Source organism: Quercus lobata, chromosome 11, assembly GCF_001633185.2.
Source record: "Quercus lobata isolate SW786 chromosome 11, ValleyOak3.0 Primary Assembly, whole genome shotgun sequence".
Classification (NCBI taxonomy): Eukaryota; Viridiplantae; Streptophyta; class Magnoliopsida; order Fagales; family Fagaceae; genus Quercus; species Quercus lobata.
Window position 1 is genome coordinate 55,807,410 of NC_044914.1, and position 60,948 is coordinate 55,868,357.

A 60,948-nucleotide genomic window follows, 5' to 3' on the forward strand; every position below is an offset into this window, starting at 1 on the left:
TACCAGCGGCTTCAGGGGAGGCGTTTTTCTAGGCAATATTTTGATGGAGTTGCTGTGTGCTGTGCTGATTTCCCTAAGGAATTCCTCTGTAGATTCCTTGTCTGAAGAAAAGCTTCTGGAGTGGAGAGGGGTGGTGCAAGACCTTCTAGAGGCCAAGTTTAATTTGTCTTTTCTGCTGGATCACTTGCGTCTGCTGGCTCATATGCTGTTTCAGAGGCAATCATTCAAGAGTATAGACACTGAGATAGCTGCTGCTGAGGAAGCTTTGGCTCGTGCTCACAAGGTTTTACAAGACTTGAAGGTCAAGCGGCAGAGGATCCTTTCTACTTTGGCTGTGCCTGTTATTTCTCCGGGTGCCTCCCTGTTGGCCGGCCTCATTCCTTAGCTTTTTTTTTTCTTCAGATTTACATAAACAATTTGGGATTGTATAAGTTTTTCTTTTTGAACATTGTTCTCCTCTTTGCTTTCTCTTTTGTGTTTCAAAACTGCTTCTTTTTTTCTTAGTATGTGAATCTGCCCTTTTCTTTGGTATATTGCCTTTTCTTTCCTATGGCTTTTTTCTTTCCTGAGTCCTGGACCATGGTCTTCACAGGCTTCACTGTAAATTCTGGTCCAGGTACCCGGTAATCTATTGTGCAAGTACTGAACTGGGTAAACTGGTATCCTTCCCTATGTACATATTTTTCTTTTTGAGATACGGTCCCAGTTCATGAACTTTGACAGGTTTTTCCCTTTCCCAAGTCCTAGGCCATGCCACTTGGAAATTTTTTTTTTCTTTTTTTTTTTGATCAAGTCCTGGGATAGGTACATGGAAAATTTGCCCTTTCCCAAGTCCTAGGCCATGCCACTTGGAAAAATCTGTTTTGGTCAAGTCCTGGGCTAGGTACATGGAAAATTTTTCCTTTCCCAAGTCCTAGGCCATGTCACTTGGACAATTTCTTTTTTTTTTTGATCAAGTCCTGAGCTAGGTACATGGAAAATTTGCCCTTTCCCAAGTCCTAGGCCATGTTATTTGGAAAATTTCTGTTTTGATCAAGTTCTGGGCTAGGTACATGGAAAATTTTTTCTTTTCCCAAGTCCTAGGCCATGCCACTTGGAAAATTTGTTCATGACCATTGAATTTTTCAATCTTCAGAAAAAGTTCCTTCGTAGCCCCTCATTTTCAAGTGGGCTTACTGAATTGATTTCTTTTCTTTTCTTTAAAGGGATGAGGATTTGTTTTCTTCTCCGAGGATCTTCTAAAATATCCTTTCTTGGTTGTGAACAAATTCTTTATGGACAGAATCTTCTTTTATGAGTCATATAAGGTTGCTCTCAATGGTAGACTGATGGCTTGGAGCTCCACCAAGATGATTCTGTCATGGTGTTTTCTTCAAGTGGGGGATCTTCGTACGGGGATCCTGGAAGAGGATGACTTCCTCTAGGCATGCTCGTTGAAGGCTGTCTTCACAAACCTCATAGTCTGTTTCTTTACAAGGATCTCTCCCGCTACTACTTTTTTAGAGATCTTCTCACTTAATAGGTATTTCTCTTCTTCGGGGAACTGGGTCATTGAGTTTGTTACAGCTTGGCTCTTGATAGCTCTGGGGATCCTTCAGACCTATGTTGTATTGAGAAATTAATATTAACCACCGGGCTACTCTTCAAGATTGCAGGAGTTGATTGAGGAGGGTTTCTATTGGATGAGAGCTTGTCACCAACAGGATTTGGTGGGATGAAAAGTAATGATTCAGTTGTTGAGATGCATAACTGCCATACACGCCATTTCTATGTTGGGATACCTCATTTCAGTGTTCTTCAATGCTTTGTATGCTTGGGATCAAGATCCCAGGTACAACAATAGTGATTTTGCCATGGATAGTACCCATATGGTAGGCAAATGACTCATGATTTGTTGAAGTTTTATGAAAGACATTTGGTTGCTCAACTCCCCATATGAAAATATTCCCCTTTTTCAACAGTTTGGATAGTCCACTACTGACCAAGGTTGGTCTTGGTGTGAACTTTCTAATGTAAGAAACTCTTTCTAAGAAGCTCTTGAGTTCCCTGATCGTGGCATGCATCTTCATGGTTGATATTGTTGTTGCCTTAGTTGGATCTATGAGGAGATCGATGTTAGGCAAAGGAAATTTATCCTTTGGACGTGCCTTATTTAATTTGAAGGAGTTCACGCCAATAAATCTTCATATTTTTTCAATAGCTCCACCAGTTACTCTTTTTTTCTGTACTGACTGCTGATTAGGATGGGCCCTGGGTTCCTTGCGTCAGCCCCCAAGTTCACCTCTTCTAGTTTTTCCTTTGGTAGGATTTATGTCTTCCTTTCCATATTTGTAAGTTTCTCCAGGATCTTCGTAAACAGTATATTAGCCCTCCTCCTTCTTTCTTTTTCTGTCCAAGGGATCCCTCAAACCATGGGCATTGCTTCCTTCTTCTAGGATGGGAACCCCTCGGGATCCTGGAGATGGGAAATTCTGACTCATCGTATCCCCAGGTTCCTCCAGGATCTCTTCCTGGGCTATCATGTAAGATGGTGGTCCGAGATCCTCTTGTAGGCTACATTCAGGTCCCGCGTGCCTTCATAAGCAATATTCTGCTTTCCCTCCAGGTTTCTTCTTCTTCTGCGATAGGAGCTCCCGGGATCCCAGATATGGGAGCCCCCCGGGATCCTAACAATGGGATATTCTTCAGCTGGAGCCGATTCATCATAAAGTATATTTTCCACAAAATTTACCATGTGCTGGATGAAAGGACTAAGATTGGCAGCGACTTTTATGGGCTTCCCATTCAATCCCTCTTTCACGTGCTAATGGTACATTGAGAGGATCAGACAATACTTGTGATGTTGTGGTTGGCCTTTAGAGCTAGTTGTAGGTGTTCTTCAGTGGTCTCTGTATCTCCTCCAAATCTTGTTATTTCCATGGGTGAGCCCAATCATTGAGCTGCAAGAGATGATAGATGCACTGTATAGTTGTTGAGCTTTCAATAATGTTGATTTTGCTGCTGACTTGCAATATAGTGTTTCTATTGATTTTCTTCAAAATATATTTAAGGTCCACTGCATAATAGGCTTTAGCCCCCAAGACATGAGGCGGTTGTTGAATCATGCTTGATCCATCTTCTCTTGATGCCATTATGGAACTTCTATCCATTTTTCGGATGCCTTCATTTTTTTTTTATAACCATTTTACTTTGCTAGATTCGTGGAAATACTTCGCCTTTGCTGGAACCAACGATCTCTTAGGCTTTGCTGAAATTGAGGGTGTACTTAGCCTTGCTGGAATTAAGGATCTCCTCAGCTTTGTTGGGATCAAGGATCTCCCAGGCTTTTACTTTCCAGGAGTCAAGGATCTCTTAGACTTTGCTGGAATTAAGAATGCACTCAGCCTTGCTGGAATAAAGGATGTACTCAGCCTTGCTGGAATAAAGGATCTCCTCTGCTTTGTTGGGATCAACGATCTCCTTAGCTTTGTTGGGATCAAGGATCTCCCAGGCTTTACTTTCCTGGAGTCAAGGATCTCTTAGACTTTGCTGGAATTAAGGATGTACTCAGCTTTGCTGGAATAAAGGATCTCCTCGGATTTGTTGGAACCAAGGATTTCTTAGGCTTTGCTGGGATCAAGGATCTCCCGGGCTTTGCTTTCCTAGAGTCAAGGATCTCTTAGACTTTGCTGGAATTAAGAATGTACTCAGCCTTGCTGGAATAAAGGATGTACTCAGCCTTGCTGGAATAAAGGATCTCCTCTGCTTTGTTGGGGTCAACGATTTCCTTAGCTTTTTTGGGATCAAGGATCTCCCAGGCTTTGCTTTCCTGGAGTCAAGGATCTCTTAGACTTTGCTGGAATTAAGGATGTACTCAGCTTTGCTGGAATAAAGGATCTCCTCAGCTTTGTTGGGATCAAGGATCTCCCAGGCTTTGCTTTCCTGGAGTCGAGGATCTCCTAGACTTTGCTGGAATTAGGAATGTACTCAGCCTTGCTGGAATAAAGGATCTCCTCAGCTTTATTGGGATCAAGGATCTCCCAGGCTTTGTTGGGATCATGGAACTACTCCATTTTGCTAAACCCGTGGGTGGAGCCAAGGAACTTGTTCATTTTGTTAACCTGCGCCATATGATATTATTATCAAGTTGCTGCAAAATTATTTAGCCCCACAACGTGAGGAAATTGCTTTGCTATGTAATTTACATTTCATCAAATCTCTTTGATTCACTTACTTCTCTTTCTTCTTTTTCTTTTTAAACAAATGAAACAATATCATGAATTTTTTTTTTAAAAGAAAGAATACATTAGCCCCCAAATGTGGGGCCATTTCTCTATTATGTAGCTCATAGAATCTTCATTTCATCAATATATTTCATTTGTTCACTTCTCTATTTTTCTTTAAAGCAATGAGACAATATTATAATTGTTTAAATATTACTACATGACCCCCTGTTTTTTCTTTTAAAAAGTAGGGCAATGATCTATTATGTTCAAATTGTAAAGCAGAGAAAATAATAACGCATAAAACTTATCTTGTGTTGGGAAATTCCCCAAAATTCCATATAGAGTCTCTTGGTAGAACGTTCTTTTGGAGGAACCCACACTTTTGGGATCTTGATGTTGAATGCACTAAGAGAAACTTTCCTTCCTCTAGGTGTTTCCTAGCTTTGGAGCCATGCTTGCGAAGGGACTACTTTTTCCCTCTCCTTTTCCCCAGTCCCCAGCGGAGTCGCCAAAATGTGAGAGTGCTTTTTTCTTTAGCACACAGGCCCAAGGATCCTGGGCCAAATAGTTGTGTTTTGGTGGACTGGGCTTGGTTCACCGCAGCTAAATGGGGGCTGATTACGAACCAAGTTGTGCGCAAGTCACATAAATCTCCTCAAGGCAAAAATGCGATTCCTCCTAAGCAATAAAATACCATTATAAGTGTTTTAGTATCATAAAAGGATCCTTTACTCTTACAAAACAAGTAAAATAGATGTTCATAATATTCACAATGAGAAAGAGATTGAAATAGAATATTTAAGGCTTATCTTTTATCGTATAAACATTTTAAAGAATTCCTTCACTTGGTACCCCGGGCGTACTGTCGTGGGATCCCGGGACGTACTGTCGTGGGATCCCGGGGTGTATTAGGCCTGTAAGAACCCAGAATCTCTGGTTCTCTGCACTATACAATCTTTCTCCATGCTTGTTATGCAATGGAGTTTTGTCCTTTCCTTTTACCTCTATAGGTCCTACACAAGAACAACTATACAATGCACATATCTTCAAATAATTGTTAGTTTCTTAGATTAGGATATATATATATATATTAATACATATACATATATGTAAATGAATTTCATGAGAATGATTCAGCCACGAGGATCCTGGCCCCAATTCTCACAGACTTATGCTTTTGCACAAGACTTGTGGGATTTGGAACTCAAGTCTGAGTGGCTTTGCTTGGGCAGGGACTCAGCTTTACAAGCAAGAATATATATGTATTGAGCAGCAAGAAACAGTAAAGGAAGACAATATAATAAAGATATATGCAAAGTAATTGTTAGAAATTCTCAAATCAATATGAGATATTTCATTATTTTTCTTGATTGTGGATTACAAATGTGCTCACTAAGACGTGATACATGGTTCAGATAAGCTCAAAAATTACAGACTTTGATGGCTATTCAAGCCTCTAAGACTTGCAAAGTTTGAATCCTTTTGAATCCAAGTATGTGCTATAGTGGCTGTTTCTGGGATACCGGGAGACATTCCTCTGTTTTTCTTAAATTTCACAGAGTTCTAATGACTCTGTTATTCTTAAATTTTACAGAGTTCTAATGACTCTGTTATGATATTCTTCCTACTGAAAATCCCCCCCGCCTTTTATAATGGAGTTTTTGGTCCTCCCGGGGAACCGTTGGTTCACATGTTTTACCCTTTTGCAAACAGAGCACGTCCTGTATCCATCATCTTGGTAAGTCCCATTTCCGTTTTTTCTCATTCTTTCCTTCTTTCAGCTCTGATTCTTTTGAAAGTTCCTGGTTGGCCATCTTCTTTGGGATGTGCTGAGGTATGCCCTTCTCGGCATCCCCGTTTCTGGTGTTTTCCACTTTTCCCTTTTCTTTCCCATCCGGGCGGAATCCTATTCTGCCATTTGGAAAGCCACTTGTTATCATTCTTTCTTCTATGCTTCTCTGTTTTGGTTCCTCGAGCCTTTTTTCTGTCTGTGCCATGAGAGGTCGCTGGGTTATACTGGCGTTTGTGTTCTTTTTCTGCTTTTGTTTCTTGTTTCCTTCTTCTGTCTTTTTCTATCGAGCTGTCCTAGTCTTCCTTTGTCTTTGTGCCTGAAGGGGTCTGTGCCTCTTGAAGGTTCTTGAGGATCCTTGATTCTTATCCCTTGCCGTGATCTTCTTTTTTGGATGCTTCTTTGTCTGGGCTTCAGGATCCCCTGGGCTTTTTTATTCCTTCATGGGTTTCCTGCGTCTGTTACTTTGGGCTTAACTTGATTTTTCCTTTTGGGCTTGACTTATCCTTTTTGGGCTTGACTTATTCTTTTGGGCTTCCTTCACTATGATCCTTTTTAGATCTCAACAGTAGGTTTACAATTTTTGAAGAACTCTGTTATAGCAGCAAGGTTAATAAACAAGGACGAAATTTATGTATAGTACCTAAGTCTTACCCAATAAACAATAACTCAATAAGTCTATTTATAGCTGATAAAGTGATATAAGTGGGACCCAAATGAGCTTGCTAACTCAACTGTTGTGCCACTTTATGTGTCATTAGCATAACTCTTTTTTGAATACTAAAATAACACATGAACATAATTTTAAGGAAAAATCATATAATTTCACCAAAAAAAAAAAAAAAAATCTCTGAATTATAAACATATATAGGAATTTCTAACCTTAAGAAGGAACTTGTTGAGTGCAACGAATTCTGACAAAAGAAAAAAAATTTAACAAAATCATGAACAAGTTTTCTGTGCACCCAAACAATCAAACTAAACCAAAATAACTAATTTGAAAAACAGTTACCATCGAAGCTCATAGTGCCATTTCTGTCAAAATCGTACATCCTGCAACATGTACCATACAACACACACATCAGGTTATACAGTATATACGAATGTATATAGATATGTACAAATACGTATATTATACGTATAGACTAGAGAGACCTGATCATTTGCTGGACGACGGAGAGAGAGAATTCGAGGTTTCAGATGGAGAGAGCGCTCTGATCGAATTGGGAAAAAGGTCAAAAGTCGTCGTTTTTTTTAGGGCAAAAGATAGAGAAGAAAGAGGGATTTGGAAATTGAAATAGACAAAAAGGAGTTGAAGAAGAAGAAGAAGAAGAAGAGAACCTTAATAACGCCCAAAACAACTAGAAAGGGTACAAGAGTAGGAAAATTACATAATTATACAATATTAAGAAAGCTTAATCAAAAGGATCATATAACATAATAGGGTTGTGTCCTCGATCTATGTTCCAATACTGCAGCAAGAAATTCCTTTGGGAATATTTGACAATATATCATCTTTTGTATAAAGTGCACATCGAATCGAATAGAGAATACCTGTTTAGTACTAGTGCATATTCAGAGTAAGTCTCTATCCTAATAATCTTTGATCGTTTCACTTCCTTCAGCTGATGTCTTTCCTTCAACTGATGTCTTCAATTTCCTCTTCTTTTGTGATTGACTTTTTAACATTACTGCAAGTTTTACAACTGTTAGCACTTGTACACATAAATGACAAGCAATTCCTAGGGCGAGATTAAAGGGCAAAACATGATAGCTAGCTAGAATTTATACACTTTTGCAACCAAAAAAAAACAAACATACAAACAAAAAATTGCTATTGCTGTGTTGCCACAACAAAAACTTAATTATAAAAATTAGAATGATAATATATACATGTGAGTGTATAGGAGATAAAAGGGATGTAGAGAGAGCAGGAAACCTACAAAATCAGGCAGTCCAACAAGTCTGTAAAGTTAACCATGGAGTATTTCTGAATCGAAAGAACCGTTAGACGAGAACCATTATTCCCTAAAATACCATCATCATCATCATCAACCTCACAGTCGGACGGGTAGCGGGGTAAGAATGCAGAAAGGTGAAGCACAAGACAATAAAGATAATTACTAAATTGGTTTATAGAGCGCAACAGAAGACAGAATTTTTGACCGGATAAGTGGAGAAAACCACAACCTGTGGTAACGAAACGTTCAGTCGGCCCTAAAAAAGTGCTAGTGTTGATAATTTCACGAGAACGCTGTTTACTATCAGAATTAAATCCGAAGATAGTGCATTCGCGGCTGTCCCTGTGTAGGATTGAAGCCCAGTAGTAGTAGTTAGAATTGCCTACAACTGCAGCTCTTCCTTGTTCAATACTCGAGTTAACCAAAGACCACTCACCCATCTCAAGTGCCTTTCTCCAAGAAGAAGTAATCGGACACAATATTGTAGCCATAGAAATCGGCATCCCGAGATCTTTCCATGTTACCTACCATAATCTCGTTTTTGCACTCCAAACCAGCAAAAACAATTGCATCAGTTTTGCTATAAGAAGGTGGATTTGGTAGGCATTCCCAGCTTCCCAATATGGGATCATAAACTTCCATCCACCCATAAGACTCATCTATGGGATTCAAAGAAAAGAAACCGCCAAAGACATATAGCTTACCATTTACAACAATAGTCTGAGGGCATAATCTACGATATTTCATGGGTGTAGTAGTCTGCCAACCTTGCTCAGGACACGTAAGTTCGAGGGTCCACACTTCCCTACTGGGTATATAATTCATGAAAGCCACAGGGTCACCCTCGAGATTGTAGTTTTCGGCAACGTCGTCAAGGCAGCAATCTTCAATATCCAGTTTGCCACCAACAGCATATAAAACGGTGCCTATCACGGCGAAGTATCTACAGGCGAAAGGTCCCTTGACGGATGGATAAATAGGATCGATCTTCTTCGGGTTGAAGATGGGTTCACCTTCTTCCTTCAATCCCTTAACGAGGCTGTCAAACGAAGCATGAGGTTCTGGACAGAAGTATGAAAGAGGAGGAACCGCTTCAGGGTCTGGAACCTTAATCTTATAACACTCCACTTCATTGAACTTGTGTTGCGTACAGACACAGATCTCGTATTCATTTTCTTCATCATCATCTGATTCTATACTCCTCCTCAAATCTCCTTTCTCCACCTCCACCTCCATAGGATCCATTAGGAAGGCTTTTTTTTTGAGTTTCGATTATTGAGATCTAAACAGACGGGCTTGGGATGAGAGAGAGAGAAAGAGAAAGAGAAAGGGTTAGGGTTAGAGTTAGGGTTAGGAGTTTTAAAACAAACAAAAGAGTAATTTTATTTTATAGGGAGTTAGTAAGTAGAAGTAGGATTTTTTTTTTTTTTTTTGAGAAATAGTGGAAGTAGATATTTAAATCAACATAAAAGTAGGATTTTATTAGGAATAAAAAACCTAGAATTTAATTTAATATTTTTGTCAATTTACCTTTTTAACCCAATTTTTAAGTTTTAAGTTAATTAAATTAGGGGTACTTTTGTAAGTCAAAAATGCTATAATTAACTTTTTAAATTCTCTTAATATATACAGATACATATTACCCACTAAAATAATATAATATAACCATAAATACCCCCATTTTTATAGCTAAAAAAAAAATAATATATTCTAATACAACTCTCTCTCTCTCTCTTTCTCCTTCTCAAAAAAAAAAAAAAAAAAAAACTCTCTCTCTTTCTTCTCTCCCATCTCTCTTCCACTTTATCAATTAAAATATATTATAATTTTTACTAAAATGCTACAGTGCCATCATACATGTAGGATGGCATGTAGCACAATTGCAAAAAAAATTGCAATTGTAAGATTTTGCAAGTCCGGCTGCTGGGCTCTTTTTGTGCCTTTATACTAAATTTTCCCTACATATACCATTTACAATTGCCAATGGGAATGCTCTAACATTTTTGTAGTGAGACATTTTTGTGCCAAATATAATTTAACAAAATCAAAATGAATCTCAAAATTGGTATTCAATTGATGATGCATTCTCTTTAAATTGATAAGTTTATATTGACTTATATATTTTGGGAAAGAAACAATAAACCCAAAAAAAAAAACATTTTTTTTTATAAAGAAAATCAACACTACATAGTTTTTCATGAAAATACAAAAAAAAATGAGAAATTATCTGGCTTTTTTCTTGTTACAATCTAAGAGCATTCACAATGATAATTGTAAAAATTTTAGCTTTAACCAACTCAAAAATCTACTTTATTTATTTTACCACCCCACTTTACAATACACCAAAACACCCAACATTAATGATTCTATTTTTTTAACACTTCTTTTAAATATTCTATCTTTATTATTTTTTATTCTCTCTTTCTCTCTATGTCTTCCTCTTCTCTAAAGTCTAAACCAAGATCAACCACTCAGTCATCGCTAAAACCACAGCCACCACCAAAACCTCCACATCTGCCACTAACAACCCCCACATCGCATCACAATCCAACCACAACCACCAATAACTACACAACCCAAAAAAAACCCATCACTGCCAAATACACACTACCACCGCAAGATTGACTCACAAACAAGTGACAATCATTGCAAGATCCACCAAACCCATAGCCTAACAATTGTGACCAAAACCCATCAAGAAAAACCCAACAACCTAAAACTGTAAACCGATTAGCAACCCACCACAACAACCCAATCAACAAACCAACAACCCAACCACTACCACTATATTATTTGAGAGAGAGAGAGAGAGAGAGAGAGAGAGAGAGAGAGAGAGAGAGAGAGAGAGAGAGAGAGAGAGAGTTTTTAATTAAAAAATGGGAAGGAATAATAGAATATTATTTTTCAGTTATAATCTTGAGCTATAGTGGATTGTCATAGATGACAGTTTACTGTAGCTCAATTGTTAAAAATTTAGCAATAGTACAATCATTGTAAACTCTATTTTTGTTATATGAGTTGTTAAAAATAGTGAATAACCATCTTACCACTAAAAATGGTCAATCATACAACATCTGTGCGCAATTCAAAAAAGCCGTTTTTGCACTTGCACAGTAAAAAAAAAAAAGATGTTTGGCTTTCATAATTGGGTAATTTTTTTCTTTCTTAATTACCCATGCGTGTTATGTCATGTTATGTCTAAAAGAAAAATATGCAAAGAACATCTGAAGCAGAAAAAATCAAAATGCTTTTAAATATGGTTCCAAACATGTATCTAGGAGATGTGACAGTTATATGATGTACCTCAAAGGTGATGGTCCCCATCAAACAATTATGATTGTGTGTGGATGTATTTGATTCTCTTATATCATTACTCTTTATATAATGAGACACTTATATTTTCTTGCAAAAGTTTCAATCAGAACACGTGTATTATTTGCCACTCTTGATACTATTGTGCGAGTACAATGTGATTTGGCCATTTAAAATTACTCTTGTACTAGTGTGAGTATATTCTTAAAAAAAAAAAAAACAAAAAAACAAAAATTTGTGTTTTTGCTTTAAAAATTTTTTTTTTTTTTTTTTTTTTTGGAGTTTTGAGTTTTGCATTGTTCTTTCATGTGTTTAAACTCTTTTTAATCTGGGTTGGTTCATGGTGTTGATTTTTTCATGTTTGCATACACTTCATGCTTTTAGTTGAAAAATTCATGTTTTATGCATCTCAATACATTGAGCTCTTTCTCAATACCACCCCGATCCATTGAGCCTCATTTCTCTTCTTCCTGTTTGCTCGATACTAGTGTCGATCTATCAAAGTCTTCCTCGACATATTCCTCGATACCTCCCGATAGATCGAACTCCTCTTGCATCCATTTCATATATATATATTTTTTCATGTTTTGCATTTTTTTTATTCGCTTTGTGTCCATAGCATCTTGTTTTTCATGTAGGTCTATGGTTCCTTGTTCCTTCTATGTCAATTTTTTGTCCATCTTCGGTCAAGTTTTTTTGGCTTTCTATTCCTTTTGACAATTGTGTCAAAAAGGGAGAGAAATTTGAGATTTGAATGTCATTCCTTAGGGGGTGTAATAGATTTAGGAGGAGAATTTCATGTTAAAGGAAAGAAAATTTTTGATGTAACTAACTTAGGGGGAGAGTTAATTTGATACACTTTGATATTGATATATTTTGAGATGTGTATCTTTGTGCTTCATTCACATGCTATGATTGAGATATTCTTGTTGTTTATTCTGCTAGCATTGTGAATAAAAGTTTTCTTGAGCTTATTTATTTTACTTGTCAATGTTTTCCACATGGTACCATGATGCTTCTTGTTTAGTGCCTTTCAAGAAAAACAAGTTAAAGCCAAGTCAAGATTCTGAGCCTTCTTCTTGCAGCAACTTCCAAGGTTTAGATCTTTTAGACTAGGCCTTTTTTTTTTTTTTTTTTTTTTTTTTTTTTTTTTTTTTTTTATTATTATTATTTTTTTGTAATCTTAAGTAGAATGTATTCTAGGACATTCAATGTACTTTTGTGGTTTTGTCACGAATTGCCAAAGGGGGAGATTGTTAGGTTCATATTTTTGTGTAATTGGCATGTCCTATGACAAAACACACTTTACTTGTATTTGGACAAATTCAAGTAGGTCTAAGATGATCATTACAAGTGGTTACATTAGAGACATGGAGATTACTCAAGAATTGCTCAAGAAAAGCTGAATTTGCAGGTCCTAATACCTCATCGATACTTGTTGATCTATCGAGATTTATTAAAGCTTGATACTTGTCTTGATGCCTCTTGATATATCGAGTTTACGAGATTTCTGATATAGCCTGCAACGTTTTGATTCCTAAAGGCTATTTGTTTATGGGTTTGCATAATCCTTATAGGACTAGGAAAGCCTAAGGTTTGTGTAAACTTAATTGGAATAGGAGAGCCTATTTAAAAGGCCCATTAAGCTCTTATTTAAATAAGGAGGTGGAGAAAGAAAACCCTAGCCCTAGAAAGCTTCATAAGGTTTTCTTTTTGAAACCCTAGCCTTCTCTTACAGAAGAAAGAGTTATTGTAATGTTTCTTTTACGTTTTTGGGTTCTGTAACCAAGCAAATTCTCTAGCACCAACATTGAAGATCTTATTGGTGTTTCTATGTGAAGCTGTTGCAAATAAACTACAACAATCAAAGGGTTGCTGTGGAGTTAGTCATGTATTGGGATCCGTGCAAAGGAGTTAGTCATAGATTGGAGATTTGTGCATTAAGGGAAAGAAGGCTACTACAAGATCAAGTTCAATTGGGTATTGAAGTGAATGTTCAACTGTAGGTTGATATTTTGGGATAAACCAGGATAGTGGTAAGATTCTTTATACTTGTAATAGCTTGATTATTTATTAATGGATTCTTAGGAGTGGTGACCTTAAATTCACCCGGTGAAGTTTTTGCTTTGCGAAAAGTTTTCCCCATTTGTCAACAAATCACCATGTCAAATTTATTTTCCGTTGCATTTAGTTTAATTGGTAATTTGTTGGTGCCTTCACAATTTACATGCAATTGAACCTAATTAATCAACTTGGCTTATTGAATTAATTAACTAGGGTCAAGCTAGCTTAACCCAACACTGCTAAACATAATTAGAAATTTAGAATAATGCTACATCAAGATAAACATTAAACAGAGTTGGAGAAACAAAACTGAGAGAGAGAGAGAGAGAGAGAGAGAGAGAGAGAGAGAGAGAGAGAGAGAGAGAGAGAGAGAGAGAGAGAGAGAGAGATTTGAGAGGAAAGAATCAATAGATTTGTGATAAATTTTTTGAAAGCGTTAAGTGCAGAAATTTAATGCTTTACATAGTTACCTTATGATTATTACTAATTACCGCAGCAATTTGAAAATATGAGGGGAGGCACATGTTGAACTTTGTAGAAATCTTCTCCACCTATGTCAACCTGATGTTTGAATGTCTTCGGCATGGCTTGGATTTCTAATTCTTGGAGGGTAGTGACAAACCTCAACCCATCTACAATAGTACTTAAGTTGCAGCAAAATTGAAATTTCAAACGGCGGAGACTGGGCATGGCTCCTTCCTCTACATTCCACTCCTCTATGATCTCTAACCAATGAAGGATACGAGATTGAAGCAGAGGAAATCCTCTTTCAGAACAAATCATATTCTTTCCAAAAAAGGCCATAGTAAGGCGGAGGATTTTTAAGTTGGGCAACTTTTCTAATGTTGCCATTGGATCTTGCTTAAGATGAGTTCGAATTAAGGTTAACTTGGCAAGATTTGGAGAGAATTGGTGGAATTCTAGAAACTTCTTTATCTTCAAGCCTAGATGTAGCTCTAGCTTATATACATGAAGACAACTTTATACAATTTCTGTTACGTTCGGTTCTTTGTTAGACCACATGACAAGAACCCGAAGACGGTTGAATGTGAAACATGTGTGTAGTTGGATTTTTCTAGGCTGAACATTCACCAGTCTTTGTAAATATGGAAGATTAGCCAGTTCTAAGTTCTCATAAACCCTATAATATATGGGTAGATATAAATGCCTCAGTTGTTTCATTTTTTTAAAACACATTTGGCACTCTCACACCATTCGAATGAGACCACAAATCTAGTGTCTGCAAGCATCTCAAATTGTCCATGGATGATGGCATGTTTTTTAAGTTCCTACCTTTGAGAGAGAGAAATCTCAAGTGGATGAGATGTCCAATGTCTTTAGGTAAGTTTCCATTGTAATTTTCCAAATTTAAGACTTTAAGCAAACTAAATTTTTTGAACCCAGATTCATTGATATACAAATCATTCGGATGGGACAAAAAGTAGAGAAGAGAACTAAACTTAGGATATTGATTGAATTGCATCCAATCAGGGTGTTAATCTCCTAATTCCCAATTGATAGCAAGTCTTCGAATTTTACCAATATGAGCTTCACTTCCTTCATCCATGCAATGAATACTAGCTATTTGGAGAAAATTTTACTATTTGGCTTTTGATATGCAAAAGTCATGCATAATATCATGGATTCGACAAGTCTTAATTCTTCCAAGTGAGCCAATTTTCCCCACCTGAACCATACATTTCTGCACTAGCTCCCATAAATATCGTTCTCCCTCATCCTCCATTAGATTCTCTCGATCTCCTCCGTGTTGAACTTGTAATATAAAACCTTCTACCATCCACATACGAATCAATTTCTTTGTTGGTATCTCAAAATCTTCTGGGAAGTGGACTAAATATAGAAAACACGGTTTCAAATGGCAAGGTAAATCATTTTAACTAGGCATAAAACCTTGTTGACTCGTAAGTCTTCTTGTACATGAATGTATGGTTTAACATGTCTAAGCACATTCTCCCACACTTCTTGTGTCTACTTTGCTGCTAAAAGGCCTCGAAGTACAATAATGGCCAACGTTAATCCACCACAATATCCAATCATTTCATTTCCTAACTTTTCCATCTTAGTTTTGGTTATAGAGTCTACAAAGCCAACAATAAACAAAATAAATATAATTTCTTCTGGAACAAAGATGAAAACAATAATATTATATTTTAAGACTTGAAAGCCTGCAAAGGCCTTATAGATGTAAGCCTTACTAAGGGGTTTTGTTTTTTAGTGAGAAGACATACTCTCTATATGTGTGTGTGTGTATATATATATATATATATATATATATATATATTTTAGATGAACAAAAAATGGTTAGAGGGGGCGACTAATGTTGCAATTCTATTTAAGTGTGACCATAGTAACACTTTACCCGTTAGATCCAAGGCCCTGTTGGGGTGCAGAGAAACCACAGTGAGGCATAACTTCTCAGCCCCAAGAGGGACACTAATGAACCTTGAGTTGTTGAGGGAGGTAACCCAAGTGAGTCCATATTCGGACTCGACCCTTGGACCTCACACTCAGTGAATCTTGTGCATCACCTAAGATCACTAGAATCTTAAAAGGAGAATTTAAAGAACAACACCTAAATATTGTACCTAAATTTTGCCTTATATATATATATATATTATTCTAATTTTTATAATTAAGTTTTTGTTGTTTTTGTTTTGGTTGCAAAAGTGTATGTAGACATTTAAATTCTAGCTAGCTATCATGTTTTTCCCTTTAATCTTACCCTAAGCATGCCCTAGGAATTGCTTATCATTTATGTGTACAAGTGCTAACAGTTCTAATACTTGTAGTAATGTTACTTAAAAGTCAATCACAAAAGAAGAGGAAATTGAAGACATCAGCTGAAGGAAAGACATCAACTGAAGGAAGTGAAACGATCAAAGATTATTAGGATAGAGGCTTACTCTGAATATGCAATACTAAACAAGTATTCTCTATTCAATATGCACTTTATACAAAAGATGATATTGTCTAATATTCCCAAAGGAATTTCTTAGTTTTCCCAAAGGAATTCCTGAGGCTTGTCCTCTAGTTTCTTAGTTTTCTTGTTCTTAATTCAAGCATGTGGCAAAAGTCAGCTTGTCATTTAGAAAACACATACCTTATCAATAACCATACAAACATTAATATATACTAACATAATATTTATCTAAGATGTTAATGTTAAAGCAAAATAACATGCACATGGTTGCACATTTAATATTACAATCCAACTATGACAATGAATTTTTTTATAAGCATGTATAGCCTTATGATCTAGCTTGAATATTTATCATCTAAGTTAAATTACTGATGGTCAAGATTAATCTACCTAGAAAAGATGCGACCTACATAATTATGTTCAAAAGATTTAAAGTCACCAAATCTTTCTTGTAATAGAAATGAAAAGATTAGCTTCATAGATGAAGATAATCATTCACACATACAAGCATCTTTTAGCCTCACAATCTAGGCTTCTTTCAACCCAAAAAAAGAAAATCTCCTATCCTTTACAAAAAGATAAAATATATTACAAGTTTACAATCACGATGTAACAAACCTCATAAATGAGAGGACATCCTTCATCCCTTATCCTCTTTGATACGTGTCCCAGTGCAGCTTTGGCAACGTCTTATTCAGCTGCTTTTTTTTTTTTTGTAAAAAAGCGTTTGGAGAGGTATAGGTCACTCCATCCACTTCCACTGTTGACCTAAACCTTAGTGCATTCGATGGTCCCCCACTCATAGTTTGATATATTGGCTGCAGAATGGATGACCTTTGTGTGTAGACTAGTAGAAGGTTCTTGTACATTGAGGGGGGGTCTGGACGACCAAAACAAACTCCATCCACACAAGTTTTAGAGAATATTTCTCCATAACAGCTAGCAAAACAAATTCAAGCTAAATATTGCTTATATTATAGATGACCATGAAACCACATACATATTAAAATGATAAACAAATGGGTTAAACATGAGTCAACAATGAGAGCAATATTATAAGAAATATTGCTTAATTACAATGAAAATAGAAGTGAACTAGTTTGCTATTTAAGCAACAACATCATCTTGTACATGGGAAAAGACGCAATCTACATATTTATATTCTAAAGACTTAAAGTCACCAAATCATTATTGTAATAGAAATGGAAAGATCAGCTTCACAGATGAAGATACTCTTTCACACATACAAGCATCTTTCAACCTCACAATCTAGACTTCTTTCAATAAAAAAAGAAAGATAATCTCCTATTATTTGCAAAATGATAAAATATATTACAAGTTTACAATCATGATGTAACAAACCTCATAAACGAGAGGACATCATTCATCCTTTATCCTCTTTGATATGTGTTCTAGTGCAACTTTGGCAACGTCTTGTTCGGCTGCTTTTTTTCGTAAAAAAGTGTTTGGAGAGATATAGGTTGCTCCGTCCACTTCCACCGTTGACCTAAACCTTAGTGCATTTGATGGTCCCTCACTCATAGTTCGATATATTGGTTGCAGAATAGTTGAGCTTTGTGTGTAGACCAATAGAAGGATCTTGTACATTGTCGAGGGGTCTAAAAGGCCAAAACAAATTCCATCCACACAAGTTTTAGAGAATACGTCTCCACAATAGCTAGCAAAACAAATTCAAGCTAAATATTACTTATATTATAGATGACCACGAAACCACATACATATTAAAATGACAAACAAATGGATTAAACATGAGTCAACAATGAAAAAGCACTTTGCAATATTATAAGAAACATTGCTTAATTACAATAAAAAGAGAAGTGAACTAGTCTGCTATTTAAGCAACAACATCATTTTGTACATTGGAAAATAAAATACAATTCTGCACAACCATTTTACAAATGGATCACATCTCATTTTGTGATTTTTCAACTAAATTATAAAATTTAAATATGCACACCCATTTTACATAAAGACCACATCCCAAATTCTGATTTTTTCTTACAAAATATAAAATCACATCCCAAGTTCTGATTTCTTATTTGCCTTTCTTCATTCACAAAGTCCACCAAATTGTAAAGTTTCATTCATTATTTTGACAAAGGGACCCTTTGATTACAAAATATATGAAACCAAAAAAAAAAAAAAAAAAAAAAAGCTCAGAATTTTAAGTACCAAGACAAGGACTATTTATCAAAACCCAAAAAGGAAAACGCATGAAATAAATAAATAAAACCCAAAAAAGTTAATATTGTTACCAGTAGAAGTAGAGGGAGGCTAAGGCTGAGGCTGAGGTTGAAGCGGAATTGAGAGTTGAGACTGAGGAGGAGAGGCATTTGATCTCATTTCCATCATTTTCATGGGTTGAGAAAACGAAGAAGCCATTATCTATCTTACACAAAAGTAATGAGCTCAAAGGGTCTGTGACTGTGTTTGTATTCAAAGAAATGATCTAGCTTGAATATTTATCATCTAAATTAAATTACTGATGGTCAAGATTAATCTACCTAGAAAATATGCAACCTACATATTTATGTTCTAAAGACTTAAAGTCACCAAATCTTTATTGTAATAGAAATGAAAAGATCAGCTTTACAGATGAAGATAATCTTTCACACATACAAGCATCTTTTAGCCTCACAATCTAGGCTTCTTTCAATCTAAAAAAGATAATCTCCTATCCTTTGCAAAAAGATAAAATATATTACAAGTTTACAATCATGATGTAACAAATATCATAAACGAGAGGACATCCTTCATCCCTTATCTTCTTTGCTACGTGTTCCAATGCAACTTTGGAAATGTCTTGTTCGGCTGCTTTTTTGTAAAAAAGTATTTGGAGAGGTATAGGTCGCTCCATCCACTTCCACTGTTGACCTAAACCTTAGTGCATTCGATGGTCCCTCACTCATAGTTCGATATATTGGTTGCAGAATGGTTGACCTTTGTGTGTAGACCAGTAGAAGATTCTTGTACATCGAGGGGGGTCTGGACGGCCAAAAAAAATTCCATCCACATAAGTTTTAGAGAATACTTCTCCACAACAGCTAGCAAAACAAATTCAAGCTAAATATTGCTTATATTATAGATGACCATGAAGCCACATACATATTAAAATGACAAACAAATGGGTTAAACATGAGTCAACATACATATTTTCATTTACTCTTCTATTCTTTACATAATTTTCTCTCACAAAAAATGGGTTATTTCCCACTCTTTCTCCCTCAATTTTTTGGTGGATTTTATTTTATTTTTCTTGCATCTCTATTTTATCTTGATAAAGTTTTGTATTCTTTAGAATTATATTTTGGTTGATGAAATTTAGTTTTGTGTTTTAAGTTTTATTTATTTATTTATTTTATTTATATTTTTTTATCATGATTGTTAAATGTTATCATATTGCATTATAAAGAATTAAAGATAGTATATAAGAATATACTATTATTATATTACATAGAATGATTTGGATAAGTTGGTGTTTACTATTATATATTTTATTTTTACTTTTTTCTCATATAATTTTATTCAACATTTAAATTCAGCCACATCCCTCATATATATCATTAAATTATTTATATTTCCTCTCCTTTTTAATTTTAAAAGATATAAATATAATATTTTGCCTAAATTAAATAAATAAAATTGTCCTTATTAAGTGAAGTAATGCTAGGGAAACACTCATTCTCACACCCAATGCATCAAAGGAAAAATGAAATACAAAAAAATCAAGTTAGAAACACTAAATTAAAAAATTAAAAAAACTAATAATGCATATTTAATGTCATAGAATCATCATCAAATTTTGGATAACGATAGGTTGCCAATGGAGAGAGAGAGAGAGAGAGAGAGAGAGAGAGAGAGAGAGAGAGAGAGAGAGAGAGAGAGAGAGATGGTAAAGAAAAAAAACAATACAAAGTAATAAAGAGTAGATAAAGAAAAAAAAAATCAAGCGTCAATTAGTAACCGTTGATTGGAAACCAAAAAGGTTGTAAGGATAAGTAAAAAATAAAATAGAGATTATCGTGTGGAGAACATTAAAAACTTTACAGTGTAGTAAAATAAACTGTTAAATTCACTTAAAAAATTAAATCAATAATTAAATACAATCATAGTACTAAATTTAAATTTAAAACTAATCAAACTTTAACTATGGAAACTATATTAGTCATAACAAAAAAAGAAAAAAAAAAAGAGATGTTCTTTGGTAGTAGTAGAAATTACATAAGAAATAAAGTTAGAAAATTTTAAAATTTCTTTTTTGACCTTTCATTTAACCTTATTTATAATATATATATATATATATATATATATAATTTTCATACACTATTACTTTTAAAAATCTAATGAACAATGCTACCTCTCATTTAATGTTTTTGTTATGCAAATCATCTGTTAGTAAATATACGATAATGGTAAGAAGAGTTGCAAATAAGATCACTAAATATATATATATATATTTATATAAAAAAATTAATTAGCCATTATCATTATAGAGTAGTGGTCTATAATTGTACGCATTCAAAGAAATGGAATATATAGAGTTTTCTTAAAGATATGTATTCAAATTCACATTATATATATATATGTGTGTGTGCGTGCACGTGTAAAGGTAAAAAAAAGGTATATTTAAGGTTTATATTAACTTAAAAACTAATGAAAAACCAATGATTAATAACTAAAATTATAATATTAATAAAATATTTAATGAGATCGTCCTAAAAAAATTACCACTAATAGCGTGTGGGTATGCAACTAGTTCAACTAAAAGCTAAAACGCAATAAACAATAGAGTATCTCAGTAACCTTCGCATAAGACAATACAAGGCATATTGTATGGAGCAAATAGATAAGATAATACAAGACATGGCACAAGATTCCAAATAAGACAATACAAGACAGATTGCATAGGGATATTAACAATGGACGAGAAAGATATGTGAAACTAGAGCCTAAATAGAGTTGAAATAAAAATATTAGTGTAGTAGTAGGAGAGGAAGAATGTTATAAATCAGAATTTTTACAGCACTCTTGAAAACTAAAGCCAAGCAGTTGATTTTGTGTAATCTTCCATCTTGATTCACACTGGCTAAAAATTCGTGAAAAATCTGAAAGCAGAAAAAAATATATTTAACAATAGGAAGAAAAAAAAAAGAATTAATATAAAAAATAACTTAGAAATAGAACACTTACACATTCATGTTCTTCGTTAATAGCCTGAGGTGCTACAAAATGAAACCCCAAAGGGTACTCCATATCCATGTTGTTGACCACAGACCTGTGTTTTTTTTCCCCTTCTCTGTCTACCCTAATACACACTTATTATTTGTTTCCTTTTCTACGCATCTCTAACCTATATATATAGTGGTGAAAATGGTTTGAGAAGGGTTATGATGTCTTTTCATTGTTTGTGGTGTTATAAAGAATTTATTGTGTCATTGGTTTGGTACCACTCCTTGCCAGAGTTTTTTTTTTTTTTTTTTTTTTTTTTTTTTTTTTTTTTTTTTTTTTTTGTTCTAATCGAACCAACGTAACTACCATCTATGAATCGTAATGTGACAATGGGACCTGTATGCAAGTTTATTACATCTCTTTTGCATAATTGTATAGAAATAGAAGTTAGTAACAGTGTATACTGTATCTTTCTATCATATGATTTATATTATTTAATTATTATCCTATATTTTTATATTAACTCACACATCAATATAGCACACTAACTATTAGAGAAAATAATAATATATAAATAATTGATAAATATTTTATTGAAATATATTGTAGAGTAAATAATTTGATATGGGTGTTTTGAAAAAGTGATCATGTAAAAAAAAAAAAATTATTGTAAAATATACCGAAAATTTTACACAGGTTATATAAATGCTAACATGTGAGTGGTGAGCTTGACAAAATGGTTTGAGAAAAATTCTATAATGAGACGGATTATGAAACGGTGTTGGCGTCTTTTCATAATGGGGATTTAATTACATCTTTGCCCCTAGAGACTTGATAGTGAGTAGATTTGGATCAAATCCGCCGCAACACTCTCGTATTGTTGTTGGTAACAATTGGTTCGGTTCCCATTCAAAGAACAACAGTAAGTCCCATATGATGTACTCTCTCTACTTTGTAGATGTGACACCTGATTTAATTTTGCATGAAAATGATTTATTTTTTTATCTTTCAATTTATCCCGTCCTTTTTTATTTCCTTCCTTTTCCATGTAAGTTTTTTTTCCTCTCAGACAAGGTCGCATGGATGAAGGAGCCTTATTCAATTTTTACAGCACTCTTGAAAACTAAAGCCAAGCAGTTGATTTTGTGTAATCTTCCATCTTGATTCACACTGGCTAAAAGTTTGTGAAAAATCTGAAAGCAGAAAAAAATATATTTAACAATAGGAAGAAAAAAAAAAGAATTAATATAATAAATAACTTAGAAATAGAACACTTACACATTCATGTTCTTCGTTAATAGCCTGAGGTGCTACCAAATGAAACCCCAAAGGGTACTCCATATCCATATTGTTGACCACAGACCTGTGTTTTTTTTTTTTTTTCCTTCTCTATCACCCCTAATACACACTTATTATTTGTTTCCTTTTCTACGCATCTCTAACCTATATATATAGGGGTGAAAATGGTTTGAGAAGGGTTTTGATGTCTTTTCATTGTTTGTGGTGTTATAAAGAATTTATTGTGTCATTGGGTTGGTACCACTCCTTGCCAGAGTTTTTTTTTTTTTTTTTGGTTCTAATCGAACCAACGCAAGTACCATCTATGAATCGTAATGTGACAATGTGACCTATATGCAAGTTTATTACATCTCTTTTGCATAATTGTATAAAAATAGAAGTTAGTAACAGTGTATACTGTATCTTTCTATCATATGATTTATATTATTTAATTATTATCCTATATTTTTATATTAACTCACACATCAATATAGCACACTAACTATTAGAGAAAATAATAATATATAAATAATTGATAAATATTTTATTGAAATATATTGTAGAATAAATAATTTGATATAAGTGTTTTGAAAAAGTGGTCGTGTAAAAAAAATTTCTTATTGTAAAATATACCGAAAATTTTACACAAGTTATGTAAATACTAACATGTGAGTGGTGAGCTTAACGGATTGGTTTGAGAAAATTTTTTATATGAGACGAGATTATGAAACGGTGTTAGCATCTTTTTATAATGGGGATTTAATTACATTTTTGCCCCTATAGACTTGATGATGAGTAGATTTGGATCAAATCCGCAACACTCTTGTATTGTTGTTGGTGACAATTGGTTCGGTTCCCATTCAAAGAACAAACAGTAAATCCCATGTGATGTACTCTCTCTACTTTGTAGATGTGACAACTGATTGAATTTTGCATGAAAATGATTTGTTCTTTTATCTTTCAATTTATCTCGTCCTTTTTTATTTCCTTCCTTTTCCATGTAAGTTCTTTTTCCTCTCAGGCAAGGTCACATAGACTAGACTAGAGAGTCTTTATAATTTTCAATCATTTTGACAGTACAAGCAGAACAACTGGGCATACATGTGATATATGTAATACCAGAAAAAAAAGAAAAAAAAAAAGAAAAAAAAAGGGAATTATACTTTACTATATGTGATTGGTTAAAAAAACACTTACTTTACCTACCTGATGTTATCTCTATTTGTCTCCTGTTAGCTAACACTTGCCTACATAAGTAAATTTATATTTTTGTTATCTTTTTATGTTTTTTTCTTTTCAAAACATAAAAACCTAAAAAATCAAAGAAAAAAAAAGATCTACAAGCTAAGTTTTGTAAAAATTAAAACTTAACTTTTACAACTTCTTTTCATATATCAACTTTTAGATTTCTATTTTAACACATTAAAAAAAAGTGTTAGCAAAAATCACCCAATTAAAATTAAGCCAAAAGGGTCTCAAAAGAAAGCAAAAATCATTTCATAAAAACTACAAAAGCAAATTACCCTCCACTGCTGAGGAATGTGTCGGAAGTAGCTTTATTCACGTTCCAACCATGATTTTTATCTCTACATAACCTTCAATTTACTCCAACTTAAATTTGTGGTTGAATGTCGGATTCTTACCACCATCTATATACAAATAAAACCAAAAAAACGTAAAAAAAAAAAAAAAAAAAAAAAAAAAAAAAAAAAAAAGTTTGAATTCAGATCCGACAGAGAATTTGGTACAAACCAGTAACAACTGCACCAAACCAAAAACGACATTGAACAAGAGTGACATACATGGAGATAGATGTGGTTGGATATTATTTTTATTGTCGTTGTGGTTGTTATCTTCATTAGAGTTTAAAGCTATAAGAAGAAAGGGATTGAAGAAGGGCCATAGAAACTATTACCAGTGACCTCAAGAATTTGGTTTTGAATGCCAGTAATTGACGTGATGGATATGAATTCAGCAGCTATTTTGTTGGAATTTGATAAACCCTCGTACAGTATTACTGCAGCGATTTAGTTGGATTTTTCATTAATATATTGAAGATGATAAAATATAGCCTGTTGGGCCTACCTTAATGGGCCTGACGGATCAGGGCTGTTGTAGTTGTGTAAAGATGGTCCCACGCGCTGTGAAAGCCCATCGCCGACAGACTCGGTAGGGGCCCATGATCCGGAATCTCTATCGCCTATAAAAGCCCTAAGATCCAGAAGGGGAAATCCTGGCCCACTACGTTTTGGAAAATTGGTATCAGAGTCCCACATTGGAAAGATCTGGAAATCTAGAAAGAAGCCTAGTCCCACATTGGAAAGATCTAGAGGTAAAGAGCCCTCTCACCACTATAAAAGGGCCGACATTCTCGCAAATCGAGGTAAGATAAAAAATTGACCCCTCTCTAACGCCAAAAAGGACGAATTCTGACTTGACCGTCGGAGAGTTTTAGGCCGGCCCCACACCGGTGCTCTCTAAAGGTTTTCTCTCGATCGTTTTTGCTGTGCAGGTTCGCTCAGAGTCGCGAGTACGGTGTGACCCATTGGTGACAGATTTCTAACATCATCAGTTGGCGCCGTCTGTGGGAAAACGAACGTGTGGCACTTCATCGCTTCCTAGACAAAAGAGTTACATGGTACTCACGCGCTCGATGGCAACCACACATGACGTTCAAGAAGAAGCCCCTACGACTGCACTTGAGAAACAGGTCAGGACGCTCGCAGCGGCCGTGGAGCGCCTCACCAAGCAAAACCACGACCTACAAGAGCAGCTGAACCAAAAGAATGCCGCGGTCAATAACCAGGAAGCGGATCAAGAGGGGAACAGCGCCGAAAGGGGAAATCAGGACGGACCACAGGGGAGTAACGCCCCGAGCAGACCAGTAAGACGGGACGTAAGCAACCCTTCCCCGACGGACACTGGTCCACATTTCATCATCGCGGAGATGCAGGCGATGAAGGAGCAGATGGATGTGATGATGAGCGCTCTCAAGGGGCGAGTGTCAAGTGATCTTGACGACCTTGTCAACCGGACTGACTCGCCATTCACGGCAGCCGTCAACTCCTTCCCCCTGCCAAATAAGTTCCGTATGCCAAGTATGGATAGTTACGACGGAGTCAAGGACCCTCTAGACCACCTAGAGACCTTCAAGACCCTGATGCACCTTCAGGGAGTGGCAGACGCGATTATGTGCAGGGCCTTTCCTACAACCCTGAAGGGCGCAGCGAGGATTTGGTTCAGCCGGATAGCGCCCAACTCCATCAACACCTTCAAGGAGCTGAGCGCTCAATTTACTACGCATTTCATCGGAGGACATCGGTATAAGAAATCCACGGCTTGTTTAATGAATATCAAGCAACGGGAAGAGGAGACGTTAAGGGCCTACATATCACGCTTCAACAAAGAAGCACTTTCGATCGACGAAGCCGACGACAAGATATTGGTAGCAGCATTCACAAACGGGCTGAAGGGGGGTAAGTTTTTGTTCTCCCTATACAAAAACGACCCCAAGACCATGTCGGAGGTCCTTTACAGGGCCACCAAATATATGAACGCTGAAGACGCACTATTATCGAGAGAAGATAGGCCCAAGAAAAGAGACCGACAGGAGGATTCTCGACAAGACCAGGGACGGAAGAAAGGAAGGATGGGAGACCGGAGGGAGGACAGACGTCCAAAACCCGTGGGCGGAAGGTTCGCGAGTTTCACTCCTCTGAACGCGCCGATTGACCAAGTCCTAATGCAGATTAAGGACGAAGGGTCCTTGACGTTCCCAGGAAAGCTGAAGAGTGACCCCAGCAAAAGGTCTAGAGACAAATATTGCCGCTTTCATCGTGACCACGGCCACGACACGGCCGATTGCTACGACTTGAAGCAGCAAATCGAAGCACTTATCCGACAAGGGAAGCTACAGAAGTTCGTCAACAAGGGGAGAACGGATCAACCCCCAAAAGAACAACACCTCCGCCGAGAAAACGAGCGACCAAGACCCCCAATTGGAGACATAAGAATGATAGTCGGAGGGACTGCTGCGGCCGGATCGTCAAAGAAGGCTCGCAAAACATACCTTCGGACGGTACAGAATGTCCAGTTGACGAGCAGAGTGCCAAGGATAGCAAACGGAGAAGAACCTATTGTTGGATTCACGGAAGAGGATGCACGGCGCCTACACCATCCACACGACGATGCCCTCGTCGTCAGCGTGCGGACAGGAGACTACAACGTGCACCGAGTGTTGATCGACAACGGCAGCTCGGCCGACATACTGTACTATCCGGCATTCCAGCAGATGAGGATTGACAGGGACCTGCTAATACCGACAGACGCCCCACTCGTTGGTTTCGGAGGAAGTAAGGTATTCCCTCTGGGCTCGGTAACGTTACGGGTGACGGTAGGAGATTACCCCCAACAAATCACCAGGAACGTGACATTCTTGGTGGTCGATTGCTCGTCCGCCTACAATGCTATTCTTGGACGACCTACGCTCAACTCGTGGAAGGCGTCAACATCAACTTACGCCCTAATGGTCAGGTTCCCAACGGAGTATGGGATAGGAGAGCTACGCGGAAGCCAAGTTGCCGCACGAGAATGCTACGTCGCTATGATGGAGATGCAAGACCAAATCCAGGCCTTGAACATAGAAGAGCACCGAACGGTGGCGGAACCAACAGAGAAGCTGGAGGAGATAACTCTTGACAGTTCCAATCCGGACAGAACTACCAAGATCGGAACGCTTGCCAAACCAGAAATCCGTCAAGAGCTCGTAGCTTTTCTGAGGAGCAATAAAGATGTGTTCGCCTGGAGTCATGACGATATGCCGGGAATCGATCCCTCCGTCATGGTACACAAATTGAATGTACTACCCTCATTTCCACCCGTCCGACAAAAGAAGAGAGTGTTCGCGACGGAACGCGACCAAGCCATAGCGGAGGAGGTCCGTAAACTCCAAGAGGCAAGCTTCATCAGGGAAGTCTACTATCCCGATTGGCTGGCGAATGTGGTAATGGTAAAGAAAGCGAGCGGCAAGTGGCGTATGTGCGTGGATTTCACCGATCTTAACAAAGCGTGCCCTAAAGATAGCTATCCCCTTCCAAGAGTCGACGTCCTAGTAGACTCGACGGCTCAACACCAGTTATTAAGCTTCATGGACGCTTTCTCGGGTTATAATCAGATCCGCATGCACGAGGCCGATCAGGAAAAGACTTCGTTCGTAACCAGCCAAGGACTATTCTGCTACAAAGTAATGCCATTCGGCCTGAAGAATGCGGGGGCAACATACCAAAGGCTGATGAACAAGATGTTCGCGCAGCAGATCGGGAGGAATGTTCAAGTCTATGTCGACGACATGCTGGTGAAGAGCCGGAAGGAGGAAGCCCACCTCGAAGATCTTAAGGAGACGTTCGGTACGCTACGATCCTACAACATGAAACTCAATCCGGGAAAATGCGCATTCGGCGTAACGGCAGGCAAATTCCTAGGCTTCATGGTATCCCAGAGAGGGATTGAGGCTAACCCGGACAAAATCCGAGCCATACTAGAAATGGCACCCCCGCGAAATGTGAAGGAGATACAAAGCCTTAACGGCAAGATAGCGGCGTTAAATAGATTCGTGTCGAGAGCCACGGACAAGTGCCTGCCCTTTTTCCGCACACTAAAGAAATCATTCGAGTGGACGGACGAATGTCAGCGAGCGTTCGAGGAACTAAAGGCATACCTATCCTCACCACCCCTATTGAGTCCCTCGCAACCTGGCGAAGAACTTTTCCTCTACCTGGCTGTCTCCTCTGTAGCCGTCAGCGCTGCTTTAATTAGAGAAGAGGATAATACACAGAAACCGGTATACTACGCCAGCAGGGCGCTCCGCGGCGCCGAAGAAAGATACCAACCTATGGAAAAACTCGCTTTCGCATTGATAACGGCGGCTCGCAAGCTGAAACCTTACTTTCAAGCCCATACCGTGAACGTAATGACCGACAAGCCCTTGCGAAGGGCACTGAGCAATCCCGAAGCCGCGGGTCGACTGACGTTGTGGGCAATAGAATTGAGTGAGTTTGATATCAAGTACCGTCCGCGTGTAGCCATCAAAGGACAAGCTGTAGCCGACTTCATAGCAGAGTTTACGCGAGACGAGGACAAGGGGGCAGGAGAACCCCCCAAATGGAGCATCTACACCGACGGGTCCTCCAATCGGCGAATTGGAGGGGCCGGCATAGTGTTGCTATCACCAGAAGGAGACAAGATCGAATGTATGGTCCGTCTCGACTTTCCCATTACCAACAATGAAGCAGAGTACGAAGCAGTGGCGGCAGGACTCGACCTGGCCAAAGCCGCCGGAGCGGAAAGTGTAGCCGTTCATTGCGACTCTCAGGTCGTGACCAATCAAGTAAACGGAGAGTATGAATGTAAGGGGGAAAGGCTGAAGAGATATCTTGATCAAGTGAAAGCGAGAATCAACGGGCTAAAAGCAACGGTCGTACAAATCCCCAGAGGAGAGAATGAGCTCGCCGATCGCCTAGCCAAAGCCGCTTCAGCAGAACATGTGACGACACCGGGTAATGTACTTTCCTTTGTTCAAGTCTTCCCACTAATAGACCCCGACAATATGCAGGAGATACGCTCCGAAAGAAACTGGACTACGCAGATAACTTCATACTTGAAGGACGGGTTACTGCCCCAAGAGAAGCAGGCAGCGAGGAAATTAAAAGTCCAAGCGGCGAGATTCGTCTTGATAAAAGATATTCTTTACAAGAGGGGTTTCTCCCGTCCTTACCTAAGATGCCTCGGGGTTGAAGAGGCCGACTACGTAATGAGAGAAGTACATGAAGGAATATGCGGGAACCACTCTGGATCGCGGTCGTTGGTGCACAAACTGGTACGGGCTGGGTATTACTGGCCAACCATGCAGAAGGATGCCGAGTCTTACGTTAAAAGCTGCGACAAATGCCAGAGGTTCAGCAATTTTATCGGCCAGCCAGCTGAGGAGCTGACCCCTATGACGGCTCCATGGCCGTTCGCCCAGTGGGGACTGGACATCATGGGACCTTTCCCAACGGCTGTAAGGCAGCTGAAATTCTTGGTGGTGGGTATTGACTACTTCACGAAATGGGTAGAAGCGGAAGCCTTGGCCACCATTACAGAAAAGAACATTAGAAGTTTTGTTTGGCGGTGCATTGTATGCAGGTTTGGTATTCCCAGAGTCCTTGTCTCGGATAACGGGAGGCAGTTCGACAACGGCCACTTCCGGGATTTCTGCGCACAGCTAGGAATAAAAAACCACTACTCATCACCCGCCCATCCTCAGGCCAATGGCCAAGTTGAAGTCACGAACCGATCCCTGCTAAAGATTATCAAGACTCGGCTCGAGGGGGCAAAGGGAATATGGCCCGAAGAATTACCAAGCATACTATGGGCATACAGGACAACGGCGAGGACTCCAACAGGAGAGACGCCATTCCGACTGACATACGGGAGTGAGGCGGTCATCCCCGCAGAAGTTGGCCTCACAAGTTACAGGGTTCACAACCATGACGAATGCAGGAACGACGAATATATGAGGCTACAGCTGGACCTGATAGATGAGGTAAGGTCGACGGCGGAGCAAAGGATCGCAAGATACCAGGATCGCATGGCCAGAAATTACAACTCCCGGGTCCGACACAGAGACTTCCAAGTAGGAGACCTGGTACTCAGGAGGGTCCTGGGTGCAGCTAGAGACCCTACACAGGGAAAACTCGGCCCCAACTGGGAAGGACCTTACAGAGTCACGGCATGGAAAAGAAAAGGAACATACCACCTGGAGACTACGGAGGGGGAGAAGCTACCGCATCCATGGAATGCTGAGCATTTGAGGAAATACTACCAGTAATAGTAACACGGCGAGCGGCAACCAATTTTCCATTTAGCTTTTATGAACTTTTTATAAGTTTTTTCTGTAAACTGTGTTTCTCTTGCTACAATCTTGTCGTGCCTTTCTTTTTTAAGCCCAAGGGGGGCAGGCACTTTTCCTTTACGCATCTCTATAATTAGATACAATTATGATCTTCTTCTACTTGGATGTCATTACAATTGTCCTCAAAGTTCACGAATGCTAGTTAAAAGTCCACAAAGTGGACGAATCAGCATAACAGTGAGTAACTCTACAAGTCCATGAAGTGGACGGTACAGCCGCCACAAAGTGGACGGATCACCCAAAACGGTGTAAAAATTTACAAGTCCACAAAGTGGACGGATCATCCCTAAGGGGTACAAATTTACAAGTCCACAAAGTGGACGGATCACACCTAACGGTGTATAAATTTACAAGTCCACAAAGTGGACGGATCATCCCTAACGGGGAAAATTTACAAATCCACAAAGTGGACGGATCACACCTAACGGTGTATAAAATTTACAAGTCCACAAAGTGGACGGATCATCCCTAAGGGGTACAAATTTACAAGTCCACAAAGTGGACGGATCACACCTAACGGTGTATAAATTTACAAGTCCACAAAGTGGACGGATCATCCCTAAGGGGTACAAATTTACAAGTCCACAAAGTGGACGGATCACACCTAACGGTGTATAAATTTACAAGTCCACAAAGTGGACGGATCATCCCTAACGGGGGAAAATTTACAAATCCACAAAGTGGACGGATCACACCTAACGGTGTATAAATCCACAAGTCCACAAAGTGGACGGATTACCCCTAACGGTGTAAAAATTTACAAGTCCACAAAGTGGACGGATCATCCCTAAGGGGTACAAATTTACAAGTCCACAAAGTGGACGGATCACACCTAACGGTGTATAAATTTACAAGTCCACAAAGTGGACGGATCATCCCTAACGGGGGAAAATTTACAAATCCACAAAGTGGACGGATCACACCTAATGGTGTATAAATTCACAAGTCCACAAAGTGGACGGATCACCCCTAATGGTCAATAATCCTACAAGTCCTTAAAATAGACGGTATAGTATTTCCTATCAATAAGGTGGAAGGGTCCGATTAGAAGTTCGAAATGCTTTAAAGTGAACGGATCAACAGACCGGCTTGTCCAAATTAATACACAAATAGACGGAGAGAAAAATCCTTAGCGGATACAAATACTTTACCAGCAACAAAAATATGCGTAAACATATATATTGAAAGAAAAATATTGTTCGGTGCAAAAGCTAAATTAAAACAAACCGTCTTCAAAATACAGAAAACATAAAAAAAAGGGGACGGATCCTCCTCAACATTTACTACAAATTAATCTACTTTTTTCGGCTCTTCAGCTGGAACGTCCTTCGACGGAGCAGACTCTCCTTCGCCCTGAACAGCATCTTCACCAAACAGGTCTTCCGTGTTTTCTGAAGCGACGGGCAGAGCGGATGTCTGATCTTGGTCATTGACGGTTATCATGGACACGTCAAGATCCGGGTAGGTCTTCTTTATCTGACGGAGGGCATCGTCAAAGCCTTGAAGGAACGAACCCCCCAGCTCCTTCAATAAATCCAAAGAGTTGCGATACTCGGTGACGGCATCCTCTCCGGCTTGACGGAGTTTCTTCTTTAACTCTTTCACCTCCTCGTCTTTACCCTTCAAGGCCTTCCCAGCTTCTTCCGTCCTCTGTTCGAACTCTTTTCTGGTCTGCTCAGACAGTTCAAACTTCTGCTCCATTGTGGACTTCCACTTGTACAGTTGACTAAGCTCCTCCTCCGTCCGCTCAGCCTTTGTCCGTATACGTTCAAGAGCCGCTTCACGGTTGAGGCAGCGATCCATCAAGCCCTTCATCATGACCAAGGACTGAAATTGACAAAGTTAAAGTGTTAAATAGAAAACAAAGAAGTGGACGGGCATACACTGACAAAAAAAAAGGGTACCTGCCCAACGGCGAATAAACCCGTCTCCCCCATTGCTTCCGTCGAATGATTCCCCAGATCCTCGTAGTCCTCTGCCGAAATTATTGACTTGAGTTTCTCCAAGGCATACTTCGAATCGTCACGGAGAAGGGAAGGAGGTTTCTCCTCGTTGACGGGAGGGGCACGCATTAGGCCCTTGTCGGTTCCATGTTTGGCTTGGGTGACGGTCTTAACGCCCTCAGCCATCAAGCCCACCACGGGCTCCAATGAAACTTTCGGTTGCTTGTATGGACGGTCAGACTTTGGCGGCTGCTTCCTCTTAGCCGACGACCCCGGCACCTTAGGAATGACAACTTCACCCGTCTTCTTTTGCTCGACGGCTAGTGATTTTATCATTGCCCTTCTCTTAGCGTCGTCCATTTCTACAAATACAGGACGGATTAAGATCATCCTTCGTTAAATGCTAAATTCAAGAGTAAGAGTTGACGGACTTACGTTTGTGTATTCTTTCGTCGTATGCAAGGGCCTCGCGAGTGGGTTCTGGACCGTCACAATACCAATGTATTGTTCTTGGGTTCACTAACTTGGCCCAAGTCCTTTCATCCGGCTTAGTTTTCCTGCAAATCTCTTCAAGGAAACTGAATTCCTCAAGGCTAACTTGCGGGCGCCGTCTACCTACAGAGAAAGACGGTCAGAATATACACATAGACGGATATGAAAAACAGAAGCAAGCTAGGACGGGTGCATACGCAGTTGATTTATCACCGCCCAGGTTGTGTCAACGGGTAGGTACTCCGTCTCCCCTGGATGGTTCATCCATCTGTTACCCTCCAGGAAGAAGTAGCGACTCTTCCAGTCTCTATTTGAGTCTGGGGTCTCAAAGATCACCTTCAACAAGGGGCTCCGACTAGCAAAACTATACATCCCCCTTGACCCAGAAATCTCGTCTGGACGGTAGCAGTGAAGAAATTCACGGACCGTCAGTCTCCTCTCTCCGTCCGACCATGCACCATAGAGAATCTCCATGGCTATGAAGACTCTCCAGGCGTTAGGAGATATCTGTGTGACGGACAACCCTAGGTAGTGCAAAAGTTCCCTATGAAGTGTTGAGAGCGGGAACCGAAGTCCTGCCTTCAACGCCTGCTCATATATTCCAACACCGTCTACCCCTTCATAGTAACACTTCTCTGACACATAAGGAAGACGGATGGAAATGTAGTCCGGTATTTGGAAGTTTGTTCTAAATGTGCTGAAATGTTTCTCCCTGATGACGGATGTGAACTTATGGAATGTCCACTCCGGCAACATGATGAACTTCCTCAGTCCATCAGCACCTACAACGGACTCCAGTGCCTGATTCCCATCGTCATCAGAACCCTCTATTTCAACTATCTCCACATCCTCATCTGTAGAGGACGAAGAGGAGGACGACGGACTCCTATCTTCGCCGGGGCTCTCTTGGTCTTTATGACCGGACGGGTATACATTCTCGTATTCCGCCCCGTCACGAACCACCGACTGGTTACTTGACGCACTAGACATTTCCTACAATTGACGATAAAACCTAAGACTGACGGGTTTGAAATCATTGACGGGTATAGTAAGCCTAAGAACAATGCATGGACGGAAATGTAACTTGATTATGTATTTAAACAAATACTTACCACACTTGGCGGATTAGAGGTGACGGTTGTTACAATCGGTATATTCTCGTCCACGACGGAGTGCTCTGACAAGGTTGACGGCTTCGTTCTGACAGTCTATTTCTTGTTAAAATGGTGAAAATGGGAGTGAGGCGCCTTATATATATATAGGAGATGCACGGAAGACGAAGCGACGCCTCGATCCTATACAACGGCCACTCAGAGATTGACACGTGGCATTCTCAATCAATGTTGACAACCTGTCAGGTTACATCAACAAAATTGTACTCTTCACGTAACCGTCAACTTGATGGGTTTTATTCTGACGGGTTGATCCACAGGAGACCGTCATCTTATATTGCATGAACCCGTCGATCAAATTATTCTTTCTTTTTCTCACGGATATGTTTCCGTCACATAAATACCCGTCATGCCCCTACGATAGGATCGTCACCCCATTGATCCTTTGGCCCAAAAAAAAAAAAAAAAAAAAAAACAGACGGATCATTGGGGTGAAGGGGGCAACTGAAGATGATAAAATATAGCCTGTTGGGCCTACCTTAATGGGCCTGACGGATCAGGGCTGTTGTAGTTGTGTAAAGATGGTCCCACGCGCTGTGAAAGCCCATCGCCGACAGACTCGGTAGGGGCCCATGATCCGGAATCTCTATCGCCTATAAAAGCCCTAAGATCCAGAAGGGGAAATCCTGGCCCACTACGTTTTGGAAAATTGGTATCAGAGTCCCACATTGGAAAGATCTGGAAATCTAAAAAAGAGCCCTCTCTCCACCACTATAAAAGGGCCGACATTCTCGCAAATCGAGGAAAGATAAAAAATTGACCCCTCTCTAACGCCAAAAAGGACGAATTCTGACTTGACCGTCGGAGAGTTTTAGGCCGGCCCCACACCGGTGCTCTCTAAAGGTTTTCTCTCGATCGTTTTTGCTGTGCAGGTTCGCTCAGAGTCGCGAGTACGGTGTGACCCATTGGTGACAGATTTCTAACATCATCATATATTATGCGTGGAATCAATGTTCCTCGAAGTTTTGTGCAAGACTTAAAGAGTCTCACAATAAAAAATTGAAATTATGTGTTTCCTCTTGCCTTGAGGAGTTCAGTACAGTATTGTCCTGAGCTAAGGTATTTGCCAGGGATCAACTTTTTGTTTGCTAATACTTTTTTTTTTTTTTTAATGGGTTAAAATAGAAGATTTAAAAGTTAGTAGGTGAAAAGAAAATGTAAAATTAAAAGTTAGATTTTAATTTTTATAAAACCTAGTTTTTAGATCTTTTTTTTCCTACTAATTTACTCATGTTTTTAACAAAGGTAGTAATGGGAGATAAACGGAGTTAACCTCAAGTGGGTAAAATATCAATTTTTAAACCACAGGTAGGTAAAGTTTTTTTTCGAGCAAGTCAGGTGGGCAAAATGTAATTTTCCAAAAAAAAAAAATAAATAAAAGGAAGGGTATTTAAGTAATTTTTTTATGGGTCAATTTTATAATTAATATTATTAAGGGGGTTTTTAGAATATAAGGTTGAAACCCTAACTATATATAATCTAATTTAAGTCAGCATATAATGACAGATATTTTGAGAGAGGAGACTACCTAAAATACTCAAGTGGATAAAGTATCAATTTTTAAACAACAAGTAGACAAAGTGTTTTTCGAGCAAGTCAGGTGGGCAAAATGTAATTTTTCGAAAGAAAAAATTTAAAAGGAAGGGTATTTAAGTAAATTTGTTTATGGGTCAATTTTATAATTAATATTATTAAGGGGGTTTTTAGAAAATAAGGTTGGAACCCTAGCTATATATAATCTAATGTAAGTCAGCATATAATGACAGATATTTTAAGAGAGGAGACTATCTAAAATACTCAAGTAGAGAAAATTTAACTACACAATTGAGGTAAGATCCTAAGAATCTCTTTCTTATCAAATTTAAACTTTATTTGGAATTAGAGTATTTTTTTTTTTTTTATGTGGGTATTTTGGCTAGTAGTGAAATTATTTAATTATTCAAAAGTTTTAATGATGCAAACGAAGAAAACTTTTGATTTATTTTCAATAAACTAGATGCTATTATTATAGAATTTTTTTTATTTTCAATAACTTAAGGCCTGTTTCATATATGTGTTTAAACATATATTTTCAGTTTTTAAACAATATTATATATATTTTTACATATTTTTTCACTTATACATAATTTTAAAAAATACAAATCACATTACCAAAACAACGGTACCGTATGGCACTTGATCTTTATCTATGCCTTTTGTTGCGTTGAGCGGAGATAGAATTTGCAGATTTTTAGCCTTGATGAGACAAGTTTCAACACATCCAAGGAATAGTACCGATTTGATGAGTCGAGATCTGACAAGTTAAAAAAAAAAAAAAAAGAGAGCAACACGTTTTTTTTATTATTTATTTTATTTATTTTTATTTCTACCACCTGCCACCATTATCATCTTTGGAGATGATGACAACTCCAAGTGCAAACTAAAAGTCACTTGTAAAAGAGAGCAACACGTGAATTACTCTTCAGGTACATGTTTTTTTTATTTATTTATTTTTTATTATTATTTTTTTTTTTTATTTCTACCACCTGCCACCATTATCATCTTTCGAGATGATGTCAACTCTCAGTGCAAACTAGGCCATAATTTTTTGATTGGAAATCTATAATTTTTCACTATTAATACCCTAATATAACAGTATAAGACTTATATAGAATTCATCAAGGTAAAATTCTTAGAGAATCTTATTTGCCATAGTCTCCTTGTGGACGTCTAAGCCTGGAGTTGGTGTTTTAGTCCTGATAGGTCTTTGGTAAATAGTTCTTTCTATTAGAAACTATCATGGCAAGTCCATTTTTGGAAGTAACTGATACCACTAAATCTGTTTTTGACCTTTCTCTTCGAAAGTTTACTACAAATAGGCTAAACAACTTGTATGAAATTTTCCATGTACCTGAGGATAGTAAAATCCCTATTACTGATTTTCCTATTATAAATCCTTATACTGTGTTTGATAAACCTCAAGTCTCTTTCAAAAAATCCATAAATAAATTGTTAGGTCCCTCTCAGTCTTCTACTGTAAAGGAGTATGTCCAAGCCTCTGAGTTTGACCAGTATAATATTCCACTAAGTGAAACAGAAAATTTCATTACCCTTGCCCTTCCTAGAGAATTTGTAATCCCATGGTAGAAACAGGGATACAAGCACCTTCACTTTGGAGCAGTAAGGCTAGCGCTAACTTTCCATGGAAGAAAGGGACTCCCTGTAGTCTCTAGAATTTCACTTCTTGATTCCAGATTTTTGGAATATCAAAATGCTATCATAGGGACAGTCCAGACCACTTTAAATGCGGGAACAATTTTTGTTACCCTTTTTCCTAACTTCAATATGTCTCTTAAGGACCCTCATCTTTGTGATGCTCTTAAAGTACAAGTCCAAATTATAGGAGCTTCTCAAGTGCAAAATACATTTGCTGCCACACTTCACCACCAGTTGGCTTATAGACTTCAAAATCATGCTTTTGACATGGCAGTTCCAGACATAGCCCAATCCAATGATGCGTTGCTGATTCAAGTTGATCCGGGAATAACACCCATGTGTACTTTTGTCCCAAGACAACTCAGCAAAGATCAGATGACTTCTCTTTTTCCAGAATCATGGATTACGAAATATGAGATGCTTCATCAATCAACCAAACCGATTCAGTCAAAAGATCATCTCTTTATCAGAAAAGCAAACGGTGAAGTAGAGACAAAATTCTTGACAGAATCACCAGAGAAGAAGGATGTAACAGTCTTTCCAACTTAAATTGCTATGTTTCAACTAGTATCCTATGTTAGAGAAGATGGTCTTCAAATCAAAGCATTTCAAGAAGACGGAAAGCCTTGTTATGAAGGGAAATCACCCTCTGGTCACATATGGTGAGACATTTGTGATTGTGTTGATTGCTAGGAGGAAGAAGTTTTTGAAGAGGATTATTCCAGGAGAAAGAAAAGATCTTCCTAGCAAAAGCTCAAAGAAAGATATGAAGCAGGAGATCCAGAAGTTGACCTTCTGGGAGAACTCTTTGGAAAGTTTGATTATTATGTTCTTTATCCCAAAACCAAAAAGCAAACCTCTCCTTCTCCCCCTTCATGTAAAGAAAATCATGACCAAAACCAAAAATCTCCATTAATCCCATACTACCAGAAAGTTCTTCCCCAAAACTCAAAATACCAACCCCTTCCTACTGGACAAACTCAAAAACAAGAACTTTCCCCTTGTTATATGTTTGACCAAGCCTCGCCTTCCTATTCCCAGAACTTTCCTCCATTAGAAAGCTTTAACCACCCCCAAACCAATACCAAACATGTCTAGAAAATAAAAAATCATGTTGAAACTAATTCAGATGGAACTAAGAAACATGTTTCTTTGGCAGAAGCAGCTTTAAACTGGCAAGCGGAAAATGCTGTAGCACAAAACAAAGCCCTTTCAAAAATCTTGGATAACCAGCAAAGGATGGCTGAAGCAGTTACTCATACCTTTTCATCTTCCAATTCTCTTATTGAAGATTTGAAGAAGAAAATCAAGGCAGTTGAACAGGAATTGGCAATCATTGCTTCTACAGTCAAGGACTTGTCTGTCTCCTTTCCTCTTATTGGACAAAAAGAAAAAGAGAAAAAGCAGTTGTTGCTAAAACTCCAATCTATGGAAGGTTCACAGAAAGAAGCTACTCAGATTCTCCCAATGCATGTTCATACGCCCTACCAGCCTCGAGAATTATTATATAAAGACCTAGCTATGCCTTCGACCTCACCATTCTTACCAGCCTCTCCTTTTCAAAACCTACAACCATTAGTCATGACGCATCCTAATCATAATCCTTTTAGACCAAGTGGAATTTTCCCCAGTATTACAAATCCAATTCCACCCTAACCAGAACCACAAGCTATCCCTCAAAATGACATTTCTCCCATGAAAAAAGATAAAGAACAAGTATACCAATCCCCAAATCCAACTGTTGGTGCTTCTTCAAGACCCCCAGATATGAACATGTTGGCTGTGGACCCTGATCCCCCAAATCCAATTTCATCATTCCTAAAAACCCTTACCTTTAATGACTCAAGAGAACCTCTAGTGCTTCCAGTAATTGAGGATACTGACCTTGGCCTGGAAGAGGTGCTTATGGCGAATGATGAACCAAAAGTAGAAGAAGATGATGTTCTTCGCCCTAAAAAGCCTCCATCCCCTCCACCAATTTTTCCTCCACCACCCTTTATTCCAGAATACCAAACAAGGTTGGATTACTCGCCAACTACAGATTCAAAACATTTGTTCACCCTAGATAATGCTCCTCCTTCCAGATGGCATGATGAGATCTTTAGCATGTATTCCTGGGGTATTGCTGAACTTCAAGCCTCGAATGCCACTGTTGCCTAGATTATTGCTAAATTTGTGGCAAGGATTACAGGAAGACTAAGAGAATGGTGGATCAATTGAGGAGAATACAGAAAAAGACAGGCAGCCCAATGCAACATGTTGGAAGATTTTTTCACAATTGTCCATAATGAATTTCTTGGCTCACTGACTCATTACACAGAAGTAGGCCGAGAAGAATTTCTTGATGAAATGTTGCTCATTTGAAAGGAAAGATTTGGAGAAACATTTTGACAGAATGTCAAGGAGATACTACTCTTTTAATGGTATGGATGATGTTAACGTCAAGCATACTTTTCTCAACTCCCTTCCTGAACCATTAGGAGATGAAAATCTCCGTATGATGAATCTCCAAAAAATAACTTTGCAACAAGCTTCCTTGGGAGAAATTTATCAGTATGTGCTCATTGCTTTGGAAAAGCTCTGTAATCAGAGGAAATTTCTTTTCGAAATTGACAAGGTCCATAGCAAACTTAAAGACAATTGTAGGAGAAAAGACTTGCAGATAAAGTGCGATGAGAAAATTTGTGCCTATCCACAAAAAAAAAAAAAGAAAAAAAAAAAGAGATCATTTCAAAAAATATTTTGGAAAGAAGAGACATTATGCAGGAAAAAAGAAAAAAAAAACTTTTAGGAAGAAAAAATGGAAGTTTCTTAGAAGGAAGCAATTTAAAGGAAAAACTTCGAAAGTCTACTTTGTATGCAGAAGACTAGGTCATTTTGCAAAAAATTGCCTGAAAAAGGAAAAAGCAGCAAAACTTCTTGAACAAGCCCAGATCTATGCAAATGATATTCCTTTCTCGGATATGGAGTCACTTTTTTCCTTGGATGATGATTACTCCCCTCAAGCTTTGGCAGTCATGGCTTATTCTACTTCGAAAGAAGACTCAGATCCAAATAGTGAATATGATTCAGACCCAGAAATCCAAACCATTTACACATCCCAACTAATTATAGCTCCCCTGACCAATCCAACCCCCACAGCCCAAGTACACCTTCTCCTTGATACTTGCTCTAAACATCTAGAGCAGTTGATTTTACCTAACAAATCCCACAATTTATTCTTCCTAATTATTAAATTCTAATAATCTCCCGTTGATGATTAAAAATTCCTTAAGTATTCAATATCTTCTCTTGAATAATATCAAAAATATCTTCAAATAACAATTCCATATCTCTATGTGAATTTAATTAATTGGAGACTCATTATGTACTTTGAATTTTCTGAAAAATCACACTAATCGCAGTAAAGCATCTCTACTTTCGCTCAACTAATGGTGTTTAATTCTAGAACTAAAATAGGAAATCACCTCTCAGTCTCATTGTAATTCTATTGATCAAACAATAATTCATAAAAAAAATAGTAAGCATTAAGAATAAGAATTAAACACTCGATCATGGAAATATTAAAAATAAAATAACTTAGAAAATAAATTGTGCGTTCATTGCTAGACTACATCACTACTCTAGATCCATTCTTATTATATTTTTACACTGTTAGATTTTTACGCTTTGTTAATTCTTTTTATTTGTAGATTTATTTTTATTAAATAGTTTAATTTAATTCAGATAGTAGAACATTTCATTTATTTTCGATTTTCCAAATATTAATTAATTTAGTGAATTTTGGTATTCAATAACATAGTTAATCCCTGTGGGTTCGACATTCATTTTCTAAAAACACTTTACTACTTGTTATGATTCTGTGCGCTTGCAGATTATTTTTCAAGAACAAGTTTTTGGTGCCGTTGCCGGGGATTAACTATTTGTTATTGATATTGATACTAGCTAGATATTTACTACTTTGGATTTTATTTTATTTATATAAAAAAAAATTAAATTAGGTGCATCTGAGTTTGTTTTCTATATTTTCAGGAATTAGAAGTGCATGACCCGATCTAAACTGTTAGAGCATACACTCTTTGATCCTGAAATTGAAAGAACCTTACGTCAGCTCAAGCAAGAAAAGAAGAAAGAGGCCAACACATCTCTATCTAATATGGCCGATCAAGAGCAAAAGGCGTTAAGAGATTATGCTACGCCCTCGGTCAATGGAGCTACATCGAGCATAAGGAGGCCAACCATACAAGCCAATAATTTTGAGATCAAGCCGGCCATCATTCAGATGATACAGCAGACTGTCCAGTTCAGGGGGTTGTCACAAGAGGATCCTAATGTCCATATTGCAAATTTTTTGGAAATTTTGATACTTTTAAACATAATGGAGTGACAAATGATGCGATTCGACTAAGACTTTTTCCCTTCTCACTTAGGGATAAAGCAAAAGTTTGGTTGAATTCTTTGCCACCTGGCATCATTACTACATGGGAGGAGTTGGCACAAAAATTCTTAGCAAAATATTTCCCTCCCGCATAGACAGCAAAGCTAAGGAATGATATCACCACGTTCATCCAATTTGAGGGTGAATCATTCTATGAAGCATGGGAGAGGTACAAAGAATTATTGCGAAGATGTCCTCATCATGACCTTCCAGCATGGCTTCAAGTGCAAACATTCTACAATGGTCTAGGAGCTAAAAACAGATCTATGGTTGATGCAGCAGCTGGTGGAGCTTTAATGAGTAAAACTCATGAGGCAGCCTATGAACTTCTGGAAGAATTGGCATCCAACAACTATCAATGGGCTATAGAAAGAGCAATGCCAAGAAAGACAGCTGGAGTTTTAGAACTTGATTCTATTACCTCATTGGCGGCACAAATGGCAACTTTGTCTCAACAACTAGGTAAAATGAATGTTAATGCTATTCAAACTAATGTTGTTTGTGATCATTGTTCAGGAAATCATTCAAGTGCTGACTGCCAAGTGGGAAATCCTTTTGCCCAATTGAGTTATGGACAAGCAAATTATGTGTCAAATTTTCAATGTCAAAATAATCCATACTTGAACACGTACAATCCTGGATGGAGGAATCACCCTAACTTCTCATGGAGCAATAACCAAGGGAAGGCTAAACCACCTCAGCAATTTCCACAGCAAGAGAAGAAGCCGACACTTGAGGACATGTTCATGCAGTACTTGCAGAAGATAGATGTGGCAATCCAAAACAACTCAGCTTCAATCCGTAATCTTGAGGTGCAGATCGGTCAGCTCTCAAGCATGCTCACAGAAAGAACTGAAGGAACTTTGCCAAGCAACACTGTCACCAATCCGAAAGAACATGTAAAGGCAATATCATTGAGAAGTGGACGAACATATGAGGAGCCAAAAGTAACAAATGCCAAACAAGATGAAGCTGTAGATAATGAGGAGTCAAAGATGAAGGAAGCCGAGTCAAAGATGAAAGAAGTGGAGCAAGCTGAGAAGATTAAGGAGAATGAAAGAGCTTCAAAATCCAGAACATCCTGGGAAGTTATTTTTGAGACTTATTCTCCTTCAATTTATGATCCACCAATTCCTTTTCTGCAAAGATTAAGAAAAAACAATGTGGATGATCAGTTTTCTAAATTTCTAAGTATATTTAAGCAATTGCATATTAATATTCCTCTCATTGAAGCTTTGGAACAAATGCCTAAATATGCTAAATTTTTGAAGGATATTATATCAAAGAAGCGGAAACTGGAGGAGCATGAAACAGTAATGCTGACAGAGGAGAGTAGTGCAATCTTACAAAAGAAGCTGCCACCTAAGTTGAAAGATCCGGGGAGTTTCACTATCCCTTGCACTGTAGGAAAATCTTATTTTGATAGAGCTTTATGTGATTTAGGGGCAAGTATTAATCTAATGCCTCTCTCTGTTTTCAGGAAATTGGGTCTTGGAGAAGTAAAGCCGACCACTATCTCTTTACAATTGATAGATAGATCTATTAAATATCCAAGAGGAGTCATTGAGGATGTATGAGTAAAAGTTGACAAGTTCATCTTCTCGGCTGACTTCATTGTCCTTGATATGGATGAGGACGAGGAGATCCCTTTGATATTGGGTCGACCTTTCCTTTCAACGGGGAGAACCTTAATTGATGTCTAGCAAGGAAAACTTGTTTTGAGGGTCGGAGAGAATGCGGTTACTTTTGATGTATTTAAGCCAATGAAATTTCCTTCCGAGACACATTCTTGTTTTCAAATAAGTGACCGAGACGTGATCATGGTCGAGGAGACTTGTGCAATTGATTTTCTAAAGTTACCACTTGAGGTATGTCTTACTCGCTCTACACCTGTTAAATTCAAAGATGAAGAGGTTAAAGAGTGTGAAAGATATTTGGAGGCTACACCACTCTTTCCTCCTTTAATGCAACCAAAAGTAAAAGACTTAAAATCATGTCAGCCAACATCTCCACCATAGGAACCACCTAAACTTGAGCTCAAACCACTTCCATCAAATTTAAGGTATGCTTTCTTAGGCCAAGACTCTACTTTTCTAGTTATTATTAACAGTTCTTTGAGTGATGTAGAGGAGGAAAAGTTGCTGAGAATCTTGCGGGAACACAAAATGGCTTTAGGTTGGACCATCTCTGACATCAAAGGAATTAGTCCTTCAATTTGCACACACAAGATTTTAATGAAGGATAAATATAAGCCGATTGTCCAACCTCAGAGAAGATTGAATCCATCAATGCAAGTATAAAGAAGTGCTGAAGCTATTAGATGCCAAAATTATTTATCCTATCTCGGACAACTAATGGGTAAGTCCAGTACAAGTCGTCCCAAAGAAAGGTAGAATAACCGTGAACAAAAATGATAATAATGAACTCATACCAACAAGGATGGTCATGAGATGGCAAATATGCATAGATTACAGAAGACTTAATGATGCAACTCGGAAAGATCATTTTCCTTTACCTTTTATTGATCAAATGCTAGAAAGACTTGCAAGGCATGCTTATTACTGTTTTCTGGATGGATACTCTGGTTGTAATCAAGTAGCCATAGCACCTGAAGATCAAGAGAAGAACACTTTTACTTGTCCATATGGAACATTTGCATATAGGCGGATGCCTTTTGGCCTTTGCAATGCGCCAGCCACATTTCAAAGATGCATGATGTCCATCTTCTCGGACATGGTGGAAAATTTTTTAGAAGTCTTCATGGATGACTTCTCTATCTTTGCATATTCTTTTGATAATTGTTTGTCTAACTTATCTTCAGTTTTGCAGATATGCGAGGAGACAAATTTAGTATTGAATTGGAAAAAATGCCACTTCATGGTAGAGGAAGGGATAGTGCTGGGCCACCGAATTTCCTCTAAGGGAATTGAAGTTGACAGAGCAAAAATAGAAGTGATTGAAAAACTCCCACCACCAGCCAATGTGAAGGGCGTGAGAAGTTTCTTGGGACACTCCGGATTCTACCGACGGTTTATTAAGGATTTTTCCCAAATTACTAAACCTCTTTGCAATTTGTTGATTAAAGACACTCAATTTGAATTCTCTGATGAATGCTTATACGCTTTTGAAACACTGAAAAAGAAATTAATTTCAGCACCTATAATTGTGTCACCGGATTGGAATTTACCGTTTGAATTAATATGTGATGCTAGTGATTATGCTATAGGGGCTGTTTTAGGGCAGAGAAAAGATAAAAATTTTCATGTTATTTATTATGCAAGTAGGACCTTAACAGAAGCTCAACTGAATTATGCCACTACTGAAAAAGAATTATTAGCAGTTGTTTTTGCTTTTGACAAATTTTGTTCTTACTTGATAGGTTCGAAGGTGATTGTCTTCACCGATCACTCTGCTCTGAAGTACTTGCTTGCAAAGAAGGATGCTAAACCAAGATTGCTTCGATGGATTTTGCTTCTACAAGAATTCGATTTGGAGATTAAGGACAAGAAGGGTATTGAAAATTTGGTGGCAGATCACTTGTCTCAAATGGAGCTTCAAGGTATGGATGATGAGCAGCAATTTCAAATAAAAGAAGCATTCCCTGATGAGCATTTGATGGCTATACAAGTTGTTCCATGGTACGCCAACATAGTCAATTACTTGGTGTCACGAATTCTATCTCCTAGGATGACATATCAACAAAAGAAGTTCTTCTCCGACTTGAAATATTATTTTTGGGAAGAACCTTTTTTATACCAGCACTGTACGGACCAGATAATCAGAAGATGTGTGCCCGAGGAGGAGATGGAGAACATACTCAGACATTGTTAATCATTGGAAGTTGGCAACCACTTTGGTGGTGCAAAAACAGCAGCAAAAATTCTACAATCTGGGTTTTATTGGCCATCTATTTTTAAAGATGCATTTAAATTTGTTAACTTGGGTGATCATTGTCAAAGAGTTGGAAATATTTCTAGGAAACATGAGATGCCTTTAAACAATATTTTAGTTATTGAATTATTTGATGTTTGGGGTATAGATTTCATGGGTCCTTTTCCATCTCATATTCTAACAAATTTGTTTTGGTGGCTGTAGATTATGTCTCCAAATGGATGGAAGCAGTCACCTTGCCGACTAATGATGCGAGAGTCGTAGTGAATTTTCTACGAAAGAATATCTTCTCCTGATTCGGCACTCCAAGGGCAACCATCAATGATGGCGGAAAGCATTTTTGCAATCTAGAATTTGAAGTACTACTGACTAAGTATGGAGTTACACATCACGTGGCAACACCATACCATCCTCAAACGAGTGGACAAGTCGAGGAATCTAATCGAGAGCTGAAGCGTATATTGGAAAAGACCGTGAATATCTCTCATACAGACTAGGCAAGAAAGTTAGATGATGCTTTATGGGCCTATAGAACAGCATTCAAAACACCGATCGGGATGTCACCGTACCGGCTCATTTATGGAAAAGCATGCCATCTACCGGTGGAGCTAGAACACAGAGCCTATTGGGCGACAAGGATACTGAACTTTGATCTACAAGCAGCTGGCGAAAAGAGAATATTGCAAATCAATGAGATGGATGAGTTCCGCAATGATGCTTATGAGAATGCTCGAATTTACAAAGACAAAACTAAGAGATGACATGATAAGCATATTCTAATTAGGGAATTCGAAGTCGGGAAAAAAGTTCTATTATTTAACTCAAGACTTTGACTTTTTCCAGGAAAGCTGCGCTCTCGGTGGTCAGGACCGTTTGTGGTAACCCAAGTTTTCCCCTATGGGGCGGTTGAAGTCCATCATGAAAAAAAAGGGACATTTAAAGTAAATGGACAGAGATTAAAACCCTATATGGATGGAGACTTTAACTCAGAAAAATGCTCCTTTGATCTCATTAGTAAATAAGGATGAGAGGATAACGTCTAGCTACAGACGTTAAATAAAGCACTTTTGGGAGGCAACCCAAGTTTTTTTTTTTAATTTTTTTACTTTATTTTTTTCTTACCTTATTGTTTTTCTTTCACTTGTGTAGGATAATAAGAGACCAAAGATCTTGCATGGTACACGCTTGCACCTAAGAAAAATTCAATAAAAATAAAAAAAAAAAAAAAGTCAGGGGAAATCTTCCTTCTCTCTTTCTCATCTTTATTTAACGTTTGTCTTCCTTTTTCCATTGAGGACCAAATGAATTTAAGTGTTGGGGAAGGGGATTTATTTTTAATTTTTTAAAAAAATATGCCTATATAAAAATGTTGAAATTTTATAATTTGGAATCATTCATCATGCGTTAAGTCCATTGTTAATTCTTTACTTATCTTGTTTAATTGAATGATATTAACTTGTGATACTAAGAATTTTAAATGTGAATTTTGTCAAATTTAGATAGCCTCTACATATTTCTAGAATTGTTGATTATACAGAATATTACTTGGGAAGTGATTTCAGGCATTCTTTGAAAATGATGACCTTTCAAGCTACGTCTTATGATGCTTTTCCAGTATCCAACTGATCATTCCTTACACTAGGTAGGTTGAAAAAAGACGAAGATTATAGTGTTGATAAAAAAAAGATGAAGAAGAAGAAGAAGAAGAAAATTGTACAAAGTTCCATTTACTCCAATGTTTTGAGTTGCTTAGTAACTAGGGGTATTCATTACCAATGTTTACTCTTACGTCAAACTGTAACTTGAAATATGAGTATGCAAAAGCACTTCAAGTTTGTGACTTGTTGAGTAACTGGGTGCATCCATCACAAATGCCTGCATTCATGTCAAAAGATAAGTGACGACTTGAAGTAAGTAAAAAAAAAAAATTTGGATATTCTTTTGATAATTGTTTGTCTAACTTATCTTCAGTTTTGCAGAGATGCAAGGAGACAAATTTAGTATTGAACTAGGAAAAATGCCACTTCATGGTAAAGGAGGGGATAGTGCTGGGTAGGGGTGTTCGCGGTGCGGTGCGGTGCGGTTTTGGGTTATTTTTAGCACTGCACTTTGCGGTGCGGTTTAACTAAAACCATAACTGCACCGCACCTTATTTTTGCGGTCACATGTGCGGTGTGGTGTGCTGTGGTGTATAAGATGCGGTTTGAATGATTTGAAATTGGTATATATTTCAAATTTTGGGATTTTTATACCCAGTCTAAAACTAATTTTTCCCTTTATTTTGGTCCAAGTTTTAAACTATTGATTTTGGGTTGGCTTTCTTAATCAACACTTGCTAGGGTTATCAAACTTTTTTTTTTTTTGAAAACTAGGGTTATTAAACTATTAATAATATATTTAATATTAAAAATAATTAAATATATTAATATATAGAGAGGGTGCGGTGCAATGCAGTTTGTGCGGTTTTCTTATTATAAACCGCAAACCGCATTGTAGCATGCGGTGTGGTGTGGTGCAGTGCGATGCATTACTACTTGCGGTGCGGTGCGGTTATGCTATTTTGCGGGTGGTTTTGGTGCGGTTTTTGCGGTTTGTGCGGTTTATGCAGTTTGGTGAACACCCCTAGTGCTAGGCCACTGCATTTCCTCTAAGGGAATTGAAGTTGACAGAGCAAAAATAGAAGTTATCGAAAAACTCCCACCACCAGCCAATGTGAAGGGCGTGAGAAGTTTCTTGGGACACGTCGGATTCTACCGACGGTTTATTAAGGATTTTTCCCAAATTACCAAACCTCTTTGCAATTTGTTGATTAAAGACACTCGATTTGAATTTTCTGATGAACGCTTGCATGCTTTTGAAACACTGAAAAAGAAATTAATTTTAGCACCTATAATTATGTCACCAGATTGGAATTTACCGTTTGAATTAATGTGTGATGCCAGTGATTATGCTATAGGGGTTGTTTTAGGGCAAAGAACAGATAAAAATTTTCATGTTATTTATTATGCAAGTAGGACCTTAACAGAAGCTCAACTGAATTATGCCACTACTGAAAAAGAATTATTAGCAGTTGTTTTTGCTTTTGACAAATTTCGTTCTTACTTGATAGGTTCGAAGGTGATTGTCTACGCCGATCACTCTGCTCTGAAGTACTTGCTTGCAAAGAAGGATGCTAAACCAAGATTGCTTCGATGGATTTTGCTTCTACAAGAATTCGATTTGGAGATTAAGGACAAGAAGGGTACTGAAAATTTGGTGGCGGATCACTTGTCTTGGATGAAGCTTCAAGGTACGGATGATGAGCAGCAAGTTCAAATAAAAGAAGCATTCCAGGATGAGCATTTGATGGCTATATAAGTTGTTCCATGGTATGCCGACATAGTCAACTACTTGGTGTCGCGAATTCTACCTCCCAGGATAACATATCAACAAAAGAAGAAGTTCTTCTCCGACTTGAAATATTATTTTTGGGAAGAACCTTTTTTATACCGGCACTGTGCAGACCAGATAATCAGAAGATGTGTGCCCGAGGAGGAGATGGAGAGCATACTCAGACATTGTCATTCATTGGAAGTTGGCGGCCACTTTGGTGGAGCAAAAACAGCGGCAAAAATTCTACAATCCGGGTTTTATTGGCCATCTATTTTTAAAGATGCATTTAAATTTGTTAATTTGTGTGATCATTGTCAAAGAGTTGGAAATATTTCTAGGAAACATGAGATGCCTTTAAACAATATTTTAGTTTTTGAATTATTTGATGTTTGGGGTATAGATTTCATGGGTTCTTTTCCATCCTCATATTCTAAAAAATTTATTTTGGTGGCTGTAGATTATGTCTCCAAATGGGTGGAAGCAGTTGCCTTGCCGACTAATGATGCGAGAGTCGTAGTGAATTTTCCACGAAAGAATATCTTCTCCTGATTCGGCACTCCAAGGGCAATAATCAGTGATGGCAGAAAGCATTTTTGCAATCGCCAATTTGAAGCACTACTGACTAAGTATGGAGTTACACATCACGTGGCAATACCATACCATCCTCAAACGAGCGGACAAGTCGAGGTATCTAATCGAGAGCTGAAGCGTATATTGGAAAAAACCGTGAATATCTCTCGTACAGACGGGCGAGAAAGTTAGATGATGCTTTATGGACCTATAGAACAGCATTCAAAACACCGATTGGGATGTCACCATACCAGCTCGTTTATGGAAAAGCATGCCATCTACCAGTGGAGCTAGAACACAGATCCTATTGGGCGACAAGGATACTGAACTTTGATCTACAAGCAGCTGGCGAGAAGAGAATATTGCAAATCAATGAGATGGATGAGTTTCGCAATGATGCTTATGAGAATGCTTGAATTTACAAAGATAAAACTAAGAGATGGCGTGATAAGCATATTCTAAGTAGGGAATTCGAAGTCGGGAAAAAAGTTCTATTATTTAACTCAAGACTTTGACTCTTTCCAGGAAAGTTGTGCTCTCGGTGGTCAGGACCATTTGTGGTAACCCAAGTTTTTCCCTATGGGGCGATTGAAGTCCATCATGAACAAAAAGGGACATTTAAAGTAAATGGATAGAGATTAAAATCCTATATCGATGGAGACTTTAACTCAGAAAAATCCTCCATCGATCTCATCTGTAAAAAAGGATGAGAGGATAACGTCTAGCTACATACGTTAAATAAAGCGCTTTTGGGAGGCAACCCAAGTGTTTTTTTTTTTTTTTTTTTTAAATTCAATTGATCAAACAATAATTCATAAAAAAATAGTAAGCATTAAGAATAAGAATTAAACACTCAATCATGGAAATATTAAAAATAAAATAACTCAGAAAATAAATTATGTATTCATTGCTAGACTACATCGCTGCTCTAGAAAATAAAATTTAGTTCATAATAAAATTGAAAAGAAAACAAATAAAACTTATGTCTTTCATCTGAACTGGTTGATCAACATGAAGCTCTCGCCCTTGTCCTCAGATCCTCCTCTTCAGAAAGACTCCCACAAGCAAATTCTTCTATGCGGCGTCCCCCTATTTTTTCTGTTTTGCTCTCTATCTATATCACACAAAGATACAGGCACTTCAAAGAGAAGCCGCCTGACTCTATGAAAATTCCTAATACAAGTGAAACTAGGATTGTAAGCCACACACTACACTTCAAGTTGTGCCCAGCCGAAACCAAAGACTAGCCCAAGAGTGTTTGTGTTTCAATAAGAAATATAGAGGGCCACCAACAATTAACAAATGTTTATTTAAACCTCAAGTCCATGTATCTCTTCCACATGAATAAGCTCCCTATCAATTACTTCTTTTCTTTGCTCCTTCACATATCTCCAGGTCCTTCAGGTTGGGTTAGCAACTGACTTAGCTCCACTTAGCCTGTAAAGCCCTTGTTACCCTTTTGATTTCATGTGCTTTTTGTGGGCCAGGCCGAATCTTGCTAATGGTCATACGGCTATTGTTGGGCCACATAAGAAATAAATGTGCTGTTGAATAAAGGGGTCAAACATCAAGGAATCTCCCAAGTTGAAGTGCAAATTATGGCCCATTGAAATAAAACACTATTCAAGTCAACCAAGTTTAAGATGTAGATTGATCTGAAATCTTCTTATTCCTTCAAAGCACAAATGAATAGATAAATATTAAAAAAAAAAAATCAAATCAAATCAAAAGAAATAAAGGAAAACTAACAATTTTAATAAATAAGAGGATAATAAAAATCATGTAAAAATTACACTTATCACTTTACTTGGTGGTGGTCTGCTTGAATTTGCTGCAGATGGATGTGGTTTACTTGAAACTGAAGCAGATGTTTCAGTTGGTTGTGTGTAGGGTTTGGTTGTTGGCTGCCTCTGTGGCTGCTTTTGTGGCTGGTTGACTTGCTTGATGGGTGGTTGGCTTTCTTGTTGAACAGTTAGCTACCCCACTTATTGCTTGATTGGTTGTCTGCCTGGCTGCATTGTTTACTAGTCTAAGTGGGTGCCTTGCTTGTTGGTTGGCTGTTTTGTTTACTGGTCCAGAGGGGTGCTTTGCTTGCTGGTTGGCTGTCTTGTTTAATGGTCCAGGTGGGTGCTTTGCTTGTTGGTTGGCTGTATGGTTTGTAGATCTAGGTGGCTGCCCTGCTTGAATGTTGGTTGTCTGATTGGCCTTCTTGTTTGCTAATCTTGTTAACTGCCTTGCTTGCTAATTGGTTGTCTGGTTGGCTATTTGGTTGCTTGACTTGTTGGCTGCCTTGTTCATAAATCAGGGTGACTGCCTTGCAAACCTCCTTGGTGGTTGACATGCTGGCTGGCTGGCTAGCTGGTTGCTTGCCTGCCTGCCTGCCTAGTTGGCTGTCTAGTTGGTAAACTAGGATGGCTGCCTTGCAAACCTCCTTGGTGGTTGCCTAGGTGGCTGATTTGTTGGCTGAGGTATAGAAGTTGCACCATGACTTAGTTGGTCAGTGCTTGTTCCATGTCCCTCTTGTCCCTACAAAAAGAATTACCTTGCATCAAAAATAGATTTGTAATATAATTGTCATAGTGAACATATTCTTACTTTACTTACAATTTTTTTTTTGCCTCTCAAATCTCTGTCTCCTTTGCCATGGTGTCTTACCAGTTATTCCAACCTTACACCTCTTTGAATTATGCCCCTCTTTATGGCAAAACCCACATTTTATAGGTCTATTTGACCTAGAAACTTTGTATGGGTTGTTTAGCTCATCTGTATCTTTCTTTCTTTTCATTGGTGGTCTGCCTGGAGGCTTGTACACAATTGAAGCAACAGGGGTACGTTGGTCAGTTTCAATCCATTCATCTTGGCCAGGCAGTGGGGTAATCATCTCCTTATATGCAGCAACATAGGCATCCTTTATATAGCATACATGCACATAATCCTCAAGCCTCTCCAAATTCTTATAGATTGCTGCAATACCATGTTTACATGGGATTTTTGTCAAATCTCAAACTCTACAACTACAACACTTTTTTGTAAGGTTAACCACATTTCTCTTATACTCATTATCAACCTCATATATAAAGCAACCTGATGGAACAATAGAAAATGACCTAGAATCAACTTTCAATTGCTCAAGCTTCTGCACTATGTTTGTACGTATGTCACTAGTGAATTTTTCAATCCCAGTCCTCTTTCTATACATGTCATCAACTTAATCCTAATCCATTCTAGCATGACAATGATAGGCTTATCCCTAGCTTCTAGTATTATAGAATTAAATGACTCACTAAGATTGTTCACATAACAATCAGAGATGGCCCTTGAAGTGAAATGTGACTTGGTCCATTGGGTTGGTTGGATGTCTGCTAGATAGTCCCATGCTTTTTTGTCCAAGTCCTTCATATCTTGCATTCTCTTCTCAAACTCTTTAATTGTTGTTGCTGCAACACACCTCCATAATGTAGCCTTTAATTCTAAACCCCTGAAGTTTAATTTAAAGTTGCTGTAAATATGCTTCACACAAAATCTATGTTCAACTATTGGTAACAACATCTCCATGGCAGGTATCAATCCGTGGTTATCATAAATACAATCAAAAAACATCCAAGAACAAAAATGAACACCATCTACTTAAGAACAAAAACAGAACTTTCAAAAAGCAAAAATGTAATGACTAAGAACAAACAAAAATCTCAAAAAGAAAGTGAATTGTATTACCTCCTACCTATCTGAAATGAACACCAAATTCAACTCATCAAGCCTCCTAATATCATCTGCAAATGTTTGTAAAAACCACACCCAAGAATCCTTGTTTTCTTGCTCAACTATACCTAATGCAACAGGGAAAATATTCTCATTCCCATCCTTTGCAGTTGCTGATAATATATGTCCACCAAACTTGCCCTTCAAGTGGCAACCATCTAATTCTACTATGTTCTTGAGCTTGGTATAGAACTCATCAAACGACTCATTCTCCTCCATCTTAATCTCTTTAAAAGCTTGTAGTAGGCCTCTGAAATTTTGAATCCTTGACGGCCTTAGTTCCTTCATAGGTTGTCTGGAGAATGGTCCATGCTTCCTTAGCAGTTTCAGTAAAGGATATCTTTTTGAATTCCTCATTCGTGACTGCATTGAATAGAGCATTCAATGCCCTGCTGTTGAAGTTTACCGCCTTGATCTTAGCATTATCCTAATCGGCCGGCACTTCCGTAGGTTTGGTCCAACCTATCTCCACAGCTTGCCACACTTTCTCATCTAAAGACTGCAAGAAAGCTCTCATGCGTACTTTCCAGTATGCATAGTTAGTGCCATCAAATAAAGGAGGTATAATAAGAGACTGTTCTCTATCCATGACAAACAGGGGTCAATGGATCACACAGCAAATATTAACCCTAATCAGAGTGTGCTTGCTCTAATACACTTGATAAGCCAACAATGTATTGACCCCTTGTGATGAATTAATTGATTAATTAGCCAAGTTTATTAATTAATCAAATTAACATGAAAAATCCGTGGTATCACAAACAAATCACCAATTAAACTAAATATGCAGCAGAAATTAAATTGACACAGTGATTTGTTTACGAATGGGGAAAACCTACAAGGTAAAAACCCCATCAGGTGATTTTAAGGTCACCACTCCCGAGAATTCACTATTATCAAAACAAGTAGTTACAAGTAAAGGAATCCGAGTACCTTATACCAACCTACAGTTGAACCCTTACCCTAATACCCAATTGGACTTGTTCTGTAGTGACAATCTTTTATTTTCAATGCACGGCTCCCAGTACGTGACTAACCAATTGCGCGGATCCTAGTATGCGACTTAATCACCAACTTGAGAAGAATGTTGGCTGCAAAGTTCATCAATTCATCAGTTCATCACACGATGAAGATCACAAAATTTCTTGGTCACAAAACCCTAAGGTGTACAAACACAGCAGCTTCTTCAAGAGAAATATGAACTAGGGCAAATTATGTCTCCGGTCACAATTTGCATGAACAAGACTTTACTCTACACTTGTGCAACTTGTGTAATCTTTGACGGCCCTTAAAATAATTCTTATGTATGTTTAGAGTTGTGAGAAAAGAAGACCTAAACACATACTCATGGATTGGATGAAAAACAGTTTTGAAAAACTGAATTTCATAAACCTCGATAGATAGGGTATCTATCGAGCTAGCTGTCGAGCTTTAGGCTGCACAGCTTTTTAAACCTCAATAAATGCTAGCTGTTGAGTTTTAAAAACCTGCACTTTTTCACTTGATTCTTGGACAGACTTGCATGGTTTTAACACTTGAACTTGAAACCTTATTTCTTGAAGTATTAAACATATCCTAGATTTACCCAATTACAAGTAAAGTGCGTTGTGAGGGTCCTTTTTTGGACAGTACCTAGGCCCAAGTAGAAACAAGGATCCTAGGCCCTTTTTTTGTTGTTTGATGGACTGGACTTGGTTCACTGCAACTAAATGGGAGCTGATTACAAACCAAGTTGTGTGCAAGTCACATAAATCTCCTCAAGGCAAAAATGCGATTCCTCCTAAGTAATAAAATACCATTATAAGTGTTTTAGTATTATAAAATGACCATTTACTTTTATGAAACAAGTAAAATAATTATTCATAATATTCACAAGGAGAAAGAGATTGAAATAGAGCATTTGAGACTTATCTTTTATTGTGTAAACATTTAAAAAAAGTTCATTCACTTGGTAGCCCGGGCGTACTATCGTGGTACCTCGGGCATACTGTCGTAGTTCCTAGGGGTACTAGGCATGTAAGAACTCAGAATGCTGATTCTCTGAACTATACAATCTTTCTCCATGCTTATTATGTAATAGAGTTTTGTCATTTCCCTTTACTTCTGTAGGTCCTGCATAAGAACACACTATACAATATACATATCTTCAAATAATTGTTAGTTTCTTAGAATAGGATATACATTCTAATACATATACATATATGTAAATAAATTTCAAAAGAATGAGCCAGCCACGAGGATCCTGGCCCCAATTCTCATAGACTTAGTGCTTTTGCACAAGACTTGTGAGATTTGGAACTCAAGTCCAAGTAGCTTTGCTTGGGCATTGCCTTCCAAGATAGTCAAGTGAGGAGGATTTTGTGGGAGAGAGTGAAATCTGATGTGTGCATGTTTTTGGCATATGTTTCTTTGGAGGCTAAGTGATATTTTGAATGATCTCAAGGATATGGGACAAATTCCTTCACCTATGCTCTCTTATTTTGTTTCTTTCTTTCTCTTCCTTGCTAGGCTATTAAAGCTCTAAGAATATATCTTTTGAACCTCTGAACTATCCCTCTAAATCCCCATTTTTCTCCCCCTCCAAAATCCCCCTTTTCTGCTATGCCTTAGTGTTCCTTTTATAGCAAAGCTAGTCTAGTACCCCGGGCGAGGACGCCCTTGGTCTGCTGGGTAAAACCATGTCCTCTGGGACCTGAAAAGGTGCATTGGGCAGAGATTTAGTTTATTTAGGCAATTATAACTCAAAAGGGGCATTTGACTTTAGCTATAAGTGAAAGATTCCTTTTTGGAAAGTCAAAACAATGGGTGGGCTGCTTAGTGTACTGTGACAGCTTTGTTGAAAATGACAATTGAGAGGAAATTGTGGGGAGGTTTCATGCACATGGGGGAACTAAGTTTTCCATTGGTTCATGCATTCCAAGCAAATATATGAACCAATGGAAACCCTCGAGGTCCTCCTTTCACCAGAAATCACTCCTTATCGACCAAACCATTCCTCCCTTATTATCCACTCGAGATCCCACGGGCTTGGACCATGGGTTACAAAGATAATACCTGATTTTACTGGATTTTTTAATGGCTTTTGTTGGAAATATGAACATACATCTTACTGCATATCCTCTGGTTTAACCGGGATTCTTCTTCTTGCTGCATATCCTCTAGCCTGACTGGGATTCTCTTCTGGCCTAACCGAGATTCTCTTCTTTTTTCTTTATTATTATTATTCATTTCTTTTTCCATCTTTTTGGGATTTTGGGCCTTCTTTTGTTAAGACCCATGGTCTTTCCTTACTGTTCATGAAATAGGTTTTCTTGTGAAATTTTGGTCCTCAACATGCGTTTTATCAAAAGATTAGCTAATTACATAAAATATTAACATATGTTTCTAACATTGAATCACATATGTCTTAACATTAAGTGATAAAATTCATCATTTCCTTACGGTTTCAGATTTTGAGAGGTAGAAGTAATCTAACCAAAATCTCTCATTCTTCTTTAGATCAAAGCTCTAAGCAACTGAATACTTCAATATTTAGATAATACCTAACCATTGGAATCAGCAACATGGAAGGCCTTTTTTGTTTTTTTGTTTTTTGTTTTTTTTTTGTTTTTTTTTTTTCCTCAAGATAAACAAGTCATACCAGGAATTAGTCTAACATAGTAAAGCATATTAAGATTGCATAACAGCAAAACATCCATAATGCAGGAAAAAAAAGTGGAGCACGCACTATCACTTAAAATCAGTAAGAATTAAACAGACTCAAAATGTGGTCACATGTAAATTCTACAAGAATAGGGAACAAGATCCTCTTTGTGCTAATGGATTTCAGGTGGTGTCCCGAGTGTGTTAACACCTCAATAACTTGTAAGTGACATTTCCATGTATAAATCTAGTATATATATCAAAGAGGAGCATGATCTTTCTTCATTTCATGGAGAAAATAGAATTTTTTTTTTTTTAGTTTCGGTGCTAAGTTAACAATTTTAAATTTCAAACTTCAAACCCAACTAAACAATATCACATATCAAGATCCACGCTTTTAATCAAACTATATTTGGGAGATCATTAATAATTAATAACAGGTGTTTTGCCTTTTATTTAAAAGTATCTATTGCTTTGAGGTTTGAAGGAACCCATTACATATTTTAGCTTCAATGTTGAATTAATTGGGCCATTTTAAAATCTTCAATTCTAAGTTCTCGTTTCATATGTGGCAACCCCAAGCAATAAATCAAGTATCATATAAATGGTTGGTGGGTTGGTGGGTATTCCATAAAAAAGAAGTAATCATATAAATAAGTGGATACAGATGAAGTGGGTTGCAGTATGTGGATCTATGTAGCACGGGTGCAGGACTCGGCAATTTTTGAAAAAGGTGGGTGCGGGTGCGGCAGGACTCGGCGATTAAAAAATTATTAAAAATATTTTTATTTATATTTTTAATATATTGCTAAGCATACTTTTTTACATTATACAAATATATACCAAATTTAAGAGCAATAGACAATAGTAGATAATAACTAAAACATGATGTTCATAAATTAAACACAACCCACAAGATTGAAACTAAAACATTCATGATGTTCGGAAATTAGAATACAACTTGCAAATTTGAAACTAAAACAAAATAAAAGATCATCAACAAGACAATCAAATACTAGCATCATCATCAACATCAACATCAATAGCTTCACTTCGAACTTCACTTTCACTAGTAGTAACACTAGTGTTAGCATTTCCAATAACCATAGCCTCCAACTCTGGCTCATCAAGTGTAAGGGCTGCATTCTCAAGAATGCCAGCTCCTCCATGTATGTCACTTTCATTCCAAGAGTCTCCTGCAATATCCCACATCTTTGTTGATGTATTTACGTACTCCTCATTGCGCCTTGACAAGAGTCGAAGATTAGAATGCACATAGACCAAATATTCAGCGCGTGCAGGAGCCATTTTGTTTCTTTTTAAGGAATGAATGAATTTGTATGTGCTCCAATTCCTCTCAGCACATGAGGATGAACAAGGTTGTCCAAGAAGTTTAAAGGCAAGGGATTGAAGAATTGGAAATGCGGAGCCATGGTATTGCCACCAAACCAAAGGTAGTAAGTCCCACCTATCTGTCAAGGCATCTGGTGAAGGAAACCTCCCTCCTGAGAATGAAGCAAACTCACACTTCACTGCCTTTAATTCACTCTCATTTTCAAAGTATCGATCCAAACACTTGCTCCTTTCCATAGAAATTTCATGATCCCGATGTGGCGAGATGCGTTTTGGATTCTCCGAAAGCCATTCAATGGAGTAATACCTAGTTAAAGAGTAAAAAACAAATATAGATGAAACGTATGTTTTACTAGAAGAGGAAACTAAGGAAAATAGAAAATAAATGTACTTACTTAGGATTTAAGGAATGAGCCAAGCAATGTAGTGGTGTACAATTTTTAGTCCATCAATCAATGAGTATATCATACACCACACTCCAAAATGAACTATACTCATCATCTTCCAAGCCTTCGTGCCGATATATTGCTGTCTTCACCTTCTCTATCATTGAATCCCACATCTCATACACAAGATGAAGACAAGGCTTATCTGTGTCGGCTACTCGTAGCATATCATAAATAGGTGCTGTGAATTCAAGGATATAGTCAACTTTATCCCACCAAAGATCACTTAGAATCATATCTTTCACCTTTACAGCTTTTCCAACATCATCCTCCCTATAAGAAGCCCATTGCTCACTAATAGCCATGGCTTGAAGGCATCTTTTTATCAACTTCAACCTTTTCAGCATTACAACAATTGAAGCAAATCTAGTATCAGCAACTTGGAGCAATTTTAATGGACTAAATTCATTAAACATTGCCAACCTCATTGAATGGTTCATAATAAAAACACGTATGAAAGATGCATCATCAGCAATACGTGTAATCCAACTACATTCCTCATATGTAACTTCATTCTTTTCAGTGTTTTTTGCTGCACAAATATTCTTCAAAGCTAGATTGAGAGTGTGGACAACACAGGGTGTCCAAAATATTTTAGGATACTCACCTTCAATAAGAGGTCCAGCAAATTTCATCACATTAGCATTATCAGTGATGACTTGGACAACTTTTTCATGTCCAATCTCTTTTATAGCATCCTTCAACACCCCAGCAATATAATGCTTGTCTTTGAACTCACCTGACCCATCAATTGCCTTTACAAACACCGGACCCCCATCTGATACAGCCATAATATTAATAAGAGGCCTTCTTTGTGGATCTGACCATCCATCAGAAACTATGCTTACACCATTTTCAAGCCAAGAATCCTTAATTGGTTTCAAGAGTCTTTCAACATGAGCTCTTTCTTTTTGCAAAAGTGTTGTTCTTAAGGCATTGTATCCAGGAGGAACATAACCTGGGATGTTATGGGTAGCAGCATATGCATAGGAATTACGATAATATGGGTTCCTTGCAAAGTTAAATGGAAGCCCACCAGTGTAAAACATCCTAGCAATTCTACTATCCAATTCATATCTAGTAGTATTCTGGAATGCTTTCTCAATAGGAGAAATCCCAGCCACCTTCCTCCTCTTACCATCAATCGGATTTGTACTATCACTCCCTTCCTGTCTCCGAAATGGGGAAATAGGTATAGGCCCACGGCCTGGGATAGGTGGGGGTAAGGGAATTCGACTTCTCTGTTCACTCTCTAACTTATCCTTCTCAACTTGATCATGCATTCGCTGCATTTCCAACCTATGGCTCGGTGTCACATTAGGACATGCTTTAATACCTTTATTAGAAATTTTTAATAAATGAGCCTTAACCCTAGAATAGGATCCCAAATAAACCACACCACAATAATTGCACTTAAAGTATGTGTTTCCCCCTTTTTTAACGGTAGCACCCGGTGGTTTTTCTACTTTGGTCACATACTGCCAAAGAGGACATTCAGCATTTGGCACTTCTTGAGATGAAGTTTCTGTGCTAGCAACTTCATCCATTGCAAATTCAATAAATTCAATTTAACCTACAAATAATAACTATTAAGTATTAAGTATTAACTAAATAAATTAATAATAAATTAAACCCAAGTTCATTCACAAAACATATTCACAAAACAAATTCACAATGAGTAATAAGTACTAACTTAACTAAGATAAAATCAGTCTCACAAATCAGTCTAAGATTGAAAACTAAGAGTCTAAGATTCACAAATCAGTCTCACAAATTCACAAATCACAAATCATTGAAATCAAAGATCAAACTAAGATTAAAAGGTACCTGAGTTAAGAATGCGTGAGAGAGAGTTGAAGAAAGAATGAGCTGAAGAACAAAGTCACAGCAACCAGCCAAGCAGAGAGCCAGAGACAGAGGCAGAGTCGCAGAGATCAGAGCAAGAGAGAGTGAGACGGAATGAGAGAGAGGTAGTGATCAGAGA

At 37.8% G+C, this 60,948-nt stretch overlaps 4 protein-coding genes, 1 long non-coding RNA gene and 1 other non-coding gene across 7 annotated transcripts in view; 1 reads left to right on the plus strand and 5 right to left on the minus strand.

Annotated features, from left to right (window-relative positions):
* LOC115968291 overlaps nucleotides 1–9,297 on the minus strand; it is a 16,156-nt gene extending 6,859 nt beyond the window's left edge. Inside the window, exon 1 of the mRNA XM_031087641.1 lies at nucleotides 8,660–9,297. Coding sequence (XP_030943501.1) covers nucleotides 8,660–9,200 — 541 coding nt within the window. The 5' untranslated portion in view covers nucleotides 9,201–9,297. The remainder of the gene's footprint in view (nucleotides 1–8,659) is intronic.
* A 7,663-nt stretch (nucleotides 9,298–16,960) lies between these two features.
* LOC115968293 lies at nucleotides 16,961–22,852 on the minus strand. Of its 2 annotated transcripts, XR_004086723.1 has the most exons (5): nucleotides 21,484–21,748; nucleotides 21,315–21,398; nucleotides 18,549–19,278; nucleotides 17,635–17,950; nucleotides 16,961–17,152 (listed from the first exon to the last, which is right to left on the minus strand). It is a non-coding gene; the product is annotated as an uncharacterized LOC115968293 (long non-coding RNA). The 2 variants fall into 2 exon arrangements; XR_004086724.1 differs by lacking the exons at nucleotides 16,961–17,152; nucleotides 21,484–21,748 and adding an exon at nucleotides 22,741–22,852 and having other exon boundaries at nucleotides 17,559–17,950.
* A 19,180-nt stretch (nucleotides 22,853–42,032) lies between these two features.
* On the minus strand, nucleotides 42,033–42,139 carry LOC115969706. Its single transcript, XR_004087054.1, has one exon. It is a non-coding gene; the product is annotated as a small nucleolar RNA R71 (small nucleolar RNA).
* A 58-nt stretch (nucleotides 42,140–42,197) lies between these two features.
* On the plus strand, nucleotides 42,198–43,508 carry LOC115967204. The gene has a single exon (XM_031086262.1). It carries the CDS (start codon nucleotides 42,198–42,200, stop codon nucleotides 43,506–43,508), a length of 1,311 nt encoding a protein of 436 aa, XP_030942122.1.
* An 8,662-nt stretch (nucleotides 43,509–52,170) lies between these two features.
* On the minus strand, nucleotides 52,171–53,742 carry LOC115967205. The gene is made up of 5 exons (XM_031086263.1): nucleotides 53,486–53,742; nucleotides 52,962–53,242; nucleotides 52,783–52,848; nucleotides 52,433–52,728; nucleotides 52,171–52,290 (listed from the first exon to the last, which is right to left on the minus strand). The coding sequence occupies exons 1-5, from the start codon at nucleotides 53,740–53,742 to the stop codon at nucleotides 52,171–52,173; spliced, it is 1,020 nt and encodes a 339-aa protein (XP_030942123.1).
* Nucleotides 53,743–58,966: 5,224 nt separating this feature from the next.
* On the minus strand, nucleotides 58,967–60,511 carry LOC115967207. Its single transcript, XM_031086264.1, has one exon. The coding sequence runs from the start codon at nucleotides 60,509–60,511 to the stop codon at nucleotides 58,967–58,969; it is 1,545 nt and encodes a 514-aa protein (XP_030942124.1).
* Nucleotides 60,512–60,948: the final 437 nt, after the last annotated feature.

Coding starts and splice junctions, on each gene's coding strand:
- LOC115967204 (XM_031086262.1), top strand. CDS start 42,198: ATGGTTGATGCAGCAGCTGGTGGAGCTTTAATGAGTAAAACTCATGAG.
- LOC115967205 (XM_031086263.1), bottom strand. CDS start 53,742: ATGGAGGAGAATGAGTCGTTTGATGAGTTCTATACCAAGCTCAAGAAC. Junction 52,849..52,961: donor TAGGATTAAGTTGATGACAT/GTATAGAAAGAG, acceptor TTGTTCCATCAG/GTTGCTTTATATATGAGGTT. Junction 52,729..52,782: donor TAACCTTACAAAAAAGTGTT/GTAGTTGTAGAG, acceptor ATGGTATTGCAG/CAATCTATAAGAATTTGGAG.
- LOC115967207 (XM_031086264.1), bottom strand. CDS start 60,511: ATGGATGAAGTTGCTAGCACAGAAACTTCATCTCAAGAAGTGCCAAAT.